The sequence below is a fragment of the Saccopteryx leptura genome, chromosome 1, assembly GCF_036850995.1.
Source record: "Saccopteryx leptura isolate mSacLep1 chromosome 1, mSacLep1_pri_phased_curated, whole genome shotgun sequence".
NCBI lineage: Eukaryota > Metazoa > Chordata > Mammalia > Chiroptera > Emballonuridae > Saccopteryx > Saccopteryx leptura.
Window position 1 is genome coordinate 290,392,141 of NC_089503.1, and position 69,848 is coordinate 290,461,988.

Consider the following 69,848-nt stretch of genomic DNA (forward strand, 5'->3'; position numbering starts at 1 on the left):
AGATGAGTTTCCTGTAGGCAGCATACAGTTGGATTTTCTTTTTTAATCCATTCTGCTACTCTGTGCCTTTTTATTGGTGAGTTTATTCGTTTACATTTAGTGTAATTATTGATACTTGTGAGTTCCCTATTGCCATTTTATATCTTGCTTTCTGTTAGTTTTGTGTCTTGTTTGATCCTTCTGTTTCGTTTTTCTATCTTTTGTTTTTATTTGGTTGTATTCCATACATCTTTCCTCTGTTGCTATCTTTTTTATCTCATGTGCTTCTGTGGTGGTTTTTTCAATGGTGGTTACCTTTGAGTAATGAAAAGGGTCTCTACCCTGTTCATTGTAGTGAACTATTTTGTGAGTACTTTTGCACTCCATCGTCCTTTGCTACTGTTAATCTCCATCTTCTCCCCCTCTTTCTTTTTTTTGTTGTCACAGTTTAAATTTGGTTTTATTGTGTTCTTCTTGGAGCTTTTACTTGTGGCTCTGTTTTTTTTTTTTGTTCTTTTTATCTGATTGGAGAACCCCCTTTAGTAATTCCTGGAGTGGGGGTTTTCTGATGATAAATTCCCTCATCTTTTCTGTATCTGTGAATGTTTTTATTTCTCCTTCATATTTGAAGGATAGCTTTGATGGGTATAGTATTCGTGGCTGAAAGTTCCTCTCTTTCAGGACTTTAAATATTGGGGTCCACTCTCTTCTAGCTTGTAGAGTTTCTGCTGAGAAATCTGGTGATAATCTAATGGGCCTTCCTTTATATGTTGTATTCTTCTTTTCCATGGCTGCCTTGAGAATTTTTTCTTTGCTGTTGGTTTGTGTCAATTTCATTTTGACATGCCTTGGAGTGGGTTTGTTGGGGTTAAGAAAACTCGGAGTTCTGTTTGCTTCTTGAACTTGAGGCTTTAGTTCTTTCCACAGGCTTGGGAAGTTCTCATCTATTATTTGTTTGAGTATGTTCTCCATTCCATTTTCTCTCTCTTCTCCCTCTGATATACCTACTATTCTCATGTTATTCTTTTTGATGAAGTCAGATAATTCTTGTAGGACTATCTCATTTTTTTTTTAATTTTTGAGTCTCTTTCTTCTTCTCTCTGTTGTGCCTCAAGTTGCTTGTCTTCTATTTCACTAATCCTCTCTTCTATCTGATCTGTTCTATTAGCTAGGCTTGTTACTTTGTTTTTCAGCTCATGAATTGAGTTTTTCATCTCTGTTTGATTTGTTTTTATAGTTTCAATTTCCTTGGACATATATTCTTTGTGTTCATTGAGTTGTTTTCTGAGCTCCCTAAATTGCCTTTCTGTGTTTTCTTGTATATCTTGGAGGATTTTTAGAATTTCTATCTTGAATTCTCTGTCATTTAGCTCCAAGGTTTCCAATATATTAAATTTTTTCTACATAGATTTTTCCTCATGTAGCTGTGTTACCTCTCTTTCTTTTGTATCCATGATATTCGATTTTCTCTTCCTTAATGGCATCTGAGGGTGGTTTTGTTGATAGTATTAATGAGATTTAATATAGAATAAAAAGTTAAAAAAAATAAAAAAATAAAAAATTGAAAAGAGTTGTTTTTTTTTAAAAAAATTAATAATGAAATGAAAAATAAAATAAAATAAAAATTTTTAAAAAAGGAAATTATTCCCCCCCTCCTTTTTTCCTCTCCTCTCCTCTCCCCTCTTTCTTGAGAAAATCTGTGAATTATAACAAACAATGCCTGTGATGGAGGGCCTGAATTGGGGAAAAGTAATAAAGGGGCAAAAAAAAAAAAAAAAAGAGGGGGGTATGGACCCACAAAAAGCAAATAAGGAAAAAATTTGAGTCAAGAATAAAATGATTTGCTTTTAGCTGTTGGTTGTCTAAGAGTTATGATGAGAGGAATAAGAGGAAAACAAAAAAAATGGGGGGACAAATTAAAAAAATACTATTGTATTTAGTGGAACAAGAACTAGATAAAATGGAGAGCCAGGGATAGGAGCACTGCTAGTGAGTTAAAAAGGTGAAGTAAAAACCCCCCAAAATGCCACAAACATAAGTTTGAGTCCCAGATAAGATAATTTGTTTGTTATTGAGGTTTGAATGAGAGGAGATGTAAAGGAAAAAGGAAGAAACTAATATAGAGGGAGAAAAGAAAGAGAGAGAGAGAAAAAAAGAAGGAACCACTCAAAGAAGAAAAAAGAAAAAGAGGAGAGAGAGAGAGATTTAAGGGTTTTGGAGTGCAACCCTCATAGAGAGAAAGGAAGAGGAAAGAAAAGATAATGGGAGATGAAACACTTATGGGTAGTGTAGTTCAAGGAAAGGAGAGAGCAAGACCGGCAGAGAGTTAATCAGCCAAACTGGAGGAGGAAAAAAAGTATCAAGAATGAAGATAAGAGAAACAAACGTACAAATATAATAAAATGGGATAGGTTATAAAGTCTGCAGATTATTCTTGATTTTGAGAGGTTATCTTTTTGCTTTTTCTTTTCTCTCCCTCTTCCTGGTCGGTGACTCTGTACCCCGGGTTCTGCCCCTTTGGCACGCTCAGGTAGAGGTTTGCAGTTGATAAGTCTCTATGGCAATGTCATGTATTGTGCTTTAGTCTCGTTGGCAGTCGAGGCTCATTAGCATTTATAGGCTCTGCCAGTGAGAGAGTCCGTGTTCCTGGAGCCTTTCTCCTAGTCTTTCCTTCCTCAATTAGTAGCCTGATAATCCAGCTATGGGGTTGCTGCTGCCTCTGCCTGGATAGTAAGAGGCTCAAAGAGCTGGCAACTCCCCACTCTATTTCCACTCAGCACAGGGCTCTGGGTAAGGCTCAGTCAGTCAGAGCTGCTAGCATAATCAGGCGGGCTTTCCGCCCACTCAAAGACCTCTGGCTCTGCCACTCTGTCCGGTAACACAGGCGGGCGCCCACTTCCGGGGTGCTTGGACGAAACTCTCACTCACTATCTGCATGCGCAGACCAGGATATCCGGCCAGCAGTCTCATGCTCTGAGTGAAACCCCCAACCGCATGGAAAAGTTGCAGGGGTGGCATTGGCTCTCGCTCCGTCCCCTTGCGCGGCTTTTGCAAGGCGCTGGGGCGGCCCGAGATTCTGCTTTGGCCCATACAAAGGCCCCTGACTCTGCCCCTCTGTGCGATAACATAGGCGCGCACTGCCGAGGCACTCAGAGGAATCTCTCACTCACTATCTGCGCTCGCAGACCAGGATATGAGGCCGGCCGCGTATCCCTCTGAGTGAAACCCCCAGCAGCACGGAAAATTTCCACCGTTGGAATTAGTTCTCGCTCCCTCCCGTGCGCGGCTTTCCCAGGGCACTTGGGCTGCCCAGAGATTCTGCTTTCGGCCCACAGAAAGGCCTCTGACTCTGCCTCTCTGTGGGGTAACACGGGCACCCACTCCCGGGGCTTAGGAAGAAATCTCTCGCCTAATAACTGCGCACCGACCAGGAGATCGGGTAAAATGGCTGCCCCGCTTGTCTTTCTTTGTTGGGTTTGGCGCGAGTGTTAGCTTGTATTGCCTGGTTTGCTACAGGATCAGTTTTTCCTCGGCTTGGATCTCCGTGACACAGCCTGGTTCAGCCGTTTGTGCCGCGGCCTGGATGTATTCACCCCCTTTGCCCGCCTCAGTTTCTATATTCACAGTTACCAGAGAAAGCCGCCCTGTTTAGGTTAGTGAGGAAGGCGGAGCATTTCTTTCTCCCTATTTCCTTCAGGGTTTGGTTATATATTTAGCCAATTTTTCACTCGACCATACCTTCGGGTGTATTGCGAAGCATCTGGAGGCTCCAAGTATAGGTTTTTCTGTTTCTGGTTGAAGATCTTGTTGAGTTTTGGGGGAGATTTATCGGTATCGCTTCCTACCCCGCCATTACTCTGACGTCATCTTCTACATATACATTTTCAATAAGACTACAAGGAACTAGTGAAAGGAAAGAGTGCAAGAAATGTATATATTCTATGTGAAAAAAGAACTTTAACACTGAAACACAGATAAAAAGAGTTGAAAAAATGAAAATTAAAAATAAAAACACAAAATATCCTTTGTTCTTGGATAGGGAGAAACACCTTAAAAAGCTGACTATCTTCCCTATGTTAATGCACACATTTGATGAGATTCCAATAAAAGATCTCACGTTTGTTTTAAATAGTGAAGCTGATTCTAAAGTTCATGTAAAAAATAAATAATGACATAGCTAAGAAAACTCAGAAAAATATACTCAGTAAATGGAAACTAGTCCTATGAGATATTAAAACACATTATGAAGTCTTGATAATTGAAAATTTGATCCTGGGACATCAATACACAGAGAGACCAAAGAAACAGATGAGGCATTCCAGAGATGCCCACCAAACCATGTCAGAATATAGTATATGCTGGAGGAGGCGATAAAGGTACCCTTTCAAATTAGAGTGCCAAAGATGAACTACTTAATAAAAGCTGCTGAGACAATTGTTTAGATTTATATCTATACTTCATCTCTATGTGGGATTGTACTATTTTTCTTGATTATTTATTGTTGTTCTTGTACAAGAACTATATATTTCTTTACATTGTTACATGGCTTGTGTGTTTCCCTGTGGGAAGAGTCAGCCTGCTCCCACCTTGTAATTGAAGTCAGGCTTAGTCATGTGACTTGCTTTAGCCAATAAAATTGAAAATGGACATGATATAACACCATCAGAGTTGAAACTTTAAGAGCCATTGCCTGATTCAGCTATTCTCTTTCCCTGTTTCCATGAGAACAGCTGATCTTCAACAATACTTTGAGATAGGTCTGGATTATTATTCCTATTTCTTTGTAAGAAAGCTGAAGTAAAAAGTCTGAGTAACTACATTCTCACTCTGCTGGTGAGGCAGGGATGGAATTAGGATCCAAATCTAGACAGTCTGGCTCCAGTATCTAGACTAGGGGTCGGTAACCTTTTTGGCTGAGAGATCCATGAACACCATATATTTTAAAATGTAATTCTGTGAGAGCCATACAACGACCTGTTTACGTTACATGTTATCCAATAAAAATTTGGTGTTGTCCTGGAGGACAGCTGTGATTGGCTCCAGCCACCACAACTATGAACATGAGCGGTAGGAAATAAATGGATTGTAATACATGAGAATGTTTTATATTTTTAATTTAATTTTATTTTTTTATTAAAGATTTGTCAGTGAGCCAGATGCAGCCATCAAAAGAGCCACATCTGGCTCATGAGCCATAGGTTCCTGACCCCTAGTCTAGACTGTAAGCCCTGCACAATGTTGCTAGTCTCCAAAACATTCTTTAATTTTAATCATTTTAGTAACTTCTGACGTCCATTTTTGTTGTCTTAACTTAGGAACAAAGACAATATTTCTTTTTTCCTCTCAAGAAATGTTTATGCCTTCTTAGTTACTAATCAGTACCTTTCTCCCCAACTTTCTAGACCATTGAATGATTTCCCTCCCAAGGTCTCTCAGCATAAATTATTTTCTGTTATTGTCTATTTTATTTTGTATGTCCTATTCACACTGAAATGCGAGAAGATATGTTACAAATGTGAACTGCTCACATTATTTAAAACAATATAACCATTATGTAAACATGTAATTAATGTTTGATGAATAAATGATGGAACAAATAATAGCTTGACCAGAAATGTATATTTATTCAACAAGCTTTTTTGATGACTATTTTACAGAGATAAACAGCTCAATTCCTTTTAGATAGAAGCACAGGACAGGGAATCCAGCAAAATATGCAGCTTAAAGATGGTCCTCAAACATTTCCTTGCTTTGCATCTGCGGTGAGAAGAGAAACGTAAGAGTGTTGTAGGATCTCCTCAGGAACACTTCCTCAGCTGAGGCTGGGCAGTGAGTGCGGGCTAAAGCAGGGGTCAACAAACTTTTCCTGTGAAAGGTCAGATGCTAAATATTTCGGTTTTGCAGGCCATATGGTTTACGTCATAACTACTCATCTCATGATAGCAGCCATAGAGTGTGGTTCTGTTCCAATCAAACTTCTTTCATAAAAATGTGTTGAGTTAGCTTAGGCAGGAGAATGATAATAGCTATCATTGATAATAGCTAATGATAATAGCTTCATCCTTGGGATGAAGGAAACCAATTCGCTGTGATATGAAATGTTGCCTATTTATTGATGGTTGTTTTACAAACAAACAAAGCTTGTTGACTTTTCTGATGATGAAATAAATATCTTTATCAGAGAGTCCACCTGCAGAGTAAGTGCTCATCTCCAGTTTTCTCTTTGTATGAGAATGTGCCACATGAATTGTCTCAGAGCTACGAAAAGACTTGCAAATTTTTAAAAATTTGTGAGAATGTTTTGGGAGCAGAGTTAATGGGGTATGTATGGGTCATGGTTGTGACCTCTTACCTCCGCTGCAGGGGGCGATGTACTCAGCAATAGCAGACTCATCTGAGAGAAATATTAGGTGAAGGGGGAAAAAAAAAACAAAAAAATCTATGAAACAGAGACCATATTAAGTCTATTTACTTTACCTTTTTTTTTTTTCTGAAGTTGGAAACAGGGAGGCAGCCAGACAGACTCCCTCATGTGCCCGACCAGGATTCACCCGGCATGCCCACCAGGGGGCGATGCTCTGCCCATCTAGGGCATCACTCTGTTGCAACCAGAGCCATTCTAGCGCCTGAGGCAGAGGCCATAGAGCCATCCTCAGTGCCTGGGCCAACTTTGCTCCACTGGAGCCTTGGCTGCGGGAGGGGAAGAGAGAGAGAGGAAGGAGAGGTGGAGGGGTGGAGAAGCAGATGGGTGCTTCTCCTGTGTGCCCTGGACAGGAATTGAACCCGGAACTCCTGCATGCCAGGCTGATGCTCTACCACTGAGCCAACCAGCCAGGGCCTATTCACTTTACTTTTAACATAAAGAATATCATATCAAGATTTTAAAACTCCATTTAAATAAACCAGAATTGAACAGGATAGTAAACATACCGTATTCCCCCATGTAAAATACGCACTTTCTTTTGAAAAATTTGGGGTCTAAAACTAGGTGCATCTTATACAGCCATTGTACAGTGTGTCCATAAAGTCATGGTGCACTTTTGACCCGTCACAGGAAAGCAACAAAAGATGATGGAAATGTGAAATCTGCACCAAATAAAAGGAAAACCCTCCCCGTTTCTGTAGGATGATGTGGCAGCATGTGTTCATGCACAGATGATGACATAACACTATGTATACAGCGGAGCAGCCCACGGCCATGCCAGTCCAGATGTGGATGGTACAGAAGAAAGTTCAGTGTGTTCTGTGGCTCGCTAAATTCGAATCCATGACCAAAGTGCAACGTGAATATTGGCGCGTTTATAATGAAGCACCACCACATAGGAATAACATTACTCGGTGGGATAAGCAGTTGAAGGAAACCGGCAGTTTGGTGGAGAAACCCCGTTCTGGTAGGCCATCAGTCAGTGACAAGTCTGTAGAGGCTGTATGGGATAGCTACTTAAGGAGCCCTAAAAAATCTGTGTGTGAGCCCACATCAAACTGCACTGAATAGGTATGAAACTGGGAGAGTTTTCCTTTTATTTGGTACAGATTTCACATTTCTATCGTCTTTTGTTGCTTTCCTGTGACTGGTCAAAAGTGCACCATGACTTTACGGACACACTAGATTTTTTTTACTTGCATTTTCTGCTTTTTCATGCTTGTTTTTGCACTCATTGTTGAAGATACTGATTCGTCATCAGACACAGATGAGGACAAGCTAATGGATGGGAGTTTTGACAATGATGAGGAGTTGTATGAATTTTATGATGAATAAAACTTGCATTCAATAACTTTATGTAATACATTATTTTTTTTCAAATTTCGGGCTCCAAAATTAAGGTGCGTCTTATACATGGGAGCATTTTATACATAGGGAAATACAGTATTGATATTTTCTCTCTCTGTAGTGGAGGAGAGGGATCCAATAGCAGCTATTCAATTTTAAGTTCTTAGTAAGAGGACTATTATTGAATTAGCTTGCGAAGCTCTCTACCATAACTCTCTGCTTCTACTCACTTTGTCCATTTTGCTTCCTGAATCTCTTATTTAAAATTATAGCTCGATCTAAAGGACTTCCTACTTCTATTTACTTTAGAAGATGTGCTTATCTGTAATGATGCAACTCAGATCTTTTTTTCTCAGGTTGTCCTTTTTTCTTTTCTATTTGTTCACCTTAACCCTAGACTTCTATGCTGTTTTCACTTCCTCACCTTCTTATCCCTTAGTTCATTTGTCATTAACTGTATTTTTTTGTTCTATTATCCTTCCATGTATATTATGTTCTCTGTGTCTCTAAGCTATTTGAGAGCAATCACCAGATATTATTCTTTTTAAATTCTTAAGTTTCTGACTCAATAAATATTAATTGATAATTTTGTTTGTAGGCAGTTTCTATAGCATATAGAAACTTTGAGGAAAGAAACAAATAGATAAAATATTGACTGAATGGTCTAAAACCAGGATCTATTGTCATAATGCAATCTATTTCTTGGTTCTGGGTTGAGACTATTTCCTTGTCTAATTTTTCACTCACTTACCTGTCTCATAGTAATCATAGACTTTAACAATCGCTGGCTTCAGATCTCTTACGGGGATGTCTTGCAGAACCGTAAAGGAAAAGCTTAGTGTCTGCTCTGTTACCTAAAAGGAAAAGTGAAAGTAATAAAGAGGCTAGGAACCCTCCTCATTTTTACTTGAGTAAAACATATTATTTTTTTTAATATTATAAAGTAATTATTTTTATTTTGTAAAACATGTTTGTTTGTTTTTTTGTTCTCTGACTCTTATTCGCCTGTGTTTTTTAGGTAAGCAAACATTTGTGGATGTCAAGATGGGTTTAAAATTCAACCTTGTGAACTCTTTACTGTGAACAAAATCTCCCAGATATCCTCCTTAACAACTGATACACTCCATATGATTTTGTAATCCACTGTAAGAGATTAACTCTCTGAGTCTATGTGAGTGATTTTTAAAATGCAAATACTTGGCTCTTGTCCTGTCTGTAATTGTAATAACAAACTATTTTTTGGTTTGTGGCTAGATAAAACATTCCTTGCTTTATAGTTGAATTTAAAGATATTCAGGAAATCTACATTTTATTTTATATAGTGATATATTAGAATGTTAACACTATCATTGATCAATCACAGTGGTATATTTATTCTTTTGGTAGGTTTTAAAATAAAACACATGATAAATATTTTATTCTGTTTATTTTCTACTAAAAATCACAGAAATACTCATATTCCAATTGTAACGGAATTTTAAAAAGAGCAGAACATTCTATGGATTTAAAAAGGATTTACCTTTTATTCTCTTTAAAATAACTTTCTGGAAGGGTTTTACTAATTATTGCTTTCCTCATATTACTTGTCTTCTAGTGAAGAGATTCACTTAGAAAGTCCACCAATGTGTATAGCCTCAGCCCAAATGCCATAGCTCTCACCTCTTCCACATAAATGATGACGTGGTTATTGCTCACTTCCGTCCTGCTCACCTGGCTAGATAGTTCAAGCTGAAGAAAATTAGAGAACTCAAAAAGTTAGAGAATAAATATGAGAACACTGAGACCTAGAGCAGACTGTAGTAAGGTACAAATGTTTATTCTTTAAATAATGTGAGGGCTAGGATGCTTATGACTCATCTTCATGATTTAATAGTCAAGGTACAAAAGCTATGCAAAAGATGGATGAGGGGAAGGACTCATGTTTTGCAAACAGGCTTCAATGTTGTCATGTCTTGACTGTGAAAAAATTACTTGGCTTTGTATCAAGAGATGGAAGCCAGGTACTTTCAGGTCAAGACATCCATTATGTTTCAATATCCAAGTGACATATTAGACCTGCTTGCATCTTTGATGATATTATCTCATATTACTTTTACCATTGCCAAGTTTTCTTGTGCATATTAGTCAATTTGGTACTTAATCATAGTCTGTCTTTCTTGCTTGTTATTTTACTGTTTCATGCCCAGTTCTAAGCTACATGCTTCAAGTTCTAAAGTACACCAGGGGTGACCTAAAAGGAGCGGCTCCCCATGTATTTTTCTGGTATCACTCAGGTCCCTTGGCTTTTAGCCAAATAACTATTTAATAAACTTGATTTCTTGGGTTTGGGAAAAAATAGTTTTTGAGACAGGATAATATTGATAGGTCTTTGATAATTGGTAAGGTCTCAGTTTGAAGATGCAGAACATCCTTTTGTATGAGATCCACTGAGCCTAAATAACACCTACCTTTTTCACTGTTGGTTTCAAGGGAATAAAACCAGATACCATTTTTACATCAACAATCACCATATTGGAGACAGGACGGCTTCCTCTGTAACTGCAGTATTAAAGAAAAAAGAAATTAGGCTTTGCTTTCCTCAAGACCCACCACAAACTTGTCTGTCTTCATGACATTTTACCTAAGATTATTACTTACAGAAATCTGTGTTTCCTGGACATGTATGATATTGATGTTTAGAACCCTGACTGTACATCAGAGCTACAGCTTATTAGAATTATAGATGTCAACCCCATTCCCAAACTATCAAAACAGAATCTTTGAGAGTGGGAACAGAATTTTTGGTAATCTGCTTTTTGGACACTCAGTTTACACTACTCATTTAATATGTCTTTACTTTTATATTTTTAGTTGCTCGCATATCTCCCAAGAGTGGTTCCAAAATGTGAGGTCGAATAGATTCTTATGCTTTATACTTTGATTAAATCGACATTTAAGAATTAAGTTAATTGTCTGAAATACTGCTTGTTTTATAATAGTAATGCCATTAGTATCAAATACAAAGCAATATCATTGGGTTATATTTTCTTAAGACTCCTGTAAAGTTTTTGATGGTTTCTGATAGGGCAACTTCTATAGTTTATATGTATTTTTTTTTTTTTTTTTTTACAAAGACAGAGAGAGAGTCAGAGAGAGGGATAGACAGGGACAGAAAGACAGAAACGGAGAGATGGGAAGCATCAATCATTAGTTTTTTGTTGCTCATTGCAGCACCTTAATTGTTCATTGATTGCTTTCTCATACGTGCCTTGCCCGCGGACCTTCAGCAGACCGAGTAACCCCTTGCTTGAGCCAGCGACCTTGGGCTCAAGCTGGTGAGCTTTTGCTCAAACAAGATGAGCCCTCGCTCAAGCTGAATACCTCAGGGTCTTGAACCTGGGTCTTCCACATCCCAGTCTGACGCTCTATCCACCGCGCCACCGCCCGGTCAAGCTATTTTATATGTAATTTATGCTTTGTATTTAATATTAGCATTTATTACTTATTTATTTGATTAAAAAATAATATAGAATATAATTATTCAGAAGTACACAAGATTTACATCAACTTAAAGTAAAACTATTTGAGAAAAATAATGTATTGTTTAGGAATAAGTTGAATGAAAATTAGAGTAAAAAATAAGAATTGATTAGAACATTTAAAAAATTCACATTTTTTTATTTGACAGATTTGACTAGGCTTTGCTTTCAAGTGCTTTTTTTTTTTTTTTTTTGTATTTTTCTGAAGCTGGAAACGGGGAGAGACAGTCAGACAGACTCCCGCATGCGCCCGACCGGGATTCACCCGGCACGCCCACCAGGGGCGATGCTCTGCCCACCAGGGGGCGATGCTCTGCCCCTCCGAGGCGTCGCTCTGTTGTGACCAGAGCCACTCTAGCGCCTGGGGCAGAGGCCAAGAAGCCATCCCCAGCGCCCAGGCCATCTTTGCTCCAATGGAGCCTCGGCTGCGGGAGGGGAAGAGAGAGACAGAGAAGAAGGAGAGGGGGAGGGGTGGAGAAGCAGATGGGTGCTTCTCCTGTGTGCCCTGGCCGGGAATCGAACCCGGGCCCTCTGCACGCCAGGCCGACGCTCTACCACTGAGCCAACCGGCTAGGGCCTGCTTTCAAGTGTTTTTAAAGCATTACTGAAACTTTAAGACAAAAAATTTGCTAGAGAAAAAGGATCATTTTATAATGATAAAAGACTAACTTCATCAGTAGATATATTAATTTTAAATTACATTTATCTAATAGCATAGCTTCCAAACATTTTATTAATTACTGATGGTACCAGTAGACTGAGGATTAGATGATTAAGTCAGAATGTCTTACCTGACGTTCAGTGAGATTTGGAAGTTGGTGTGAGCTTTGGGTCCATCACAAATTTGGGGCAGAGTTTGTACTTCCAAATGAAATGGGGAATCCTCCTTCTTTGGAAGGATATTATATTTCATGAATGTCTGTGGAACACCAATGACACCATCAGTTTTTCCCTTTTCCTGGGAAACCTCACTTTTTCATCATTTAACTTCTTCACATTTGCCCTTTATTTGTCCAGGAAGCAAAGGACAGAGCTTCCCTTTCACTAGGAGAAGTTAAAGTTGAATTTTTCAGTATAAATCCAGAGTCTTACCTGAAGATACACACATCTTCCCCCAGTCACTGTTACAGTATAGTCCCCAGGCAGCTCTGGCAATGAGACCTGCTGTAGTAACAGGAGGTTGTTGTTGTCCACTTGGAATTTTGTGGAAAAGGTCTGTGCATCACGAATGGTCACCTCTGCAGTTTTCCGAGACCTGGTGAAAGTGGCTGCTCCATATCTAGACAGGGCATGGAGAGCCACCACGGTGTCCTGGAAGAGACGAGTGGAAAGCCCACACCCAAAGAGTAAATTTTTGGTGGCTGGGAATTTCCTCAAAAGTCTGTGTTAGCTACCACAGGGGACACTGACTTTCTCCTCCTAAAAGTATCCATCTGCTAATTGCTTTTCATTTTTCTCTGCCTTTTGATGCAAATTAGCTTCACAATTTTATTTTGCTTGTGTTGGGTGTTGTTCTACAAGACTATTTCTATACCAGAAGTTGTTCCCTGCTTTTTCTTATCAGTAGTATCCTTTCCTATATATTTCAAAGGATAAGTTTAAAATTAAAAAGTTGAAACAAAAAAGGTGTCATTTACTAGATGGTTATTTAGATGAAAGAGCGAGAGAAATTTCCTGTAAATAAAGTATAGTATAAGACAAGTTGTACTTTCCTAAGTTTTTCTGAAAAACAAATTTTATTATGTGCATCCCAAATATTGAAAGGAGATGTGTAAGAGGAAAAATTCAGATTCTCTGAATGGTTAATACAATCATTTTTACACTCAATAAGATAGTTCTAAAATTGTGGTAGGAAAAAATAATTGAAGAGTTTCACCTTACAAACAGTGAAGGGAGTAGGAAGGGAGGTCTCAGAGCAGTTAGGATGGAGAGGTCGAATTTCTTGGAGTGGTTAAATAAAACTTGTCAATCATTCTATGAAGATCAAAATGAGCTCTATGTGGCCATTTTCCTCTTAATTACAAATGTTCTGGTTCTCCCAGAAGAATTTCATGTAGGATTGTAAATATGTAGTTTGTAGAACACTGATTCTTAATCAAGGTTGAGTTTGCCTTGTCTCAACTGGGAGTGGGGTGCTACTGGCATCTAGTGGGGAGAGACCAGGAGGCTGTTAAACATTTTTCAAAGGCCAGGACAGCCCCTCAAAATAATAATATAGTATCAATATTCAGAAACCTTAGTTTAGAGTTTGGCCATTGAGCAATGTGTACTAATGATATAATACAGCTTTAGAGAGGGAAGATGTTTATGGTTGAGTAACCAAACTGATAGGATAACATAGGGCTTAGTGAAAATTGCTTTTGGAGAATGTCTTAGGTTTTTTCCTTTGTTTTCCTACTGTTCTCAAATATTTCTAAATAGTTCTTCCAGGATTAAATGATTTATCTTCTCTTTTCTTTGTGACTGTTTATTTTCAAACTCTCCAACTGCCGAATGAACCTGGAGGAGAAGACTATTTGGGAACCACAAACCTGGGTTGAAGAGAAGCCCCCATAAGGATTCTGTTGCTTCGTGATCCATTTCACAATGCGTGATGCAGAAACCAGGTCCTCTGAGGTGGGGGCGGGCTGGGCCGTGAGATAAGCAAGAAGCACATAGGACGTCATCTCCACCTCAGCAGAGGGAGCACGGAATTGATAAAAATACCCCTCTAGTACCCTGGGTTTTTGAGGTCGCTCCCAGTGGACTGAGTTGTCTTAAGTGTGAAAAAGGATTGAAAAAAAAATTATAACTATTAGTACATAATAAGTGAATACATACTCACACCATATAGAGCTGAAAATAATATAGAGATGAAGTAAGATCCTCTCTGTCATAAGCCTTCAAAACTCACTAACTCGCCTTCCATGCTGAACCTGGTTTAGTGCTATGGGCCTAAGGTGAAGAATGTTGTTGGAAGAAGAAACATAACATACACTTACTAATATCTCAAATATTTTTTAATTGGTTTGGCGGAAGAGAAAAATGACAGAGAGAGTTCTCTTATTGTTTGTGGTATTTCCTGGAGATTGGAGTATAAATTAGATACGAAGCCTACCTATCACACTTCTCCAAAGAGGACATACAGATGGTCAACAGACATAAAAAGATGCCCAACATTATTAAGCATCTGAGAAATTCAAGTTAAAACCACAATAACATATCACCTCACACCTGTCAGAATGGCTACCATCAACAAATCAACAAACAAATGTTGGAAAGGATGTGGAGAAAAGGGAGCCCTATGCACTGTTGGTGGGAATGCAGATTGGTGCCACCACTGTGGAAAACAGTATAGATGATTCTCAAAAAATTAAAAAGTGGAACTGCCTAATGATCCAGCGATTCCTTTTGGGTATATATCTGAAGAAACCCAAAACTCTAATTTGAAAGAATATATGCTCCCCTATGTTCATTGAAGCATTATTTACAATAGCCAAGATATGGAAACAACCCAAGTGACCATTAATAGACAAGTGGATAATAAAGCTGTGGTACAAATGTACAATGGAATATTACTTAGCCATGAAAAGGAATGCAATTTTACCATTTGTGACAGTGTGGATGGAGCTAGAAGGTATTATGCTAAGTGAAATAAGTCATTCATAAAAAGACAAATGACGTATGATTTCACTTACATGTGGAATCTAAAGAACAAAAAAACAAACAAAATTGAAACAGAGTTATAAATACAGAAACAGCCTGATGATTGCTAGATTAAAGGGGGTTGGGGGGGTGCTAAAAAGTGAAGGGATTAAGAAATGCAAATTGTTAGTCACAAAATGGTTCTGGACGGACTACATCTGCAAAACAAACAAATAAAACAGAAAAACACCCCAAAACAAAAAAAACCCCAAAAGCAAAAAAACAAAACAAAAACCCAGAAAATCCCCAAAACCTCCACCAAAAAACAAAAAACAAAACAAAAACAAACAAACAAACAACCCCCCCCCCCCAAATGGTCCTGGAAGTATTTTACTTCCCCATAAGTATAATAAGAAATATAGTCAATATTATAATAACTATGTATGATGCCAGGTGAATACTTGAACTATGGGAGGAACCACTTTGTAAAGTATATGATTGTCTAAATACTATGCTGTACAACTACAACTACAATTAAAACTAATTTGAAGAATATTGAATATAAAGTGTAATAAAAAAAATAAAAAATAAACCTACTTATTGATCTTAGAGGATCTTTATAATAATCTATCTTGCAAAAAAGAGATAAAAACACTTTGAAAATGTTATTGTGCCTTCTTTAGTATTGCTTCTTGTTGTACTGTTTTTCATCCAAGTATGTGGGTACTTATTAGGTAGAAAGATATATAATGTGCTTGTTGAATATGTTGGTCTCAGGAGCTAGAAACAAAATTTCATAATTTACCTGCAGCATTATGTCTGTATGGCATAACATTTGCAATCCTAGAGAAGATATTTTTATAACTGGTGTTCTGATCTCACAACATATGACTTGACTAAAGGATTTTAGACAAAGCTTGTTGCTTTCAGCAGGAATATGTTCCTCCTCTTATAGAATCTGTATAAGTGGAAGGGATTTTTTTTAACCATTGCTCTCACCTTCTTTCACAGCCTCTTCATCCAGAGAATTTAGTATTTCTCTCCTCCTATCTTGATTTCCCACCAGGGCAAAAGCATAGGCCAACAATGCTTTGGTGTAGCTGTGGCTCCCACGGGCTCCCTCTTTTGCTGTGTTCCATGCGGACTCCAGGCAGAGTAGAGCCTTTTGAACAACAGGCTGCTGTGAAGACAAAGAGGTGACAGTGTCAAACTAGGGAAGTAGAGGATGGAGCGAGTTCTGAGCTAAATATAACTTGACAGATGTCAGTCATAGACCCACTATATTTCAGGAACATTTTAACTTTATAGGAAGGTCTCAATAAATAAAGCTAGAGAACCTGTGTTTTTAGGATTAGTTTTGATACATAGTTTAAGGGCATTACTGGGCAAATATAAATTCCTCTTAATGGATTGACCAAAGAGTTAATCTAGCTGAGAAATGCCTCATCATTGAGAAAAAAGAAAGTTGATACTTGACTTTTATAGGGTGGTATTCTAGAATCAGATCTATAGTTTTCACAGTAGGGGATGGGATTGAGGTGGGTCTTACAGTGATGGGAAGACCACTCTCCAGAAGAGCAATAGTGACGTAGACAGAGAGGGTCACTTCATCTTCTACTCCTCCCTGTAAATGAGAAACAGAGAATTATGATTAATTGTACTGGATTAATTCTTCTAAATTTCAGTATATTGTCTCCTGTTTTGTTTTTTTTTTTAATTCAAATTGTCAAGCAAAGTAATACCCTCATGCAAAACACCATTTTTTTCTTTTTTATAGTTTTCAGGTTTAATACTCCTTCCTGGATGCTGCCTCACATTACCTCATTACCTAAGACCTCATCTTTGCAATTTCTTTGTGCCTTCTTTCTCTCCTCACTCTTGGAGTAATGTTAATATCAATGTATCATGGGATCAGGATAAGTACTCACAACACTTCACCTTAATGGCATTGTTGAGCAGTGACCCAGAACTTCTGAAACAGCCATTGTCCTTCTGCTTTTGAGAGAGCCAGGTGAGGGCTTGGGTAATGTGTGCTTCATCAATGAAGATGTGGGCTCGAGCCTGGGCAAAAGTCTGCAGTACAAAGGCTGTGAGCCTAAAGGATGAAGAAGAGCGGGCTGCTAAAACCATTTGTTTTTATACAACACCTCAATGCTCAGCTTTGCACATGTGTGTACTCCCTTTCCCCCAGCTCAGCCTCATGAGAATCAGAGGGCTGTTACTGAGAGTTTGGAAACTTTTTCTGTTAACCTATAAGCACATGTATATACACATATATTTTTGCTGTGGCATGTTGTTAAAAGTATTACCAAGGATCCTTATTTTTGAAAGCATTTCTACATCACTTTAGAGATTTAGGTTTCTCCTAGTTTTCTTGGGTTAAGATATTGGCTGGACTTTCTGTATTTATTTCTTTCCCTTGATTCTTTAGTTTGTTTTCTGAAGCTAATATTCTGTTGGACTGACTTCTCTTAATGTTCTGCCTCAGTAAATATTTATATTTTCCTCTACATCACCTTACCTCTCCACTGCCTTTTTTTTTTTTGTATTTTTCTGAAGCTGGAAATGGGGAGGCAGTCAGACAGACTCCCGCATGTGCGGGACCGGGATCCACCCGTCATGCCCACCAGGGGCGATGCTCTGCCCATTCGGGGAGTCGCTCTGTTGCAACCAGAGCCATTCTAGCACCTGAGGCAGAGGCCACAGAGCCATCATCAGCGCCTGGGCCATCTTTGCTCCAATGGAGCCTCGGCTGTGGGAGGGGAAGAGAGAGACAGAGACGAAGGAGAGGGGAAGGGTGGAGAAGCAGATGGGCGCCTCTCCTATGTGCCCTGGCCGGGAATCGAACCCGGGACTTCCGCACTCCAGGCCGATGCTCTACCACTGAGCCAACCCTCTAGGGCTCCACTGCCTTTTGGATCATTGATTTCCTCTTGTTTTCTTGTGCTATTAGGCTTAGTCAAGATAGATGATAGAAAGATAATTGGATAAGTGAATGGGTGAACGAATAGATAAATAAAAAGATAGATAAAAATGAATGGATAGATAGATAGATACAAAGGGTAATTTAGTACAAGGTGGTAAAGTACACACTGTGAGTAAAGCTGCCATTTTTCCAGCCTGTTTCTAGCATCTCTCGGCTCTGATCAACGATTTATGAGGGCAAATCACAAACTTATAATGGATCTTTAACAATAGGAAGGAAGAGAGGCTTGGTGTGTTGGTCATAAAAAGAATAGACTTCAAAGTGTTCTTACTTTTGCCACTTAAGTTGTTTATACTAGAGACATTTATCCACAATGAATGCCATTTCCTCCTCTAAAATGAAGCTAATAGCTGTTATTTCACAAGATTGTTGTAAGAACTAAATAGGCTAATAAATAAAGTGGAGCAAAAGTAGGTTTACAATAGTGGGTATGGAAAACAGTGTATTATTATATTTAATTACTGTATTATTTTCTATACAAACAACTGTAAACCTACTTTTTGCTCCACCCTGTATAAACATGCTTTGAACTCATAGTTAAAACTCAGAATGATTTTATTTTCTTACCAAGTGTTGCCCTGAGCCCTGCCATTTTGCTCCCCAAAGGTGCTATAGGAACCATCTGGATGCTTGTAGTTCAGCTGTCTCTGGTAACCTGGAATAAAAGGTCCAATTATTTAAAGAAGTATTATAGAAAAGCAAGATACCTATAGATGGAGGCCAATGTTTCCAGGAGCCAGTGACATTAGACTAATAGAGTAAACTTTTTTTTTTGGTCTCACTTACCACTGGTGAGATAGACAATTGCCTTAGACTTGATCTCCGAAGTCAATTGTTGGGTTTCATTCAGATAGTTCAAAACATAGATGTTAGGAGCAAAAAGGACCATGTTTTGTTCTCCACAGCCATAGGGCATCTGGAGGAGATTCTGTATATTTTGCATAGCAGAACCTAGTATGTCACCTGGGGAATGTGAGATTAAATGTTAGAGTAATTTAAGTTCATGTATAGCCAATATTATAAAAGACAAGTAATTTTTATTTTAAAGGTCATATACGTATCACTTAGACAAGAGAAAATTTATATTTAGAGAGAGTGAGCCTTCCAGGATCCTATATAAATAGATGCTATAATAAGTTGATATTTAGAACACAAATATATATATGGTATTTGGTGACAGCTCTATTGTCCCAGTTTCCTAGATGCAAGATGACTTACCCAAAACTGAGAAAGAGGCTCTGGCAGAGTCTTTGACCACATTTGGTGGGAGCTTCAAGGATACTTGCTCAGATATTTCAGTACCTTTGGGAACAGATAACTCATATCAAAGGATGGTATCTGTTATAGCAATATAGTGTGGTCAAAAGTAGGGTTTTATAGTTACACTGCCTGGATATGATACTGGCCCTGCCACTTACTAGCTATGGATTTTGGACACAGTTACTTAACCTTTTCTTGATCTAACTTGCTCATGTGATGATTCAGTGAAATAATACATATAAAACATATATTACCTAGAACAGCCTCTGCAAGATCTTAAATCTTAATGCCTGCGAGCAGTTATTTTATATTTAGAAGTTGTACTATGTCTCTTTGAGGAACCCTGTGTCCAAGAACTATGAATTCTGACTCATGATAAGATTAACTTAAATAGCCCAGCTATTCTTGGCACTGTGTGACCCCCTGAGTGCTCTGCCTCCCTCATTTGCATGTTTTGTGTTGCTGTGCACAGTAGCTCTCTAAAAAACCACTAGGAGCTGGTGGAGATCTGTAGTTATTTGAATTAATTGTATAATTCTCTCATTTTATTGGTTTCTAATTTTATGCCTTAAAGTGGTCCTTCTTAAATGATAAGAACAGTATAAAATATACAAAAGACATAAAACTAATACTAAAAGCTAATTTAAAAGCTAAAACTGTTAATGACATGATAAAATTTCAATGCACAGTAGTTTTGTTTTTTTTTTTTTTTTTGCTGTAAAAAACATTTTTAGTAAGATGGGCAGAAAGTGCCATATGTTTTATTATCTGCTATTTTAGAGAAGATTAACTGTGATTCAAACTTATCATGACTGCTCTTTTTTTGCCTAGTCCTGTGACACTCTAAGCTTCTGCATCCTGCTGGTTAATGAGCAGCCACCGGGCTGTGGAGGTAAAGACAAAAAGCAAACCAAGGAAACCCCAGTATTAGTCTTGCTTCTGACTGCCAACCACGTTAGTTACTCCACTCTCTGAAGCTCAGTGTTTCTGTTTGTAAAATGTGTATAAAGAAATACTTAGTATTTTGCCAAATTGAATGGAAATTCTGAAAATTATGAGAGATAGTATGTATGAATGTGCATTGTAACTTGAAATATGATATATACACCCTGTGGGGTGTTGTTTGCATGATGATTGCAAAGAGGGACTCTTACCTGAAGCACAGGTAATAGAGTTAGAAGTCTTTTCTTGCTCAATACCTTCAGGCTTGGGTAGAAAAGAAAATAGAGAAGAGGAATAAATATCCAGGTAACTGAAGGGCAACCATAAATTCATTGCTTTTAAGGGTGGTGCTTATATTATATGATGTTTAACATCCTACTTATTGTTTTCTTTTAATTTACTGAACAGCTTTATTGAAGAATAATTCTCAAACTATAAAATTCACTCTCTTAAAGAGTACATTCAGAGATCCTTAGTATATTCATGGAGTTGTATAACCATAGCCACAATCTAATTCCAGAACATTTTTATTACTACCCAAAGAAACTTCAAACCAATTAGTAGTCACTTCTTCCTTCTCTGTCTCCCTGAACCCTTGGAACTATCAGTTTACCTTCTGTTTGTATAACATCCTACTTATTAAGTTAGTATAAATGTATAAAACATCAAACAACCAGGGATATTGGCCAAGAAAAAAAGAGGGATTATAAAGGCAGAGAATCAAATGTAACAAGTGCGAAAAATACATAAATCTTGCAAGAGAGGTAAAGATAAAAAAAAAGGAAAGGCTTTAAAGTATTAAAAAAAACAACAACTACTTGCAATAAGTTGGCACGTTTACCTAGCAAGGTTTCTTACAGAATGTACTTTTAGAATAGGAAATTCCATTAGTTTTATCAGATGAATTGTGTGAACATATTAATTATCCTTTATTATCTCAAGAATGTCCACACTGTTTCGTATTATTACTACAAACACAGAAAAATATGTCAAAGCAATACGGACTGACTTACTTCCACCAGCAGAGTTTTGATGACTGTGTCTTTTCTCCCAGCCTCAGGCACCTCAGCAGCCTCATTCCCGCACAGCTCTGAGGACTGCACAGTCTGGGCACTCACTGAGAAGTTCACATTCCCTAAAGCAAAGAAAGTAGAAAAAAAATGATTATCTGTCTTAACAGCAGTCCAAGTCATCCCTAATAGCTGAAAATGACTCTATGCTCTCAAAGGGCTGCACTTTACCCTCATAATTGGCTGGAACAGGAAAGAAAGCTGAAAACAAAACCCCAAAGCTAATGTACACTGAAAAACCAGTGCCTAACTGTAGTGATTGTAGGGCCCAAGTGATATGAGAATAGTGGGAAGGGGCCACTGTGGATAGCAAAAAAAAGTCTATGATGTAAGCACACTCAGAGATTCACCACCCTTGCTGACTGGTGAACATTTTAAGGGAATGTCTCTCACCCAGAGTTTTAGGAGTGATTTCCCAAGATAAAGTTTGCCGCTCATTTGCACAGATGCAGTAGGATTCTTTTCCTTTTTCATTCTGGGCTGCTTGGAAGTCTGGAGAGTCGTTCAGTTGCACACTGACCTATTGTTCACAAGTGAGGCATACAGATGGGTATTATCAGAATCCAGACAGACACTGAATGCATGGAATCGGAGTCACATGAGAGAAGCTGTACTAACTTGGGATTCAGAAAAAAACTATGACTTTGATGTGTGCTTTGAGAAGCATGAAAATGGCCATGACACAAATCAAGACTGATAACTTATTAGGAAGATCTGGCATTTAGATCAGGGTAGATTGGGGACATCTGCAGATATTGCCCCTGGGAGCAATACCTACTGGTTTCTACCTGTTGGTTCTTACTTCCTATGTAAATTTTCTTTCTGACTTGCTTGCTTCCTTCCTCTCCCACTTCCTCCAACATATTATATAGTATATGTCTATTTTATACAAGACAGCAAAATTTGAAGGCGAGGTTCCTAGAGGATATTGTATTATACACAAAACTATGACATAATTTATGAAGAGATAAATACTATAAAGAGAAGTTAAAAGTACATATTGTGGGAATTTAGAGATGAGGGCTTGAAGAATGACACCAACAACATCTAAAAAACTGAGTTTTGTGTCAGTGTAAAACATTTGCTTGGCAAAAAATCTATCTTGTGTCAGAATTCTGCAAAATTCAGAGAATTAAACAACAACAACAAAACCACAATGTGTGGGTTGGAGATTCATGGTTTCAGTAGTTGCATCTCATTTGTCATTGTTATCTTTCTGATCATGTCTTGTGTGCTAGGCACTATTTATTTTCTGTGCTAGCACATAATTCCAAAAGTTATCCATAGTCTTGGGAACAAAGCAGGAGCTGACTGACGGAAGGAGTTCTATCTTTTCAATTCACCCTTGTTTTTCTTACCCGGATGCATTTGGGAAGGTAGTTTATGATAGTGGCCTTGAGTGTGAAGGCTTCTCCACGGATCACAGAGTAGGGCATTGTGAGTTCCACAAAGAAGGGCTGGAAGGCTCGGAGAGAGGTGGGAAGAGAGAGCCCAAGTCCAGTGTCATTGGACAGGCAGAGGGCCCCTGCCTTCCACTCAGTGATGGTGTCAGGGACTGTCACTCCCACTTCAGCCACACCAGAGGAGCTGGGGAAGATGGCAATGTGAAGAACAGAAAGGAAGCAGGTAAAATGTCTTTTCTCAAGTGAGAATTGATATGTGCACATAAGGTAATGTCAAGAATGAAATCCACTCAAGGGTTAATATGCGGCAGTGCACACATAGATTATGTACTGGGGACTGAGGTAGGCAAATCAAAGGGACTATATAGTGTTTCTTTCTCTTATCAGTCTGTGGCTACATCACATGTGTGTACTTTAAATAGAAATGGTTGAATGTGATTCAGTTTAGTCCTTAAGCTACCTTCACTATTGTACAATCTCATAAAGTATATTTAAGATTCATGACTCAGGCCTGGCCTGTGATACCACAATGGATAAAGTGTCAACTTGGAATGCTGATGTCGCTGGTTTGAAACCCTGGGCTTGCCTGGTTAAGGTATATAGGGGAGTTGATGCTTCCTGCTCCTCCCCACCTCTCTCCCTGTCCTCTCTCTCTTTCCCCCACCTCTCTAAAATGAATAATAATAATAAAAAGGTTCGTGATTCAACCAATAAACCATGACACTTATGTAGCCTGATTTGTTTACGTGCATGTTATAATCTTGTTTATGGAAGGCTCCCTGCATGGCACCAGGCAGTATGGAATATTTTTAGCTTCCAAGTCTATTTTCTGGCTGTTTCAGGAATAATTGTTTTAGACTTGCTCAACTCTGAGAGAATTATGCTAGCAAACCCCACAATAGAAGTGTTTTTCTTAGGTCTGTCATGAAAGAGCAAGCAGTTAAGACAATTATTTAGAACTTTTCAGAAAGATTATCTCAGAGTTGAAAATGCTGGAGGGGCCACAATTCCTTCACCCACAACAAACAGAGAAGAGCGAGGTTACTTACTCCACCACTGCCAAATCCCAGATCCAGGTCTCAGGGAAATAATTCCGCACCGTTTCAGAGACTACCTCTGTTCTTTGAATCATATTTACAGGTCCTGAATAATCATATGCTTGAGCATATGGAATTCCGGCCAGTCCTGTGGGACCTAAAAGAAAAAAAAAAATCTAGTTGAGAAAAAAAATCATCCGGCCTGAACTGTGGTGACGCAGTGGATAAAGCATCGACCTGGAATACTGAGGTTGCAGGTTCAAAACCCTGTGCTTGTCTGATCAAGGCATATATGGGAGTTGATGCTTCCTGCTCTTCACCCCCCTCTGTCAAATGAGTAAATAAAAATTTAAAAATATTTTAAGAAAAAATCATCTATTTATTTCATGGTGCATGTATAGAAATTTAGGCGAACAAAATTTCAGTTTTCCTACTCAACATTCTTCTAAGAATTGTAAAACTTTGGAAATAATTTGTTGAGTCCACATTCTTTGAGCACAGAGTATTTTTTTAAAGGTAGAAATTCCACCTATCTGGGAGATGGCATAATTTTATGTGAATAGAGGCCGGAAGAACAAGATTATTTGCCAATGGTTTTCTGGTTTGTGGGCAAAATGGTGGTTTTTAAGGTCAGAGAGTACCATTTCTTTAATAAGAAAACTCAGGAAAAAAAGTAAAATTATCTTTAGACAACACGAGTAGTGGCTATATTTGAAATTGTTAATTACCATTAGAGTGAATGGAATTTAACAATTCTAATTCTGTATATTATATTGAAGCTTGTAAACTCATTGCTCTCTTGATAACAAGGTTAGAGCATTCAATTTTGTTCTATTTATTTTATGGAAAGAAGAAATGAAGAATTCAAAATGTCAAAGAAAGATAATTTCATTTGGAATAGCTCTATGGTTGAGACAAAGAAAATATTAACAAAAGGGAGAAGGTAGAGAACTAAACATAAAGGCAACTGGTCCATTGTGCCTGAAATTGTAGTTATAGATTGAGTTTCAATTAGGCTCTCCACTCAAAGATCCCCACTGATATTTCAATATTACCTCATGAAAGAATATTTATAAGGAAAAACACATTTTCAAAAATTTTCCCTAACTCTTACCTGTTAAAAGCATCAATAGTAATTTCTTTAATAAATATCATAGTTCCTTTTCATCATGTCTTTGTTCCTCAACTCTCTCATATTAAGTGGCAGCCATCATTATCTCTGACTTTGATTTCTCATTGATGTTCTATGATCTCTGTCATTACTCTTATTTATAATACTTAAGTATCTAAGAGGATGATGTATCTAAAGGAACTGTTTTTCATTTCCTACCCCCATAATATCAAAGTCTCTCCAACTTCTCCAGCTATTACAGTTAACAAACTATGGCATAATGTGTTATTTTTAACTTAAGTTATAGGATAATGGCTATATCCTTCTTATTGTCTCTTATTTTTAACATCAATTTGACTCTACCTATTCTTTTACAGTGTTTATGTTAAATTTGATTCTTTATCATGCTACAATAATAAATTCTATTATAAATGTTTTTTTAATTTGTTTTTTTAAATTTTTTATTTATTCATTTTAGAGAGGAGAGGGAGAGACAGAGAGAGAGAGAGAGAGAGAGAGAGAGAGAGAGAGAGAGGAGAGACAGAGAGAGAGAAGGGGGGGAGGAGCTGGAAGCATCAACTCCCATATGTGCCTTGACTAGGCAGGCCCAGGGTTTCGAACCGGCGACCTCAGCATTTTCAGGTCAACACTTTATCCACTGTGCCACCTCAGGTCAGGCCTATTATAAATGTTTTAAAATTCATTTGTCAAGAAAAATATATTTTTATTTCCTTTTCCCATCTGAATTCATGAAAATCTGTTGATCCATGGACTCCTCCACTTACCTTCTGTTCTTCGCTGATGACAAAATATTTCCAGTGGATAGATAGTCTGGTTATGAATTAAAAAGGGCCACTTAATCTAGCTTTGTAACAGCTGGATTCATTTTTTTTTTCTGAAGCTAGAAATGGGGAGAGACAGTCAGACAGACTCCCGCATGCGCCCGACTGGGATCCACCCGGCACGCCCACTAGGGGCAACGCTCTGCCCACCAGGGGGCGATGCTCTGCCCCTTCGGGGCGTCGCTCTGCCGCAACCAGAGCCACTCTAGTGCCTGGGGCAGAGGCCAAGGAGCCATCCCCAGCGCCCGGGCCATTTTTGCTCCAATGGAGCCTTGGCTGTGGGAGGGGAAGAGAGAGACAGAGAGGAAGGAGGGGGGTTGGAGAAGCAAATGGGCGCTTCTCCTATGTGCCCTGGCCGGGAATCGAACCCAGGTCCCCCGCACGCCAGGCCGACGCTCTACGCTACCGCTGAGCCAACCGGCCAGGGCCTGGATTCATTTTTGATCTTCTCTATTCTCAAGCAAAAAGTGTAAAACTTCTTCTAAATTTAGTATCTAATGTGATCTTCCTTTTCTTCTTCTAATAAAATTCTTCTTTTAAAAAATTTAATAGATTCCAAGATGGCATCAGAGTAGGCAGATGCACAGACTCCCAGCTCACACCACCAAACTGGATTACAAATTAATTTAGGAACAATCATCATGAAAAACCAATTTTGGACTAAAAGAACAGGTCTCAAAAACCAAGGAGCACAGAAAAATCCACACTGATCTTGCTAGGGAGTGTGGAGGCATGGTGGGGGCTCCCCTGTTTCCAGGAACAAGGGAGGCTAAGGCTGAGAGTCTAGAAGGGCTCTCTCTACAAGGAGAGAGACCCTGAGAGATGGAGCCCTTAGTATCAGAACCAGAGACCCAGCCTAGAAATTCAGGGACTGGAGGAGACAGATGAAAAGCATTGATAGGGGAGAAAAGCAAAGTTTTGTGTGTGGGAAGTGGTAGGGGTGCCTTAAAGGGACAGAGCAAAAAATATCACTCACAGCCACTTGCTTGGGGCCCGGAGGCAAAGCAGACTGAGAGGAGAGGCTTGTCTTCCATGAGGAAAGTGGGGAGAGTGAGACAGACGATGACAGACAGAGAAATGCCTGGGATGACCTGAGAAGCTGACTCATCCAATCCAGAGGTGGCCATAGCTGGGGGAGGGATTGATCCCTCCACACCACACAAGCCTAAAGTGGTTCCAGGTGACCCACCTCCAAAAAGCTCTCCAACTCCAATCAGCACGAAAGACAAAGCTGAAAGCAGGAAGTGGGGTGGAGGGGCAGTAACTCAGGTCTCTAGGGAGATCTGAGATACACCTCCCCCTACTGAAACTGAGAACTCACCCGCCCCCAGAGAGCAGCTGGCAGAACCCACCTTCACATTCTCAGAGATCACACCTACCCCATTCCTGGATACAGTTTCAAATAAGCCCCTGCTGAGATCAGCAAACAAGCCCACTGCTGAATAAAGTAAAACAGACAAATCAAGACTTTAGATGGCTTTACTAGGTAAGAAGCCAACAACTGGAACAAACCTGCAAACCACACAGAGAAACAATGGGAAGACAGAGAAACTTAAGTCATATGAATCAACAAGAAAAATCCCCAGAAAAAGATTTGGATGAAATGAAAGTAATCAAAGTACCAAATGCAGAGTATAAAATATTGATTGTTAGGATGCTTAAGGATTTCAAAGCTACAATGGATGGACTTAATGAACACCTAAATAAAGAAATTGTAAGCATCAAAAAGGACATGGAAATCATAAAGAAGAACCAGACAGAAATGACAAACACAATATCAGAAATGAAACTACACTAGAAGAAATGAAAAGCAGGCTGGATAAAAAAGAGGATTGAATCAGTGACTTAGAGGAAAAGATAAGCAAAAGAATGGAAACAGAATAACAAAAAGAAAAGAGGATAAAAAATTCTGAGAAAACTCTAAGAGAGCTCTGTGACAACATGAAGAGAAACAAGATCCACCTAACAGGGATTCCTGAAGGAGAAGAGAAAGAACAAGAAATAGAGAAACTGACTGAAGAAATTATGGATGAAAATTTCCCTAAACTGATGCAAGAAAAGTCACACAGGTTCAAGAAGCAGAGAGAACCTTATTAAAAAAGAAACCAAAAGACCTATACCAAGACACATCATAATCAAAATACCAAAGCTAAGAGATAAAGAAAGAATACTAAAAGCTGAAAGACAAAAACAATCAATCACCTATCGATACAAAGAAACCCCCATAAGGATGACATCTGACTTTTCAACAGAAACACTCAAGGCCAGAAGGAAATGGCAAGAAATATTCAAAGTAATGCAGAACAAGAACCTACAACCAAGATTTCTTTTTTTTTTTTTTTCATTTTTCCGAAGCTGGAAATGGGGAGGCAGTCAGACAGACTCCCGCAAGCGCCTGACTGGGATTCACCCGGTATGCCCACCAGGGGGCGATGTTCTGCCCATCTGGGGCATTGCTCTGTTGCAACCAGAACCATTCTAGCACCTGAGGCAGAGGCCACAGAGCCATCCTCAGCGCCCAGGCCATCTTTGCTCCAATGGAGCCTCAGCTGTGGGAGGGGAAGAGAGAGATAGAGAGGTGGAGGGGGGGGGGTGGAGAAGCAGATGAGCACTTCTCCTGTGTGCCCCGGCCAGGAATCAAACCTGGGACTCCCACAGGCCAGGCCAATGCTCTACCACTGAGCCAACCAGCCAGGGCCCAACCAAGATTTCTTTACCCAGCAAGGCTATTGTTTAAAATTGAAGGAGAAATAAAAAGCTTCCTAGACAACCCCCCCCTCAAAACACCAAAAAAACAAATACCCCCCCCCCCCCCCCCACACACACACAAACTCAAGGAATTTATCACAACCAAACCAATACTGCAAAAAATGTTAAGGGGCCTGCTATAGTCATAACAAAGCAGGGGGGAAAATCTGGTAAAAGAGGAATGTAGATTTAAAGAAAAAAATGGGAATAAACAACTACATATCAATAATAACCTTAAATGTAAATGGATTAAATGCTCCAATCAAAAGATATACAGTAGCTGAACAGATAAGAAAACAGGACCTGTACATATGCTGTCTACAAGAGACCCACCTCAAAACAAAAGATACACATAGACTGAAAGTAAAAGGATGAAAAAAAATATTTCATGCAAATGGAAATGAAAAAGAAGCTGTGGTAGCAATGCTTATATCTGACAAAATTGACTTTAAAACAAAGGCTATAGTAAGGGATAAAGAAGGTCACTACATAATGATAAAGGGAGCAATACAACAGGAAAATATAACCGTTATAAATATCTATACACCTAATATAAGAGCACCTAAATATATAAAGCAGATTATGATGGACATAAAAGGTGAGATCAACAACAATACTATATCATAGTAGGGGATTTCTTTACCACACTAATATCACTGAATAGATCCAGAAGAAAGAAAATTAACAAAGAAACAGCAGAATTAAGGGACACACTAGATCCTTGGTCAGCAAATTGTGGCTTGTGAGCCACATGCAGCTCTTTGGCCCCTTGAGTGTTTAGCAAAGGCCAGCTTCAGAGTACCCTAATTAAGTTAGTAACAATGTACCTACCTATATAGTTTAAGTTTAAAAAATTTGACTCTCAAAAGAAATATCAATTGTTGTTCTGTTGATATTTGGCTCTGTTGACTAATGAATTTGCCAACCATTGCACTAGATAAACTGGATTTAATAGATATCTTCAGAGCCTTTCACCCTAACGCAGCAGAATATACATTCTTTTCAAGTGCTCTTGGTACATTCTCTAGGAGAGACAACATGTTAGGGCATAAAACAAGCCTCAGCAAATTTAAGAAGATTGAAATCATATCAAGCATCTCTTCTGACCATAATGGCATGAAACTAGAAATCAATTATAACAGAAAAACTGAAAAACACTCAAACACTTGGAAACTAAACAACACGTTATTAAATAATGAATGGGTCAACAATGAAATCAAGGTAGAAATAAAAAATTTCCTTGAAACAAATGAAAATGAGAGTACAACGACTCAAAATCTGTAGGACACAGCAAAAGCAGTCTTGAGAGGGAAGTTCATAGCAATACAGGCATACCTTAAGAAGCTAGAAAAAGCTCAAGTAAACAACTTAACATTGCAACTAAAAGAACTAGGAAAAGAACAGCAAGTAAAACCTAGAGAAAGTAGAAGGAAGGAAATAATAAAGATCAGAGAGGAAATAAATGACATAGAGACTAAAAAACAATACAGAGGATCAATAAAACCAAGAGCGAGTTCTTTGAAAAGGTAAAGAAGTTGATAAACCCTTAGCCAAACTCACCAAGAAAAAAAACGAGAGGACTCAAATAAATAAAATTAGAGGCCCTGGCCAGTTGGCTCAGCGGTAGAGCGTCAGCCTAGCGTGCGGAGGACCCGGGTTCGATTCCTGGCCAGGGCACACAGGAGAAGCGCCTATTTGCTTCTCCACCCCTCCGCCGCACTTTCCTCTCTGTCTCTCTCTTCCCCTCCCGCAGCCAAGGCTCCATTGGAGCAAAGATGGCCCGGGCGCTGGGGATGGCTCTGTGGCCTCTGCCCCAGGCGCTGCTAGAGTGGCTCTGGTCGCAACATGGCGACGCCCAGGATGGGCAGAGCATCGCCCCCTGGTGGGCAGAGCGTCGCCCCTGGTGGGCGTGCCGGGTGGATCCCGGTCGGGCGCATGCGGGAGTCTGTCTGACTGTCTCTCCCTGTTTCCAGCTTCAGAAAAATGAAAAAAAAAAATAAATAAAAAAAAATAAAAAAATAAAATAAAATAAAATTAGAAATGAGAGTGGAAAAATAACAACTGACACAGCAGAAATATAAAATATATACTATAAAGAACTGTATGCCAAAAAATTAGACAACCTAGGTAAAATGGACAAATTCCTTGAAAAATATAATCTTTCAAAAATCAATCTGGAAGAATCAGAAAACCTAAATAAGCTGATTACAACAAATGAGATAGAAATAGTTATCAAAAACCTCCCAACAAACAAAAGCCCTGAGCCAGATGGCTTCACAGGCGAATTCTAGCAAACATTCAAAAAAGTACTAACTCCTATTCTTCTCAAGCTATTTCAAAAAATTCAAGATGAAGAAAAATTTCCAAGATCCTTTTATGATGCAAGCATAATTCTGATTCCAAAACCAGGCAAAGACAACACAAAGAAAGAAAACTATAGGCAAATATCCCTGATGAATTTAGATGCTAAAATTCTCAACAAAATATTAGCAAACTGGATCCAGCAATACATGAAAAAAATCATACGTCATGATCAAGTGGGATTTATTCTGGGGAGGCAAGGCTGATACACTATTCGCAAATCAATCAATGTGATTCATCACATAAACAAAAAGAAGGAGAAAACCACATAATATTAATAGATGCAGGAAAAGCATTTGATAACATCCAGTACCCATTTATGATAAAAACTCTCACAATGTGGTAGTACAGGGAGCATACCTCAACATGATAAAGGCCATCTATGACAAACCCAGAGCCAACATCATACTCAATGGGCAAAAATTAAAAGCAAACCCCTTAAGATTAGGAACAAGGCAGGTGTGCCTCATTTCACCACTCTTATTCAACATAGTTCTGGAAGTCCTAGCCACAGCAATCAGACAGGAAGAAGAAATAAAAGGCATCCAAACTGGAAAAAAGGAAGTAAAACTATCAGTATTTGCTGATGATATGATACTGTACATAGAAAATCCTAAAGTCTCAGTCAAAAAACTACTGTATCTGATAAATGAATTCAGCAAGGTAGCAGGACATAAAATTAATACTTAGAAATCAGAGGCATTTTTATAAACTAACAATAAATTGTCTGAAAGAGAAATTAAGAAAACAATCTCCTTTACTATTGCAACAAGAACAAAAAATGAAGTACCTAGGAGTAAATTTAACCAAAGAAATAAAGACTTGTACTGGGAAAATTATTAAACATTGATAAAAGAAATCAAGGAAGATACAAACAAGTGGAAGTATATACCGTGCTCATGGTTGGAAGAATAAACATCATCAAAATGTCCACAATATATATTCAATTTATAAATTCAATGCAATTCCTATTAAAATACCAATGACATACTTCAAAGATATAGAACAAATATTCCAAAAATTCCTATGGAACTCAAAAAGAACACAGATAGCCTCAGCAATCTTGAGAAAGAAGAATAAAGTGGGTGGTATCACACTTCCTGATATCAAGCTATACTACGAGGCCATTGGACTCAAAACAGCTTGGTACTGGCATAAGAACAGGCATATAGATCAATGGAACAGAACAAAGAACCCAGAAATAAACCCACACTTATGGACAACTGATAATTGACAAAGGAGTTAAGAGCATTCAATGGAGTAAAGACAGTCTCTTTAACAAATGATGTTGGGAAAATTGGACAGCTGCTTATAAAAAAATGAAACTAGACCACCAACTTACACCATTCACAAAAATAAACTCAAAATGGATAAAAAACTTATATTTAAGTCATGAAACCATAAGCATTCTAGAGGAAAACATAGTCAGTAAGCTCTCTGACATCTCTCGCAGCAATATATTTGCTGATTTGTCTCCATGGGCAAGTGAAATAAAAGACAGGATAAACAAATGGGACTATATCAAACTAAAAAGCTTTTGCACAGCAAAAGACAATATAAACAAAATAAGACAAACTACACAATGGGAGAACATATTCAACAATATGTCTGATAAGTGGTTAATAACCAAAATTTATAAAGAACTTGTAAAACTTAACACCAGAAAGATAAACAATCTAACCAAAAAATGGGCAAAAGAAATAAATAGACACTTTTCTAAAGAGGACATACAGATGGCCAATAGGCAGATGAAAAAATGCTCAACATCACTAATCATTAGAGAAATGGAAATTAAAACCACAATGAGATATCACCTCACATCTGTCAGAATGGCGCTCATTAACAAAACAACACAGAATAAGTGCTGGCCAGGGTGTGGAGAAAAGGGAACCCTCCTGCACTGCTGGTGGGAATGCAGACTGGTGCAGCCACTGTGGAACACAATATCGAGATTCCTCAAGAAATTAAATATCGAACTGCCTTTTTAACCAGCCATTCCACTTTTAGGAATTCCCAAAACACCACATCAATGATTCAAAAGGAGAAATGGACCCCTATTTTATGGCAGCATTGTTTACAATAGTCAGGATCTGGAAACAACCCAAGTGTTCATCAGTGGATGAATGGATTAAAAAGCAGTGGTACATATATACAGTGGAATACTATGGGGCCATGAGAAAGAAGGAAATATTACTTTTTGCCACAACATGGATGGACCTGGAAACTATTATGTTAAGTGAAATAAGCCAGGCAAAGAAAAAAAAGTATCATATGACCTCATTCATTTGAGAATCCGACGAACAATATGAACTGAGGAACGGAATAGAGACAGAAGCGGGATCAAAGGATCCGGAGGGAAAGCGGATGGATGGAAAAGGGTATGATAGGATGGGATAAGAGCAGAAAAGCAAGGGAAGGGGAGAGGGCATTATGGGTATGAGGGCAAAGGGGATGTAGTGGGGAACATGGGGGAGGGGAGGATGTATTCAGGGGGACACTAGAATCTATGTAAACACAATAAATTAAAATAAAATATTAAAATAAAAAAATTTAATAGACTTTATTTATTTTTTAGAGAAGTTTTAGGTTCACAGAAAAATTGAGCAGAAGTTACAGAGATTTCTCATATACCCCTGCCCCAACTCATGCATAACCTACCCATTATCAACAGCCCCCACAAGAGCACTGTATTTGCTACAACTAATAAACCTATACTGACACAGCATTATCATTCAAAGGCCATAACATTACTGTTTATTTTTTTTTATTTTAGTGCAATCCTTCTAAGAAACATTAGATCATGTCACTCCTCTTTTGAAAATCTCCCCATCTAAGAGCAAAAAGTCACATTCTTACACTCTGGCCTCAATTATTCTAGTTTCTCTCTCTAAATGCTCACTTAGCTCTGTTTCAACTACACTGGCTTCCTAATTCTTTTTATAACATCCCAGACAAGCTCTCACCTTGGAGCTTTTGAGATGCAGAATAGTATAGTAATTAAAAAACATGGATCTGGAGTCAAACTACCTTATTAGAACCTTCATTCTCCTATTTATTTACTGGCTGACTTCCTTAACCTTTCTGGGTTCAATTTTTTCATTTCAAAAATGGTGATAACCACACACAAAAAAAGAAATGGTAATTATGTGAGGTAATGGAGGTGTTATCTATAGTAGTAATTAATGGAGGTGTTATCTATAGTAGTAATTGTTTCATAACACTTATCAAATCAACACATTGTACACCTTAAACTCAGATGTTATTTGTCAATTATAGCTCAGTAAAGCCAGAAAAACAAAACATAAAATAAGAAAATGGTAATAAAAATATATTCTTAAAAGGTTGTTGTAAGAATTAAGGAAATCTACTTTCTATCTCTCTCTCTTTCTCAGAAGAACAGACAGGTGCAGACAGACAAGAAAGGAGAAAGATGAGAAGCATCAACTCATAGTTGTAACACCTTAGTTGTTCATTGATTGCTTTCTCATATGTGCCTTGACTGGGGGGCTCCAGCTGATCCAGTGACCCCTTGTTCAAACCAGTTACCTCAGGCTCAAACCAGCGACCATGGGGTCATGTCTATGATCCCACACTGAAGCTGGATGAGCCCTTGCTCAAGCCCATGACCTCGAGGTTTTCAACCTGGGTCCTCAGCAACCCAGGCTGTCTCAGGCTGATGCTCTATCCACTGCATACTGCCTGGTCAGGCCTCTAACTCTAGCTCTAGCTCTAGCTCTATCATCTCTCCCTATCTATCATTTCTATCATCTCTATCTCTACCTCACCTTATCATTTTATTTTATCTTACCTTATCTTATCTATTTTTTTTGACAGAGAGAGAGAGTCAGAGAGAAGGACAGATTAAGACAGACAGGAAGGAAAGACAAACAGGAAGGGAGAGAGAGATGAGAAGCATCAATTCTTCCTTGCGGCACCTTAATTGTTCATTGATTGCTTTCTCATATGTAGCTTGACTGGGGCAGGGGACTACAGCAGAACGAGTGACCCTTTGCTCAAGCCAGCAACCTTGGGCTTCAAGCCAGCGACCACAGGGTTACATCTGTGATCCCAAGCTCAAGCTGGTGAGCCGATGCTCAAACCAGTGATCTCAGGGCTTTGAACCTGGGTCTTCCGCGTCCCAATCTGATGCTCTCTCCACTGCAGCACCACCTGGTCAAGCTCTTATCTATATTTTTTTATGACTGCATTACTTGTCTTTCAGATTGTCATTTAGTTGGTTCTCTTTCTTCAAATCATTGCTAAAATTTTACTTTCTTGGTGACATTCACTGAGTACTTTATTCTCTATTTGAAGTTTCCCCATAGAATTTATCACCTTCTAATAAACTATATAATTTATTTTTATTTATTGTGTTAACATGGTTTCAAGTGCCCCAGTTATTAACTATGTGATTTACTTGCTTATTTTGTTTACACTCCTTTTATGTCCATTAAAAGAGAACTTTCATATCATTGAAAATCTTTCTCCTGAGTATTTGTTATACGTCCACAAAGTAGGTCAGTAAGTGTTCAATTAATATTTGCTAAACACATGAATAATAGTAACTTTTATTATATAGCTTAGTTTTTATCGTTTCAGGCACTAATCATTTCTATTGTCCAACATGATTTTACTCCTCTTTTTATATTTAACCTTCTCCCTCAGTCTCTCTCTTTCTCTTTGAGGTCCTAGGCATATTATTAAAGTTATATTCTCCATATTTACTGTGGTAAGCAAACACTTTGAAGTTTCATGATGACTACATAAAGAGTCATGGGAATGAATTTATGTTCTTCAAATTATTTTCAAGAACTTTCACAATATATTCTAGTTTTCTTAGCTCTTCCATTGCTTCACATACCCGAGTCATTTATATCTACCCATTTTAATCTTTGTGTATTCATTACGTTATTTTTTCTGAGTTATATCATATGCCTGAAATTTTTTCTTATCAACTTCCATAAAACTTTCTTCTCCCTCAAATTTTCATGGTTTAAATTCAAACTTCTTTCTGTGTAACTTGATTATTTCTCTTTTCCTTAACCCCCCTTACTTATGAAGCATCTTAGTTACTTGAATAAAAAAAATCATATTTACCATTACTAAGAAACTGTTTGGAATTGGTTATTATTAAAGTTATACTTGTAGGAAAATAGTCTATAGTCCTTTAAAAGTGAGGTGAGGCTTTGGCTGGTTAGCTCAGTGGTTAAACATCAACCCAACATATGGAAGTCCTGGATTCAATTCCCAGTCAGGGCACACAGGAGAAGTGACCATCTGCTTCTCTACCCTTCCCCCTCCTTCTTCTCTTTCTCTTTCTCTCCTACAGCCGTAGCTCAATTGATTTGAGCACATTGGCCCTGGGTGCTGAAGATGGCTCCACAGAGCCTCTGCCTGAGGCACTAAAAATAGCTCAGTTGTGAGCCTAGCCTCAGAGAGGCAGAGCATTGGCCTCAGAGAAGGGGTTACCAAGTGAATCCTGGTGGGGGTCATGTGGTATCTGTCTCTGTATCTCCCCTACTCTCACTGAAAAAAGAAAAGAAAAAAAAGTGAGCTGACATTGTTTATTCTTTGTGATTGGGCTGGCTTAATAGGCGGATATTAACCTCACATGATTAGTACAATAAGCTCAATGTCAAGGAACACAGAAAACAAATGTTGAACAGTCAAAATTCTTAATTTGTTTTGGTATATGATAACTGTTTTATTGGGTATTTTGAAATGCCTCAGAATGCTTTTAGTCAAATTGCTTCAATTTATTAATGAAGGACTTGAGGCTTAGAGAAAGGATGTTACATACCCACTTTACAGATAGGACCTCTAATTCATAATTCAAAACTTTAATGATGTTAATCTTTATTAACAGATAGACATCAAGAATATTTTGGAGAAAAGGATAGCCAGAATCCCTTGAGAAAGAGATGAAAATGGAAGGCCCCAGATGGGCAGAACATCGCCTGGTAGGAGTCTTGCCGTGTGAATCCTGGTAGGATCCTGGTGGATCTGTCTCTCTGCCTCCCCACCTCTCACATAATAAAAAAAAAAAGGGTTGGATAATGACTTGCAAGTTTATCTGGGGATTGGACAGGTGTTTTAAGGGGAAAATGAAAAGTCTAGAAAAGAGCTGCTTCATTTGATGTTTTATTTTGTTGTTGTTTTGGCCCTAGATTGCGAGATATTTCTGCTATGTTTACAGTGTTTCTTTCTATTTTTTATTTTTTTAGCCAGAGGGAGAGAGAGAGAATGAGAGAGAGAGAGAGAAAGAGGAAAGAGAAACCGGAAGAGAGAGAGATAAGAAGCATCAACTCATAGTTGTGGCACTTCAGTTGTTCATTGATTACTTCTCATATGTGTCTTGACTGAGGACTCCAGCCAAGCCAGTGACCTCTTGCTTAAGCCAGCTACCATTGGGATCGTGATGATCCCACGCTTAAGCCAGTGATCTTGCGGTCAAGCTGGTAAGCCTGTGCTCAAGCCAATGGGCTCGGAGTTTTGAACCTGGGAGCTAGCTCAGCATCCCAGGTTGATGCTCTATCCACTGCGCCACTGCTGGTCAGGCTACAGAGTTTCTTTTCATCAGTGAGGTCTTTCCTCTTCTTTATATTCTTTAAGGTATAGCATCTCTATAAATGTCTTTTCTGATTCCATAATTAGAATTATTTTCTTTTTATATTATAAACATCTTTTTCCTCTTTTACAGTACATTAGAACCTTGTATTCCATCTGATTTAGTGCCCTGAAGTATGTGACTCATCTAAAACAACAAACAAACTTGGGTCTGTTCTGGCCACGTCATTTACCAGCTAAATAATCTCAGCAAGAAGCATTTTATCAAAATTTTGATTTTTCTATGTATAAAATGAAGATAAGGCTACATTATGTCTTGTATTTTACCTTTTTTCTTTTTTTACAAAGTAATATTGCTGAATGTGACACAAAATCAAAAGCAACTTGTTTTAGTTTTTTTAAACCTTCCTATGATGTATGCTTACCTGCCATTCCTACTCCTAGCCTCATTGCTACCCCCGGTACGGCTAATGGTGGATGAATCTCTGCACATGACCGCGGTTTTCGGATTTTAGTGTTGGTGAGCACCTGTAATCCCACACGCTGTAAAAATGACATTTCAATCAATTTGTAAACTTGATTAGACTTTATGAAATATATTTTCCTTAAATCTTTTAATGTAATTCTTATAACCTTAATGTTATATTAATTCCATAGACATATACATATTCAAGAAATATAAGGTAGGAAAATGATAGTACTTTATGGTTTATTAAAATTGTATAACTTTGATCATATCTTTTCAAATAACTAAATATATCTAAAAATATCTCAACGAAATGGCAGAGGTTCCATCTAACCCTGGTTCTGACTTATACTTTGGCTTAACGATTTCTAAAATTATTTATATATATAAAGTTTTACTAACTTTCAGACTTTCATAAGTTAGTACATTAATAAATAAGGGTTTTACCTTTAGGAAGTTATACATATCATCATCATAGGTTGCAGGGGAAGGATACACTCCTCTTCTAATGGTGTAGGGATTAGTACAGTTTGGTTTTTCTTCTTCCTGCTGTTCCAAATCTTCAGGGATATAACTAAAGTCCTTCACAGGTAGCAGATTATATACCTGTGATAGTGCAGAGATTAAAGACAGCACTCCTATCTGCTTTTCTTATGAAATATCCAGTGAACTGAGAAAAGTATGATACTTATTATCTCTTTCTTGAGCACTTTCATGTAGTTGGTAACAGTGAAAAATTTAAAATTTTGTGTATTTTTAACAGTGTTTTTGGTTCTAAAGATGTAAAAATCTACTTGAGAAAATATTTCCGTGGGACAATAAAATCTTAGATTACCAAGGATTAATTAGTGTAAAGTTTAGAGATAAAACTAGACCAAATATAGGAAAGAGATCTAATTTGCTTCTGTGTTCGATGAGTACTAAATGCCCTGGGAAATTTAGTCAGAAATTATTGCCACCCTTTAAACTTGTATTTTTATTTAGCTTAGTTCTTGAATAGAAGAACCACATAGGTACATGGATGACTATCATCTACATCCAATAAAACAATGTCTATATACTTGTAAACACAAATTACCTTTGGAACAAGAAGGATGACAAATGAAAGAACCCAGAACCTATAAGGTGGAACTAGGAGGCTTGGATATTTATTTCTGATTCAGTGTAAGACTGAGTCCTAATCTAAGAACTTCTAACATTTGCTTGGCTGGATCTCAGAATTGCTATGAACTAGTGACTTCTGTGTGTTTCTTGTTTTCCCCACTTTTGAAAACAGGAGTGTCCTTTGACTGATGATTGGATAAGAAGCTGTGGCACATATATGCAACACAATGCTACACAGCCATAAAAAACATGAAATATTGCCACTTGTGACAACATGGATGGATCTTGAGAATATTATACTAAGTGAAATAGTCAGGTAGGAAAGTACAAGAACTGTATGATTTCACTCATATGTTGAATATAAAGCAAGTAGCAACAAATGAACAAATAAAACAAACAGAAACACAAACAAAAAACAGACTCATATGTATAAACAACAGAAGGGTGGTTACCAGAGGGGAAAGAGGGTGGGGGAGGATGAGGAGGTTAAAGGGGGTCAATTACAAGGTGACAAAAGGAGACTAGACTTTGGGTAGGGAGCACAAAATAGAGAATCCGATGTAATATTATAAAGTTGTACACTTGAAATTTATTTAATGTTATTCGCTAATATTACCTCAATAAATTTAATTTTAAAAATAGGAAGAAAAAAAGAAAGAAAAAAAAAAAACCCAGGAGTGTCAATATACCACTTTCACCATTGGATGTTGGACATGGGGGGTAAATAACTTTGGCCACATTAGTCGAAGGTCTTTATAGTTAAAGAAACTGTACCTGAGGAACTACACCCAAAAAGCATCATACGCACCTAGACCCAACTTGAGTGATGGGGTTCAGTCTTTGGGCTATTATTATTTTGAAATGACACCTTTAGGAATTTTGGGAAGAAAAGTAAGTGCGCTTTATTGTGGGAGGGCCATGAGTCACTGAAAGCCATAGGGTAGACTGTGAAGACAGTTTCTCAAGTGGCCCCCAATAATCTCTGCCTTCTGGTATTCATGCCCTTGAATGAACTATTCATCCCATAATGAGTAGGATTGACATCAATAACTAATAAGATTTTGTGGAAATGGTGGTGTATAAATTCCAAGGCTAGGTCATAAAAGATATTGTTGCTTTAGCTTCTCTCTTTTGGGTCACTTGTTCTGAAGGAAATCATCTGTTATGTTATGAGGACATTCAGACAGCCCTATAGGGAAGTTTGTACAGTGAGAAACTGAGGCTTCATGACAACTGTAGGAAAAACAGATCTTGGTAATAGATTTTTTAACCTCCATCAAGCCTTCAGATAACTAAAGCCCTGGTCAAGATGCTGACTGAAATCTCAAAAGAGATCATAAGCCAATGCCACCAAACTAAGTCACTTCTGGATTCCTAATCCAGAGAAACTGTTCATGATAATAAATGTTTATTGTTTGAATTTACTAAGTTGCGGGGATAATTGTTGCATCAGTAGATAACTAACACAAACACCTTTTAAACATTTTTTATTAATCTTTGTTCCTGAGTAGAAGAGTCAAATAGGTATATAAATGAGCATTTACTATCTCTAATAGCTGAATCAATGTTTTCCAGATCATTTTCAAAACCAGTGAGCTTAGACATTTTTATAACTTCAAGAGCCCAAACCTCTCATTTTGTTTATAATTGCTTTCCACCTTTTATACCACTAAATGCTGAGTTATACAGTTGAAAAAACTGTTAAATTTATATGATTGAACAAATAGACATAAAATATGGAGACAGACCAAATTTCTTTGATATAAGCTGAAAAAAAAATAGCTTAGAATAGACCACCATAAATAGGGAATGTAAAAAGCAAGGCACATCTTCAAAGAAAGTACCCAGAAAAAAAATTCTTTTGAGTTAACTTCCTGATGCTATCTTCTAATTCAAATATAGAAACAATAGAAAAATAAAGAAATATGTTATTTTCTGTGTAGTAATTATTATGCTGTAAGGAGATATTTTGACCTATTAATAAAATATTAATTAAGGTTAAGAAGATTTTGATTATACCTTCCATTCTGAAGAATGTTAATTCTGATGATAAAAAAGGATTGTGATCCTTGATATAGCTACCTCACAGTCTTAAAATTTAATACCTACAACTGAAATTTGAGAAGTAGAAACTAGAACAAATCCCCCTAAAATGTAAGTATTACTGATTTATCTTCCAACATTGATAAGTAATAATACCTCCCAAACAGGCAAGTTATTTGATCCTTTTAACTATTGATGCATGAGGCAATTAAAGCTATAAAATTTATCAGTGATAACTCTTTGACAGTGATAAAATCCCAATAACATAACATTTTACTTGAATTATACTGAAAAGTTTCAAAATGTGAAACGAATAAGAAACTAAATATATTTAGTTCTAAATAAGTTAGAAAAGTAGTCTCTGAATTTCCTTTTTTGCTGATAGATTTCTCTTCAAAAACTCCATGTTTGAAAATATTTTTTCCTAATGCCAATTATTAATCAATTTCACCCTTTATTTATTTTTTGAGCCATATATAACCTTTTATTATATAGTCTCTCTAAAGTCACTGCTTTACAAGGACAAGGACTGTGATGTGTTTACTACTATTTCCCCAGCTTCTACAACAGACCCAGAACATCATGTCTTTACAATGGTGATAATGATGATGACAGCAATAAATCAGCATGACACTCCAAATATCAACACTATGAAGCACATAATTCTAGAAAAAAGCAGAGACTTAAAATTTTAATTTATGATTTAAATTGCTTACAAAGGTGTGATAGGTAGTTTTTTTAAGAAAAATAATTTGTGAATCACTTGTTACCAATTTTACTCTAGATTCCAAGTACTCTGGAGACATACATTGTTGGATCTGTTGAAAGTTTCATGACTTACACTAGTAGTATAATTTTGTAAAAAGCTTATTTCATTGACTAAACAAATGATTTTACTAATACAACTTACTACCTATTTCCCCATGTATAAATAAGATGCACATTTTTTGAAAAATTTGGGGTCTAAAAACTGGGTGCGTCTTATACAGTGGTTGTAGAAGTGTGGCATTTCAAATGCCATAGATGGAACTGAGGACGAGGCAATATATGAAGACAGTGATTCATCATCAGACACTGATGAGGACAAGCTAATGGAGCGAGGTTTTGACAGTAATGAGGAGTTTTATGAATTTTATGATGAATAAAACTTGAGTTCAATAACTTTATGTAATACACTTTTTTTTTCAAATTTCAGGCCCCAGAATTAAGGTATATCTTATACATGGGAGAGTCTTATACATGGGAGAAATATGGTAATTCATTTTATTTTAAGCCTGACCTCTAATAAGTAGTAAATCTTAACAAAATCATCTTTCATTAAGATTACTGTAAAGCATGACTAAACAAGGTTTAGATTTGTCTTATAGAAAAAAAGTTGTGTCATGGAAGAGATGAAAGCTTATAGGCAGTTTCTAAATGACGTCTCAGCTGTGTCCCTTACTTCTGGGTAACCTGGCATGTCTCCAAATTGTCACAAATCTTAGTTTTTACATCATAAAATGGGATTGTTACTCTGGGATGTTAAAAAGATTAAATGAGAAAATGTGGGAGGGAGTTTGAGGAATTATAAAAAACTGGCCAAGCTGTTAAATACTTTTTATTATATTCTTGTATTTTATTCTCAATAGGCCCTTCACCTTGCTCTGAGCCCCTCATGTGGCCCTCTCTAACCCCCGAGGCTGAGGAAACTCACCGAGGTCGGGGAGAGCTCTGCCTCAGGCTTCATGAGCAGCACACTTTGGTCCACTGCACGGAGGGCACAGAGCGACTGAGGAGAAGCTGTGACGCGCAGGCGGGCCTGTGAGGCTGGGAGACTCTGAGCTGGGCTGAAGCTCACATCCACCTGTGAGACATGAAGGAAAAGTCATCTAGCTCTTTCGTTTGTGCAGTCCTACAGAAACCCGCATTTTCTGAGTCATCCTAACATTCAGCTTTCTTTGACTATGTTTGGAAGTGCTAGCCAGGGAGGAGTGTCTTTTCTCACCTTTCCTTTGCTGCTGAAAGGCTGTCCCTTCCTAAGCAGACAGAGAATGGATCATCATAAGGGTTAGATAGCTTGTTTGCCATTTTACAGCAAAATGGTGGGATCTTGATAACATTATAAGGAGTGAAATAAGTAAATCAGAAAAAAACAAGAACTACATGATTCCATACATTGGTGGAACATAAAAATGAGACTAAGAGACATGGACAAGAGTGTGGTGGTTACCAGGGGTGGGGGGAGGGAGGGCAGGGGGAGAGTTAGGGGGAGGGGGAGGGGCACAGAGAACTAGACAGAGGGTGGCGAAGGACAATCTGACTTTGGGCGAGGGGTATGCAACATATTTAATGACAAAATAACCTAGACATGTTTTCTTTGAATATATGTACCCTGATTTATTAATGTCATCCCATTACCATTAATAAAAATTTATTTAAAAAAAAAAAAAAAAAAAAAAAAAAAAAAAAAAAAGATAGCTTGTTTGAACTTTAGAAGTGTATCTTTACCTCAGATTCATGATGAAGTGTTTATATTTGTTCTTCAGGTTTTTGAAAATTTGAATCACAACACCTTACATACCTCACACAACTGAATCAATGGAATACAGCACCATAGACAAAATTAAATTATGTTTTATGTGAAAGTAACTTTATGTAATTGAAAAAGCATTGTACTGGCTGCCTGAGGATTTGGCTGTGCAGTTCATTTGCTGGGAATTAATTTTTTTCTCTGAAGTAGAATAGGTGGTACTATAATACTGATTATTTGTGTTCTTCTGATTTTCTGCTAAGGATACTCACCTTGTTGTCTAGACAGTTTTCAATCACAAAACGCTCTGAATCTCCAATAACTTCTCCATTTGGTAAAATGGTAAAAATGAACAATTTTGCATTGGGAGCAATGTCTGACTTCACAGGGAAGGATAAGGAAAAACTTCCTTTCACTGAGTCATGGAGAGAATGAGACAAAACCAGTAACTTTTTAGCAGAGAACAAATTGGCAATCAATAACATAATTATGACTCATGGACTTGGACAACAGCATGTGATTGCTGGGTGTGGGGAGGTGGAGCAGGGTATAGTGGGGATAAATGGTGATGAACAGATACATGATTTGAGGGGTAAACACAGAATACAATGTAAAGATGATGTGTTGTAGAATTGTGTGCTGAAACTTGTATAATTTTGTTAACCAGTGTTACCCTCAGAAAGTCAATAAAAAGGAAAATAAATGAATAAATAAATAAATATGATGTGTGGTTAAAATAGTTTTATTATAAATAATACGATTTAACTAATTATAGAGAGAAATTCCTTTGAATTATTGTCTCAGTTGCCTTCAATATTTTTTGTAATGTGTTCAAGTAGTAAGTAATTAATGAATTCTACTTTATATTTATATTTAGAGATCTCTCTTTTTACAAGATATGCACAAATTAAAATATCAGAAAAAATAGATATAGAAATAGTCTTTTTAGACACTCATTTATTTCTATAAATGTGTTACATGTTGCATTATTATAAGAAAGAAGAAAAACAGGCAACAAGACAGATTGAGGAAGAACAATGCAATCAGTACAGTCTAATTACTATCTCTATCTCTATATAAATATTGAAAAAATGATATTCAAAACTGGCAGCACTCTTTAATTCAATTAATTGTTGAAAGTGATAATTAAGAGCTTATTCTAAATTAAGTCTCCTTGAATATTGTTTCAATATTGACAAAGAATATTTGATATTTTTCCAGCCCAGTAGAGAAAGAAACCATAAAAGTGAAGAAAAATCATAGACTTGGAACAAATGATAAGCATTGTTAAGTTTAGGTTTTGAATTATGTGGAGTTTGGTGAAATACTTGCCTTTATTTAGATTAATTACAAAAATGTTCATGGGTTCTCTCCCAGTGGTTCAAATCTTGATATAGATTAAATTAGAATAGTTAATAAGACTGGTTTCTTTTCCCTTAATTTATGCATCAAGTACACTCTAGTTCATGTATAAAGTACTCAATTTCATGCCTACAGCATAATATGTAGTCCCATTAAGTGTTGAAGGTTATGCAGAGAGCCCAGCCCAGAATCTGCACACACATACAAACATTTGTCACTTTTTTTTCCCTCCCCAGTCTTCATGATACTTAACTCTCTTCTTCTCTGCAATATTAAGTTGAAAGATGACCAATGTACATTTATTGTTAGGGTAAGAGATAGAAGGAAGCTTAGATTTTAATGTCCGATAGAGGAGACAAACTGAAGTGAAAAAGCAGTGTGCCTTAGCAGAGTGCCTGACAACACAGAGTAGGCAATCAAATTCATCTTTGACTGTTGTTGAACCAAAAAATCCTAAAGAGTTATAAGGAAGATCTTTATTTTCTTTTGTGTCCTTTATCTTAGTGTAAAAGGATAAAGGAAATGATTTCCTCATTTGTAAACTGTCACTGAGGTGTAAGGCTGGATGTGTTGGGAAGAAAAATGGAGAGAATGATTGGAAGATACTCACTATCTCTTGGTTCTACAGGCAGATCATGTGTTCCTGATCTGATGATGCCTTCCTTAGCCATGATCTGAAATAAAAAAAACAAACAACAAAAAACAACAAAAAAAACTGTTGTCAAGCCTGACACAGTTTTCAATACTTTATTCCCTACACAACCTTCTTTTGTTTGTTGAGTCTCTGCTGGAATCAACCTCAGAAAAATGAAAGAATCAAGAGACCATGGATGAGAAAGCAACATAGTAGTGCACAAGTAATATTTACATTCCTAGTCCATTCATCACTTTTGTCTACTGATAAACTCCAAATACATTTTGTGGTTGTATTCTTACCAGGTAATAGAAAATGATTTTCTTCAGTTCTGCAATGGCTGGCCCCTTGAGTATATAATGTGCGTTGATAATCTGTGTTTGTCCACAGGGCAGGGTACCAGCCACAGGCTCCAGTTGAACAAAACTTCCACTAAAGGAGAAAACATGATGTGCAATGTGTGTAGCTCTTTGATGATCTTCTCGTAACCAAGTGAAGCTATAACATGTGTCACGTTGGTCATGGTAGGCCTGTTCAAACAGAAGAACAAGTAATCCATAATGTCTTGAAGCTCTTTACTTGAGCATCCTCCTAAAATGAATACTTAAAATTTTGTGTCTTCTACTCTAAAATACACTGTGCATCTCCCTTGTTCCCATTGACCACCAACTAAACCCAATTTGCATAGATTAAAAGAAATTATCTTCAGATTTATCATCTTTTCCCTGATTTTGCCAGCTCATCATTCACCTGACTCTTCTGCAGCTTAAAGCCAAAGGAACAATAACGTCCCAGTTAGAACGGCAAAAATCTTCAGATAATGAGTCCTTTGTGATTGGTTTAATTAATATTACATTATATATATTAATGAAATATCTTATTAGTTTGTGGGTTTTGAAATTTTTTTTATAAATAATCCTCAGCAAATTAGCATCTATGCCTCTTTTCATTAATGTGACTTCTGATGTTTAAGGCCTATGGAGCTTATGGAGCTTTAAATCTTCTAGATATTGCTTAGCCAATAATTCCATTTATTTCCTCTTCAGTAGTTGCTTTTTAACTCTTTTCTGGGTGCACTTATATTTTTCCTGAATTTATTAGGCATATTTTATGAACCCTTCTATTTGCTCTCATAATAAAGTTTGTATTTTTAAAATTATTGTACTTAAATAATCAGACTAATAATATATAGTTCTATTAACTCTATAAATATAGGAAATATTCAAGTATAGGGACCCTGTTTACTTATTTTTTTAATCATAGGGAAAATAGGTATTTATTATATAGAAAACATTAAACATTATTACATATTTTTAATTGAATTAACATGTGAACATTAGGGAAAAACAATTTATATGCCATCTATTTAAGCTGAAATCCATAAATCATAGTCTATTGTCATTTTTTTTGCTTGAAATTATAAGCATGAGGACATTTTAGCTATAGAAATCTTTTAGGCATCTTCATTAAGTAATATATAAGTGTGTATAGGGGGTTCTAGTCATTTAAAAAATATCTAAGTAGGTATGTAAAAACAAGTTACATAAATTATCCATTGAAGAACTGATATAGTTCAGGAAAAATTTAGCAAGATATTTTTTAGATAATACATAAAAATTTAAAAATAATTCTAATCAAATTGTCAGGCACTTCTACAGTGTCTTTTCTAAAGTCTTTATTATTTTTAATGAAATTTTTATATCCCCAAATTTATCCCCAAGTTGGACAGCTTCTTATTTCTATCTCTTAAATATGTGTGCTCCTTTACTTTTGAATATATGATTGTTATTAAGGTTTCTCTTTGTTCTCAATATTTTTTTCTCTTTCATACTCACCGTAAGAAAAAGCTGGTTAGTAATTACATTGGTAGTATTGATTGAAAACTCTGCAAGACCCTGTTCATTGGTAGTTACATTGGAAATATAATTAGCTTCATTAGAGGATATGAAGACAAGTTTATTGGGCATGGGCACATTTTTTCCATCCATCAGAAGCACCTAAAGAAGAAAAGTACTTGCTAAGTTATGTGAATAATACTGAGAGAGGTAGACTTCATGGGAAAAACTACTTTGCTACCATAACTTCAAAACAAAAACGAAAGAGCAATAAACAACTTTTCCAAATTGACTACAGAACTATTTCCTTCCATTTAGATCCGGTCTTTCCATCTCCTTTTTGTAATTTGGATCCTCACTTTATTTTTCATTTCTTGAAACAAATCTTCACAAGAATGTTTCTTTTGAGAAAAATTCAATAATTAGAAAACTGGTAAAATTAATTCTTAATATGAATAAAGTCAATATTATTTATTTATTTTATTATTCTTAAAGTATATAATATCTTAAGTAAAAAAATCCATAATAACAGCCAGATATTGCACACTATTATAATTCCAATGTTTAAAATTAAAATTATTTATTCAGTTATTTTAAACAGAAGAAGAGCTTTAAAAAACCATATTGACAGCCATAAATTGAGTCATTTGTGAGAACTCTTAAAATTCTGATGCTGGCTGGATAATGACAGAAAGATATCAATTTATTATAAAATGGGTGCGATAAGGGGCTGACCTAATAATTAACTTATATTTCATTAAGCATCTTTATTAGTTACATGTTCAAAAAAGAAGTAGTACTTCTGATTCTCATAATACTGTAGTGTGTGTTTGTGGGCTTTATCAAGGATATTACAAAGAAAAGTATCTATTTTTGTTTAATTGCATGATTTTGGTCATTTTAACTAATTGATAAAACTGAAGTAGGTATGGACTACATCAGGGTTTCCTGGACCTAGGTTTAATTGGACACTTCATTTGCCTGTGAATTGAAATACACAATACACTCTACCTGACCAAAGAAGGGCATTCCTCGTCGAAAGTGTGAATCCACTTTCACAAACTGGAGTTTGGTTACAGTGTTTGTGATTTTACTGATTCCATTTCCAGTCAACTCTACGTCTGAAAAATATGTAGAAAAGAGTAAGTACTATCGAAAGTAACTTTAGTTTTAAAATTCATTTCCTTCCACCTCTGTTATGACCTTTATTTGTTATGGAAAACAAATTAATGTTTATTGCTTTATTTCTCATATACATTTATTACTCAAACCTGTTCCTTCTTCTCTGATCGTGGCTTTCACATTAAGTTCCAAATCAAAACCCCCATTTTTAATCTGGAATGAGTTTGTGTTTACTTCTCGGGTCATGCAGCCATTACTGTTGAGCTAAGAAGAATACAAAAATTGATAAATGTCATACTCACTCAGATCAATAGACACTAAATTTATTTTTGTTCTGGTGCCAAGACAACTTCTTTAGGTTAAACATGCTAATAGCCCTTTAAGAATTTAATATCATATTTGATTTGTAATTTTTATGATTAGTCATACAAATGAGAATTTTGTTAACTAAGAATAGAAACTTCATTTTTGGTGGGGGAATATTTTGGGATCAGCTAACTCTGATCCCCTTTAGTAAAATGGAGTAGCTCAATGGGTGCCAACGTTAATGCTTGCTAGAGAGAGCACTGTATACTAACCGTTTGACTGAATTCCTCGCAAAGCTCTTCTTTGGGACATAGATAACCCTGAAACATATTTCGACACATGCGCACAGTTGCAAGTCCTGGGACAGGTTTCCCATAGGTGTATCTGTCACACAAGGAATAAATCATGAACTGAGGAAAGGTATCTACATTTTCACTATCAGCCCAATACAGAACAATTATTTTCTGTGCAACATTATTATTTTAGACTCAGATCAAGCAGAAATATGTCTGGAAAATGTCTCTATTAAGATATTAGCCATTAAGATATTTAACACTTTACTTCAATACACAACCAAGTTGCTTTGGGATATTTTTATTTCTTCCCTTAAGTTTATTTATTTTATTGTTATTTTTATTGTCATTATAAAAATCAAAACTTGTTCTTTATATCATATTAAAAATTATGTAAGAAATAGAATAAAACAAATAATAAATAAGCAAACATAACACCCATATATACAGAAAGCCATGAAAAACCAATTCTGGGCATATAAACATTTTTTTTGCTTGTGTGTACTCTATACTTATATTAGTTCTCTCTATTTTTAATATAAATGGAATAATTGATCACTTGGGAGGATCATTAGTTTTTTTTTCCTATTTGCAAATGACTCCAATAGTACTTTAAGTAAAAAATATAATCAGTGTAACCACCACAAAAAAAAATATAAAATGTCCTCAAAAATTAAAAATAGAGATTATTTCAAAGTTTCAGAATTTGTTCTTTTATTGTATTAATAAAGGATCTATGCAAAGCACTTCAAGTATTCTCTTAAAACTGGCCAAAGGAAAGAGTAAAATTAATTAGATCAATGTAACATGATGGAACAATCTGGAAAATGTAACAAGTGGGATATTTACAGACGAACTGACTTGTTTTCTATAAGCTAACACAGTGAGAAAAAAGGAAGTTCTAGATTTTTAAAACTTTGAGTTATTTATAGATTTCCTATGGTTTGTTTAAAAATATTAGGCAAAAACTATAGGGAAAATCAATGGAACAAAATTGGCAAATTTTATAATTTTTATAATAGTTGAAGGGCACACGTGGTAATATTTTATTAATCTGTCAACTTTTGTATTTAATTGATAATTTTCATTGTAGAGAGTTGGAAAAAAGAATGCGTATGAAACACAATAACCAAACAAATGTGTAAAAATATTTTTGGGAAGTATTTTTATGAAAATCAAGGGTACTGGAGTGTAAACTCAAACTTAGTATTATATAATTCCTTTTACTTTTTTTTTTTTTTTTTCCTGTATTTTTCTGAAACCGGAAACGGGGAGAGACAGTCAGGCAGACTCCCACATGTTCCCGACCGGGATCCACCCTCACGCCCACCAGGGGGCGATGCTCTGCCCCTCCGGGGTGTCGCTCTGTTGCAACCAGAGCCACTCTAGCGTCTGGGGCAGAGGCGGAGGAGCCATCCCCAGCGCCCGGGCCATCTTTGCTCCAGTGGAGCCTCGGCTGCGGGAGGGGAAGAGAGAGACAGAGAAGAAGGAGAGGGGGAGGGGTGGAGAAGCAGATGGGCGCTTCTCCTGTGTGCCCTGGCCAGGAATCGAACCCTGGACTCCTGCACTCCAGGCCGACGCTCTACCACTGAGGCAACCGGCCAGAGCCAATTCCTTTTACTTTTGATAAGTGTAGTAATGGCATCATGATTACATAGAAAACTGCTACTAATTCTTAGAGGTTCATACTGTTGCAGCTGGGTGAAAAATGTTTGATTTTTTTCCTCATCCTGAATTGTTAAAGCAAAAAAAAAAGTGTAGCAAATATGGAAAGGTGCTACTTGTTAAATCATGATTATGACTGTCTCTATTCCTTTCTACATTTAAAAAATTTAATAATAAAAATAAAGAGAAGTCATTAAAATAAATTTTAAAAAGTGGCAAGAAGAATTAATTTATAAGAGTGTACCTAATTAAATAGTCACTCAAAATGAGGCAAAATATACCTTTCAGACAAAAACAATTTTACTCACATTCCACATACTGATATGTTCACTTTTTCATCCAAGATAGTGATTATCTCTGGGACTTTAACTTTGACCTCAAACTTGGGAACCACTGTTGATAGAGATAATACAACCAGAGAGGCTGGTAAACATTTAATGGAAATACAAATATGTTTATGTCTATATTTTTTTCCTCAAAAATACCCTGAAAAGTTATATTTATTTTTCAATATATCAATGCGAAGATAATTAAATTTAACACCATGCAAAATCTAACTTTTTGACCACAACAGTTCTCAATGACGTTAATAAATGATCTTTCCACTAATAAAAGAACTTGGCTACTTGGCAAAATGTAACTCGTTACTGAAAATCATCAAGCTCTTATAAACTTCCATGTCCATAGATAATGATGACCTTCAAAAAATATAGCTGACTCTACTCCAAGTTCAACATATCTGTGGGAAATTCAAAGGACCTAAGTGAGTTCACACTCTGAACTAAAAAGTTATGACCCTTTCATCTTTAATAATGCATACCAAATTCCTCCACAGTGAAGGGGTGCTCTATACTTCCGCCCGATTCCTTCTGTACCACTACCTTGTAGGAGCCCTCTATTGGCTCTGATGAGAGGGAAAAGGCTAATTGTTTGAGGCCACTCTGTAACTCGAGACTCTGCCATTGTCCAATTCGATTTCTTTTTGGGTCCTAGAGGTAAGAAAGAAGCACGGGATAATTATTTTGTCACAATAGCCCTGACAAAACATGAATTTTAGTGTAGTGAATGGCATTGCTTTCAGGAAAAACAAACACAGAAAGAAGGTGAACCACAATAAACCTGATATCCAAGAGAAGGAAAATTTAAATCTGAAAGGTTTTTTTGTTTGTTTGTTTTTTGTATTTTTCCGAAGCTGGAAACGGGGAGGCAGTCAGACAGACTCCTGCATGCGCCTGACCGGGATCCACCCGGCATGCCCACAGGGGGCGATGCTCTGCCCATCTTGGGGTGTTGCTCTGTTGCAACCAGAGTTACTCTAGCGCCTGAGGCAGAGGCCACAGAGCCATCCTCAGCGCCTGGGCAAACTTTGCTCCAGTGGAGCCTTGGCTGCGGGATGGGAAGAGGGAGACAGAGAGGAAGGAGAGGGGGAGGGGTGGAGAAACAGATGGGCGCTTCTCCTGTGTGCCCTGGCCGGGAATCGAAGCCAGGACTCTCACATGCCAGGCCGACGCTCTACCACTGAGCCAACCGGCCAGGGCCTGAAAGTTTATTTTTAACAACAGTTCATCTGTTTGGAATATTTCAGAACTTCCTGTTCCTTAAATGTACTGACTTTCTTAAAGAGACTCTTTCTGATGCTTACCTCAAGGTATACCAGTGGAATCTATACAGAAAAATGAAAAAAGAAATGTGATTAGAATTTCACCACAGTCTATGATTTCAGAATTAAGATCAAACAGCTTACTAAGAAATAATAATAATATTTGTAGTAAGATATATAAGAATTTAATGTGAAACATAAAAAAAGTGGAATTGCTCAGGGAAATCAATAAATAGTTCTAAGGAAAGCATGATAATATATTTATACAGAAACCATTGTTGTCATTTCCCTGAAAAATATTATTGTTGAGTAATACTTGTTAATATTGATTAATTTATTAATACTCTTTACTAATAATATTATTTGAGTACTAAGATCTTAGTGAAGAATATGACTATATTGTTTACTTACATAAATTAAAAATGAATATTAATAGAGTTATTTGTCATTATGATTTAGATTCAACAAGAAAAGAGTTCCCAGAATGATTTGGTTAAAAGTAAACCAAGAATATTTCTTCTAATTTTAAAATTGTCTAATATCTACCTTTTAAAAGTAGCCTTGTTTCTTTGCCTTCATATTGAAAGCTAGTTGAAGGCAAGAACACACAAGTAACATAAATGAAGACTCCATATATAATATATGTTATATGTATAAATATATGGTCATATATAATAAAATTATAACATATTTTATAATTTTGAAATTCTTCTGCAATTTGCATATTTCAGAAGAAGTCAAAGTCTTTGATGCTTTAATTAATCATAAACTCCTTCAGAATATTGTTATGGATAGCACATAACTTTTTTATTGTGCCTCTTCATTATACTTAATGTAGTGTTTTGAAAAACAATAAGCATCTCTATTTCCAGACCGATTAATTACTGTTACACAAGAAAAGCTTCCTCATCACTTACCCCTCAATTATGCCTGTATAAGACTCTTGATTTGTAGTGAAGCTAGAAACTAGGTTCTGTTAGAAATGTCTTTCATATTGCTTTTCCTGGACCTTCCCACCTCAGCTAGGGTGAGTACTCTCATCCCACCATCCACCATCCACCCAAACTGTAGATACCAATTTACTTACCAGCTCATTTAGGGGGTGAAAATTCTTATCCACAGAGACAATGCGGAATTTTACTGTAAAAAGAGATTCTCTGATAAGTCTCAGACATGAGAAGCAGGTAATGGGGTAATAACACAGGAGGTTATGAGATCAGAATAATGATGACTCTGGCTGAAAAACCTGTTGAGGAGGTGGCTCTCCTTCGTAGTGTTGCCACAAACAGTGGAATTTCCCTACATACCTGTCTGTCCTGGTTTATAGATGGGTTTGTCTGTCTGGACAAAGACCAGACTTGGATTGTTGTTTACCATCACTCTCCTCCTCTTCTTGAAGTCGTACGTCGATCCCTTTATATGGATGGTGAAGAAAGCCTCCTGTTCAGGGGATGAGATCCTTGGGAGCTAAAAAACAAAGAATACTATTGAGGAACTGCACATCCTTTTCCTTCTCACTCCTTCAACCATTACTGTTTTCTACCTCTTTTTCAGCTTCTCCAGGACTAGGGAAGTTTGACCCTTTCTCCAAGTGGAAGAGTGAAGATATTAATGTAAGATTTGGGGAACAATATCAGTGAAAGCAGCCATCAATGGAAGTCAAATTCCTATATAGCTCATCTGGAACTCTATTTATTAAATCATATTCCTTTTAATTGAGTATTCTGAAGGAATGGAGAGAAGCATCTCTGAAAAAGTATGGGCAAATATAAGAGTTAAGTATCCTAAGGCAGGCAACCTCACAGAGGTAGTGAATATTTGTATGGAGCATCTTGAACCATTTACACATTCCAGGGTTGAAGACACCTAATATCCCACCACAAGAGAAAAAGTCTGTTACATGCTGTCCTGTCATGAAGTATTTGTATGGTCTGTTTCTAGGCATTGTCCAACTCTGCCCTGACAGAGATGGTTATATAACAAAGTTAGAAAACCCCTCATATAATTTCTGTGGTTAATACAATTTTTTTAAAAAGGAAATTAAAGTAAACTTCGGAGAGTACAAAAATGTTTCTCCCCTAATCTGGTGAAAAAGTCTATGCTGTATTCCTCAATAGCTAAAGACTCATTCACCTTGGTTTTTTCTGAAATCCTTGCTTACATTCTAAAGTCATTCTTTGGGGTTGAAAACTAGCTCTCTATCAACATGACTTAATATAATGTATTCAACAGGAAGAGGTAGCTGGTTACTCACAGTGAAGGAGACACAGCGGAATAAGTCCTTCTCTACCACCAGGTCAGGGAAAAGACTCATGTCTTCTCTGAGAATCTCCAAGGAAGCACTTACAGTCACTGTCTCATTCAGGTGGTTTAGAAAAAGGCAGGCCTTTTCAGGGGTCCCAGTGTGGAGCGTTGAGGAGACTAGCACCATATATTGCCTAGGAAAAGAAGAAGACCAAATACGAGAAAAACAGAGGATAGTAGGCATTTTCAACCATAATTGTATTTTCCATAACAATATGTATTATAGCTACATTCAGTTCTGTGCTATCACCTCCATCTTATTGGCATGAAAAATATACTATTTTACTCATCAGTAGTGCTTTAAACACACATTATCCACTGAAAGTTGACTTAGAAGATGTTTCAATTTTATAAGCATATTTTGTTTTAAAGAGCTTTAATATCTAAATTCTTGAATAGGTACCCATCATGTACACATATACAGTGTGTCCGTAAAGTCATGGTGCACTTTTGAACAGTCACAGGAAAGCAACAAAAGTTGATAGAAATGTGAAATCTGCACCAAATAAAAGGAAAACTCTCCCAGTTTCATACCTATTCAGTGCAGTTTGATGTGGGCTTATGCACAGATTTTTTAGGGCTCCTTAGGTAGCTATCCCATATAGCCTCTACAGACTTGTCACTGACTGATGGCCTACCAGAATGGGGTTTCTCCACCAAACTGCCAGTTTCTTTCAACTGCTTATCCTACTGAGTAATGTTATTCCTATGTGGTGGCGCTTCGTTATAAATGCACCAATATTCACGTTGCACCTTGGTCACGGATTCAAATTTAGTGAGCCACAGAACACACTGAACTTTCCTCTGTACTGTCCACACCTTGACTGGCATGGCCGTGGGCTGCTTCGCTGTACACACGGTGTTATGTCATCGTCTGCACATGCGCACATGCTGCCACATCATCTTACAGAAACTGGTCAAAAGTGCACAATGACTTTACAGACACACTGTATAATAAATTGTGAGCGATCACTCACTTTATAAAATGACTTACATTAAAATATGTCTAAGTAAACATCACTTTTGCATGAGCACTACTACTGGATTTATACAAATTCAACTGAAAGAACTTAAAATAAAAAAAATTATATAAAATATAAAATAATTTATATAAAATAATATAAATAATACATATGTAGGTTGCTAAATAATTTTTTAACAATGCTGAAAAAATAATATATATGCTGATTCTCTTAAGTTCCTCAGATATAGCTTAGCTGAAAAATTAATAGTTTTTTATCAACGTTTTAGTTTTTATCAATGATTTACTGTGCACATAGAGACCACGCAAGTACTCACAGCATTTGATTTTCATTCTCTTTCATTCTCACCTTCTTGAGGCAATCAACCTTAATATCTTAATAATGTTTCTATGTTAATAAATATATGCTTGTGTCAAGGCTATATCTTTTTTATTGAGTAACTAGTTCATGTAATATATATTATTTTGCAAAGTCTTTTTTACTTAAATTCTTGAATGTATTTAATTATTCAGAGGCATGAGACATTTTTTTGAGTGAACTTCACTTTCTTGTCTTGATTTCATTGACAAGCTTTCTTTTTCTATGCTATACTCATATTTTCCTGTCACAATTTGATTCATTCTTTTGAAACATTTCAAGTGACACCTTTCCTGAAGCATTGAGCTCAATATAGTCTCTTTATACCATGAATCCTACGGGCTGAAAGAGAATCTGCATTTCCTAAGTATCTGCTACTTACCCACAATTGTGTTAAGCAGTCTTTATATTAAGCCTTTTAATTCTTTTAACAATCTTATCAGGTATATATAGTATATCCTTCATGTTCATGAGAGCTAAAACATGAGATCCTCATTAATTTACATATTTGATTGTATACAACAGTGCAATTAAATCTCTTAACTTCTCACTAAGTAAGTAATTATACATAAAATGTGAATCCTCAGAACTTGAATAATTCAATGCCTATAAGTTCAAATAATTTATTTATATATTTGAAAGTAAGTAAAAAAGAGGCTCTGGTTGCTTGGCTCAGTGGTAGAGCATTGGCCCATGTGTAGATGTCCTGGGTTTGATTCCTGGTCAGGGAACAAAGGAGAAGTGCCTATCTGCTTCTCCACCCCTCCCTCTCTTGCTTCTCTCTCTCTCTCTTTCCATCCTACACCCATGGCTTGATTGGAGCAAGTTAGCCCCAGGAGCTGAGGATGGCTCCATGGCCTCTTTCTCAGGTGCTAAGGAAAGCTCAGTTGCTGAGCAACGGAGCAATGCCCCAGATGGGCAGAGCATTGACCCCTAGTAAGCATTGCCTGGCTGGATTCTGGTCAAAGCATATGTGAGAGTCTGTCTCTACCTTCCCTCCTTTCACTGAATAAAAAAGAAAAAAGAAGAAAAAAAGAACAATATTTATAGTGTTTTATTACCCTTTCTCTTCTACCACCAACATGAACTCTTACCTTTAAAAAAACAGGCATTTGACATATGAAACACAGTTTTATTAGTTTACACAGTTAATAGGTGGGAAAGTGGGTGTAGAGAATAACAAAGACAGTTTAATTGTTGATTGAGAAGTCAAGTGCAGTCTCCACGTGGTCTGCTCTGGTCCAGCAGTTTTCCCGTATATGTTTTAAATTCTTACTTGGCAAAATTATATGCCATGAATCTTTAGAACCACTCTTAAACCATTAAAACCTAGAACTGTTTATTGTAAAAACATTAATGTTTTGTTCTGAAGCAGAGAGGTTCAGAGCAGTTAAATAAGCTAACCATGGTCATTCAGATAGTATTTCTTATCTAATCTCATCCTTATATTTAGCTGTTTCTGATTTACCTAACATCTGGTCTTTCAAAGATGTGATAAATATTAAAAATTTTTATTTTCCCAACAACAGCTTTGTACAGGCTTATTATAGTGATAACAGTAAAAACAACCTTATGGGGGCAGACAGTTTCAGTGCCCATTGCTCTATAGCTTTCTCCTATTTTGATTTGTGCCTTGAGCTCTTTTTATCCAACTCAGGAAAAACAAAGGAGGAACAAACTTCTAGAATGATCAGACTGAGACATTTCTCTGCAAGTCTGATATTTCCCCCAAACTCCCAGTTAAATTCAACATTTGTTAAAAAGTGCAGACTATGGTTAAAAAGTAGATTACAAATTTTATCTGAGTGATCCATACATTGTCTATTGCCTTATCTCCTTCCCCTCCCCCAATTGAATAGTAATATTATTCTCTGGACACTGCTCATACAGCAGACTTAAAGACTAAAGTTGTGGCTATTTTAACCCTTCATTTCCGAAAGCTTTATTTTTTCTATATTTTTAAAAAACAATTTATTGAGGTATGATTGAGACACAAAAAACTGAAACATATTTAGAATGTACTACTTGATTATTATGTAGTTAAGTATACCTGTAAAATCATCAGCACAATTTTTGCCATAAATGTATCTGTTATTTCTAAGTTTCCTCTCTCAATTATTACTATTATGTTGTTATTGTTATTATTGTAATGCGAATATTTAACATGAGATCTACTTTCTTAGCAATTTTTAAGTATGTAGAACAGTATTAACTATAGGCTATAAAAAATTCATCATTTTTTTACCTCTTCATCCACTTTCTCCCTTAGTTATTTGACATTAATAGGAAAGAAATCATCAGTATATTATAATTTTATTCAATATACTACTTTTATTTTTATTATCAGCCTAATTAAGACCACAATTTAAAAACTAATTCCACATATATTTGTTATTTCAAACAACCATTTCATAAAGGTTTAGTTAGTATTCATTTGACAAATATTAAAATTAAGACCCATCAAGGTTAAATAATTTGCCCAACATTTTACTTGTACTGAGCAAATACAATGTTTTAATGGGTTACTTAATCATGAATGTTTGCATTTTAAATATTTGTCTTTGTAGGAATGATTAAATTTTGCAAATATTAAACTGATGACTTCTAATTTTCTCTTTTTCATCAGGTTTCTCTGTCACCTCTATCCCTCTGAAGCTTACTGTCCCATGACAGGGGAGAACAGTTAGTCTCTAGGCAATAGCTCTCATTTATCCCATCAAGGGCTCCTGTTCGAGGATCAAAGTGAAATTTTCTGTATATAGAGAAGATTCCTCTTCTGTTTATGACAACTAGGCCATGAGGCTTATATTTTTTTTGTTAAATGGTGGGAAAGATTTAAAGTAATGGATTTCAATGGGCAGAATAGGTTTCCATTTTGTTGGGCTGAAAACACAGACTGTTTACATTACCCCAATAAAGTCACTTGCTTCTATTCAGCCTGTATTTAGAAAACCAAACAGCCTGTACTTAGAAAACCCCACATATATTTCAAATGCTCTGTGAATGGAATGCAATGGAAAATGGTACCATCCACCATTGTAGATGAGGTAGAAGAATAATGAGAGAGAAATACACCCTTACTGGTTACTTGCAAATTATGCGTTGAAGAAGCCTGAAAAGGGGGAACTTGAGTTGGTCAGAGTTCTAATTTCTACATCTTGCACTTTGGCCTGGAGAGGACCAACTGTGTTAAGTGGGTAAAGGTAACATAGAGAGCAGAAGATCCTTTTACCCCTCTCCCCACTAGGTAATCTGGGGTCTACCCTGAATTAATCTGAGATGTAGCTATATCAGAGTCATCTAGCAGTGCAGTGTGGGTAGGCAAGAGAGGGTTAGAAGTTTAAACCTTCTAGGATACTTCAGTGTCTATATGTACTTATTGGCCCCAAGAATTTCACAGCTCTCTAGAAGAAATGTAAAGGCAGTGGATTGAGGCCAGAAGTCTTAAATGGGTGACTGGCAAAGGTTATCCTGCAACCAGGTTTGTTGAAACACCACCACTGAATTGGAAGCAGAATGGTGTAGAACAGAGGTAGTCAACCTTTTTATACCTACCGTCCACTTTTGTATCTCTGTTAGTAGTAAAATTTTCTAAACACCCACTGGTTCTACAGTAATGGTGATTTATAAAGTGGGGAAGTAACTTTACTTTATAAAATTTATAAAGCAGAGTTACAGCAAGTTAAAGCATATAATAATAATTACTCACCAAGCACTTTATGTTGGATTTTTGCCAAGTTTGGCAGAATAAATCTTTATAAAACAACTTACTATAGTTAAATCTATCTTTTTATTTATACTTTGGTTGCTCTGCTACCCCCCACCATGAAAGCTGGAACCCTCGCTAGTGGGCGGTAGGGAACAGGTTGACTACCTCTGGTGTAGAAAGTTGGTAGTTTTGTGTGATTAAAAAAAAGAGTCAAAGTAAGCCAGAGTCAGCTAGAGAGAACTTCTGGGACTCCTTGGTAAACAGAAAGTAGTGGCTGAAGACTCAAATGGTGGATGTTAGCAGGTAAGGAAAAGGCAGATTCACAGTGGCCAAGGAAGACCGAGAAGTCTGAGACCAAAGACATGACCCTTCTCCACCAGTAAGTAATGGAGATCACATCTTCTAGACACTACCTTGAATAGAAACTGGGAGAAATGAAAGAGAAGTCTTGCAGTTTTTGGATTTCTCCAACTTTATAACAAAATAGGGTTAAAATTATTTTTCCCTTGCATTGACCATTTATTGAGAGCTCTTGATGACTCAATAAGTTATTGAAAAATAAAAGAACTATATTTTTCTCTATTTATGTGATATACAATGTGAGTTAAATTGCACTCCACAGTACATTTTAAATATTTTTAGAGTTAATGCTTTCTATTCAAAAGAATGAGTCTTTGTATGTGAAGTCTGCGGTTTCACTCTATAATGAAAACGTGCTTCTTAATGATGACTTATGTTCATGGCTATTATTTTATGTGTATACAACAAATAAAAGGAAAAATGTATTAACCACTTATAATTAATCTATTATGGTTAGAAAGTATCTTAACATTTAAAGAAAAGACAAAGTAAAGATAAAAAGAAGAGACTAAAATAAAATACAGACTCTTGAGGAAAGGACTTTGAGTGATACTTACGGTTCTGCAGAGTTTAAGGCATTGGTAGCAAACAAGACAAGGAGAAGTAGCATGAAACCCGAATGGGGAAGTCTGTGTTTCCCCATAGTGAGGGACAAATCTCAGGGACTGAATTATGCCTGACGTCCTGCCTTCAGCTTGGTCCCTGAGACCTTATGAATCTAACAGGCTTTATATGGCTGCTATTTGTAAACAAGCCCCACCCCACGGCTTCCAAAGAATACTCAGAGTTGGGCACAGATTTCCTAAAAGAGTGGTTGCCCTCAGTGATTGCCTCATTACTCTCAAGGCTGAGTGTTTGTTTTCCAAAGGGGAAAAAAGGGAGTAGTTTTGTTTTAAAATGCCTAGTTCTTTCATAATGAGAAATAGAACAGTGAAACAAACAAACAAACCTGAATGGTGGTAGTATAAAGTCTGCAGGAAGTGAATATTTTCTTTTATTTATATTGAATCTGAAAAAAACCCACAACGCAACTTTTTCCATAGTGTTTTTTAAAATTTAAATGTAATTGATATAACACAAAAGTCACCGTTTTAAAATGTACAATTAAGTTATTTATTTATTTACTTTCAAAGATTTTATTTTTATTGATTTTACATGAGTGGGGGGAGCGAAAAGTATCAACTTATAGTTGCCTCACTATAGTTGTTCATTGACTGCTTGTCTTATGCATCTTGACTGGGTTTTGAACCAGTAACTTCAGCATTCCAGGTTAACAATCTATCCACTGCACCAGTAGAGGTCAGGCCAATTAGGTTATTTTAGTATATTTGTAGTGTTATACAACCATTATTACTATCTAATCATTGAACATTACCCTAAAACCAATGTTGTACCTGTTCCCAAATCATTTCTCCCTCACTCCCTGACAACCGCTAATCTATTTTCTGTCTCAATGGATTTGTTTATCTGGATACTTCATATAAATAAATGCAATAAGCCTTGGCAGGATAGCTTGATTGCTTAGAGCATCATCCCAAAGCACAGAGGTTGCTGGTTCAGTCTCTGGTCAGTGCATATACAGGAACAGTTATTCCTGTCTCTTTCCTGCTCTCTGCCTTTCTCTCTTTAAAGTCAGTAAAATAAAACATTTTAAAAAAAGCTTTAAAAAAAGTAATGAAATAATACCATATGTGGCCTTTTTTGTCTGGTTTCTTCTACTTAGTATTGTATTTTCAAGGGTTACCCATGATGTTGCATGTTTCAGGACTTCTTTATATGGGTGACAATTATTTCATTGTAATAATGTACCATATTTTGTTTATCAACTCATCAGCTGATGGAACACTGAGTTGGGTTCACTTTTTGGCTATAACAAATAACTCTGCTGTAAACATATATATAAAACTTTTTTGTGAATCTATTTTTATTCTCAAATTTTGAGGAATTGATAAACTGTTTTCCACGGAAGCTGCAGATTTTTCATTGCCATCTGCAATGTATAAGGCTTCTATTTTTTCCACATTTTGCCAATACTTGTCATTCTCTGTTGTTTTGTTTGTTTTATTACAGCAATTCTAGTAGGTATGAAGTGGTGTCTCATTGTGGTTTTGATTTTGCACTTCCTTTCTTATTGATGTTGAGCATATTTTATGAGTTTATTAGCCATTTGTATATCTTTTTTAGAGAGGTTTCTGTTGAATACCTTCACCATATTTTAATTTAGTACTTCATTTTCTTATGGTTGCATTGTAAGAGTTTTTTTTATGTTCTGGGTTCTAGATACATATTAAATGGTTTAAAAATATTCTCTCATTATGATTTGTTTTTCTCTATTGATAGTGTTCTTTGACACAAATTTTTTTTTTTTTTTTTTTTTTTTTCTTTCTGAAGCTGGAAACGGGGAGAGACAGTCAGACAGACTCCCGCATGCACCCGACCGGGATCCACCCGGCACGCCCACCAGGGGCGACGCTCGGGCCATCTTTGCTCCAATGGAGCCTCGCTGCGGGAGGGGAAGAGAGAGACAGAGAGGAAGGAGGGGGGCGGGGGTGGAGAAGCAAATGGGCGCTTCTCTTATGTGCCCTGGCCGGGAATCGAACCCGGGTCCCCTGCACGCCAGGCTGACGCTCTACCGCTGAGCCAACCGGCCAGGGCCTGACACAAATTTTTATAAAGTAAACTTTATCAATTTTTTTCTTTGGTGGTTTGTGCTTTTCATATTAGATTTAAGAAATGATTGCCTAGTCCAAAGACACAAAGATTTACACTTATGTTTCCTTCTTTTTTAATTGAATTTTATTGGGGTGACAGTGGTTAACATAGTTATATAAGTTTCAGGTGCCTAATTCTACAACACATCTCTGTATATCATATTGTGTGTTTATCCCCTCAAGTCAAATCTTTGTCCATCACCATTTATTCCTCCTGTATGCTCTTCTACCTCCCCCCACACACTAAAACAGTGTGAGTTTTTTTCTAAGAGTTTTGTAATTTTAGCTTTTATATTTAAGTCTGTGGTTTATTGTGAGTTAATTGTTGTATATTGTTTGAGTTAGGGACCCAACATTCTTCTTTTATGTATGGATATCTAGTTGTCCTACTACCATTACCTTATTGAACATTCTTGGCACCCTTGTTGAAAATTAGTTGACCACAAATTTTATATATGAACCCTCAGTTGTATTCTGCTGGTCTATATGTCTGCTTTTTGCCAATGTCATACTGTCTCGATTGCTGTGGTCTTGTAGAAAGGTTTGAAATAAGAAAGTGTGAATCTTCTTTCCTTGTCCTTTTTTTTCTATATTGTTTTGGCTATTCTGGGTTTCTTGCACCTCCAAATGAATTTTAAGTTAAAGTTGTAGATTTTTGAAAGAAAATGTGAAATAATAATTTGTTAAGATTTTTAATACTTATGACACTTCTACAAGCTTCTGGCCAGGAGTTAATTATGTGATCTTACCAGTTGCTTAATACTGAAGGCTCAAGATTTGTAGGCAACCTCAAGGAAGCTATATATAGCTAATTACCCTTTTTATGTACCTATGAAAGCAATTAGTCTAAACCTGTGTAGACTACCATCTCCTTTTTAAAAAATCAGGAATAATCTTTGGAGAAGAGACTGTCATAAAAATTATTAGAAACCCATAAATAAGACAAAATGAGTAGTATATTCTTTTATTACAACTTTAGAGTAAAACAGTTCATTTCATTATTTATTGCAAATGAAAATTTCCAGATTTAATGAAGTTTCTCATTGATTTTTGTCATGTGCACATGCAAATAATTTCTGTCCAGTGGAACAGATAAACCCCAAAATTTTATGGCATATTTCACATTATTTAATTTTATACTTAAGCCATTATTCTTATCCTAACAGTTTTTTGTTAAATTTTCTGTAAATTTTCTAGCTATTAGATGCTCTTTAAATAATTATAATATCTTATTGATTACTTCATTAATTAGTAGGTTAAATAAGAATAAAATAGCTTTAATGTGTTCATATATAAATTTGCACATTTTACAGTTAATAATATCCATCTATGAGTGTCAGTATGAATTATACAATATTTTATAGAAAAAGTTATCTTTTACTCTAAACAATTTGACAAAGACATTCCAGTTTGTTTTCAATTTTTTTAATGCTTGGCACCAAGAAAATATTATTTTTATATTCAAGTGCTCAGTGTCAATGAAGAGAGAATTTGGGCCAGGTGTTATCCAAATGAACTGATGATGAAAGTCTTTTGCATGGTTTGTATATTAACAGACTTCTGAGTAATCAAAGGTCATTTACTGGACATAACAAGTGTCTTTTTTGTCAGACTAATTACAGCTTACATTGGCACAAACTTTTTCAGGAATAACTTTATTCAACAATAACTTGAATCCATGGAGAACTTTGCCTTCAGTGTCTTGAATGTTCTTAATTTTAATGTTACCTTTTAAATTCTATTCCTTAAATTCTAAAAGAAAAATACCTGAGAATGTTAAGTGCAAAGGATAAAGATTTCTCACACTCTTTTATATTTTGAAAATGACTAAGAAGAAAAGTCTTTAAAAATACTTCTACTTCGTATTAAGGGCATATACCAAAACAGATTAAAATCTACAAATCAGCCTTTTCACCCAAACATGCACTGAAATATAAAATAGCAATGATTTATGGATTTATTTATTTTCTTACGATTATTTCATTTTCCTTATGATCACAGGAGAAATGAACAAGAAAACTCTTCCTGAAGATCTTTAACAAGAAGAGAGTCATTTTCTTTCTAAGATAAACTATATGGATGGCTGAAGGCTAGGAGAGAAAAACTGTACCCTGTATCTCTGATTTTATTTATTTGTTTTTAGTTATAGGACAAGGCATTTTCATTGTTGAATAAAACTGTGTGGAAATACATAAACCAAAAAGAAAACTTCTTGCTCTCTTCTTCCACCCAATCTTTTGGGATCTTCTCATTTATCCTGATTTAAAAGACAAATAAGAATGAACTAAGTAAACTGGGCCAAGAAATAGAAATATATTATTTTAACTGTATATTATAATAGTTGTCATAACAAACTGGGTGGCTTAAAACCAGGGTAATTTATTCTTTCATACTTCTGGAGGCTAGACATTAGAAATCAAGGTATTGGCAGGGCATGAAATCTGTTCATGCAGTTCTCCTAGCTTCTTTTGTCAGCAGCAATCCTTGGTGTTCCTGACTCTGCCTCCATCATCATTCTCTCTGTGTGACTGACATTATCTTCCTCTGTGTGTGCCTGTCTCTGTGTGTCTTTTCCTCTTGTTATAGGACAACAATAATTTTGGATAAATGGTCCATCCTACTTTAGTATGACTTAATTTTAACTTACATCTACATCTTAATTGTATCTGCAAAGACCTTATTTCCAAATAAGGTCACATTCACTGTTACCAGGGCTAAGACTTTAACATATCTTTTGGGAGGACACAATTCAACCTGCAACAGAGATCATTTGTATTTACCCTTTTGATGATTGCTGACAGCTAGTTTCACATGTTAAAGACAATTATTTTCTGCTTAGAGCTCAATGAATGCATAAAGTGTACTTTTAAATAGGTTTTGTTCCACCACAGAAGCACATGAGATAAAAAAGATAGCAACAGAGGAAAGATGTATGGAATACAACCAAATAAAAACAAAAGATAGAAAAACAAAAGAGAAGGATCAACCAAGACACAAAACTGACAGAAAGCAATCTATAAAATGGCAATAGGGAACTCACAAGTGTCAATAATTACATTAAATGTAAATGGATTAAACTCACCAATAAAAAGGCACAGAGTAGCAGAATGGATTAAAAAAGAAAATCCAACTGTATGCTGCCTACAGGAAACTCATCTAAGTAACAAGGATAAAAACAAATTCAAAGTGAAAGGCTCAAAAACAATACTCCAAGCAAATAACATCCAAAAAAAAAGCAGGTGTAGCAATACTAATATCGGATAAAGCTGACAACAAGACAGGAAATGGCCATTTCATAATGGCTAAGGGGACACTGAATCAAGAAGACATAACAATTCTTAATATATATGCACCAAACCAAGGAGCACCAAAATATATAAGACAGCTACTTATTGACCTTAAAACAAAAACTGACAAAACTACAATCATCCTTGGAGACCTCAATACACCGCTGACGGCTCTAGATTGGTCATCCAAACAGAGAATCAACAAAGATATAGTGGCCTTAAACAAAACACTAGAGCACGTGGATATGATAGACATCTATAGGACATTTCATCCCAAAGTGACTGAATATACATTTTTCTCAAGTGTACATGGATCATTCTCAAGAACTGACCATATGTTGGGCCACAAAAACAACATCAGCAAATGCAGAAAAATCGAAGTTGTACCAAGCATATTTTCTGATCATAAAGCCTTGAAACTAGAATTCAACTGCAAAAAGGAGGAAAAAAATCCCACAAAAATGTGGAAACTAAACAACATACTTTTAAAAAATGAATGGGTCAAAGAAGAATTAAGTGCAGAGATCAAAAGATATATACAGACTAATGAAAATGACAATACGACATATCAGAATCTATGGGATGCAGCAAAAGCAGTGATAAGAGGGAAGTTCATATCACTTCAGGCATATATGAACAAACAAGAGAGAGCCCAAGTGAACCACTTAACTTCACACCTTAAGGAACTAGAAAAAGAAGAACAAAGACAACCCAAAACCAGCCAAAGAAAGGAGATAATAAAAATCAGAGCAGAAATAAATGAAATAGAGAACAGTAAAACTATAGAAAAAATTAATAGAACAAAGAGCTGGTTCTTTGAAAAGATCAACAAAATTGACAAACCCTTGGCAAGACTTACCAAGGAAAAAATAGAAAGAACTCATATAAACAAAATCCAAAATGAAAGAGGAGAAATCACCACGGACACTGTAGATATACAAAGAATTATTGTAGAATACTATGAAAAACTTTATGCCACTAAATTCAACAATCTAGAAGAAATGGATAAATTCCTAGAACAATACAACCTTCCTAGACTGAGTCAAGAAGAAGCAGAAAGCCTAAACAGACCTATAAGTAGAGAAGAAATAGAAAAAACCATTAAAAACCTCCCCAAAAATAAAAGTCCAGGCCCTGACGGTATTACCAGCGAATTTTATCAAACATTCAAAGAAGACTTGGTTCCTATTCTACTCAAAGTCTTCCAAAAAATTGAAAAAGAAGCAATACTTCCAAACACATTTTATGAGGCCAACATAACCCTCATACCAAAACCAGGCAAGGATGGCACAAATAAAGAAAACTACAGACCAATATCTCTAATGAATGCAGATGCTAAAATACTAAACAAAATACTAGCAAATCGAATACAACAACATATTAAAAAAATAATACATCATGATCAAGTGGGATTCATCCCAGAATCTCAAGGATGGTTCAACATACGTAAAACGGTTAACGTAATACACCATATCAACAAAACAAAGAATAAAAACCACATGATCTTATCAATAGACGCAGAAAAGGCTTTCGATAAAATACAACACAATTTTATGTTTAAGACTCTCAACAAAATGGGTATAGAAGGAAAATATCTCAACATGATAAAGGCCATATATGATAAACCATCAGCTAACATCATATTAAATGGCACTAAACTGAAGGCTTTCCCCCTTAAATCAGGAACAAGACAGGGTTGTCCACTCTCTCCACTCTTATTTAATGTGGTACTAGAAGTTCTAGCCAGAGCAATCAGACAAGACAAAGAAATAAAAGGCATCCATATCAGAAAAGAAGAAGTAAAGGTATCACTTTTTGCAAATGGTATGATCCTATACATCGAAAACCCCAAAGAATCCACAAAAAGACTACTAGAAACAATAAGCCAATACAGTAAGGTGCAGGATACAAAATTAACATACAGAAGTCAATAGCCTTTCTATATGCCAACAATGAAACAACTGAGAACAAACTCAAAAGAATAATCCCCTTCACAATTGCAACAAAAAAAATAAAATACTTAGGAATAAACATAACAAAGAATGTAAAGGACTTATATAATGAAAACTATAAACCATTGTTAGGAGAAATCGAGAAAGATATAATGAGATGGAAGAATATTCCTTGTTCTTGGTTAGGAAGAATAAATATAATCAAGATGGCTATATTACCCAAAGCAATATACAAATTTAATGCAATTCCCATCAAAATTCCAATGACATTTTTTAAAGAAATAAAGCAAAAAATCATCAGATTTATATGGAACTATAAAAAACCCCGAATAGCCAAAGCAATCCTAAAGAAAAAGAATGAAGCTGGGGGCATTACAATACCTGACTTCAAACTCTATTATAGGGCCATGACAATCAAAACAGCATGGTATTGGCAGAAAAATAGACACTCAGACCAATGGAACAGAATAGAAAGTCCAGAAATAAAACCACATATATATAGTCAAATAATTTTTTGATAAAGGGGCCAACAACACACAATGGAGAAAAGAAAGCCTCTTCAATAAATGGTGCTGGGAAAACTGGAAAGTCACATGCAAAAGAATGAAACTGGACTATAGTTTGTCCCCCTGTACTAAAATTAATTCAAAATGTATCAAAGATCTAAACATAGGACCTGAAACAATAAAGTACATAGAAGAAGACATAGGTACTAAACTCATGGACCTGGGTTTTAAAGAGCATTTTATGAATTTGACTCCAATGGCAAGAGAAGTGAAGGCAAAAATTAATGAATGGGGACTACATCAGACTAAGAAGTTTTTGCTCAGCAAGAGAAACTGATAACAAAATAAACAGACAGCCAACTAAATGGGAAATGATATTTTCAAACAATAGCTCAGATAAGGGCCTAATATCCAAAATATACAAAGAACTCATAAAACTCAAGAACAAACAAACAAACAATCCAATAAAAAATGGGAAGAGGACATGAACAGACACTTCTCCCAGGAGGAAGTACAAATGGCCAACAGATATATGAAAAGATGCTCATCTTCTTTAGTTATTAGAGAAATGCAAATCAAAACTGCAATGAGATACCACCTCACACCTGTTAGATTAGCTATTATTAACAAGACAGGTAATAGCAAATCTTGGAGAGGCTGTGGAGAAACAGGAACCCTCATCCACTGTTGGTGGGAATGTAAAGTAGTACAACCATTATGGAAGAAAGTATGGTGGTTCCTCAAAAAACTGAAAATAGAACTACCTTATGACCCAGCAATCCCTCTACTGGGTATATACCCCAAAAACTCAGAAACACTGATACGTAAAGACACATGCAGCCCCATGTTCATTGCAGCATTGTTCACAGTGGCCAGGACATGGAAACAACCAAAAAGCCCATCAATAGAAGACTGGATAAAGAAGATGTGGCACATATACACTATGGAATACTACTCAGCCATAAGAAATGATGACATCGGATCATTTACAGCAAAATGGTGGGATCTTGATAACATTATACGAAGTGAAATAAGTAAATCAGAAATAAACAGGAACTGCATTATTCCATACGTAGGTGGACATAAAAGTGAAACTAAGAGACATTGATAAAAGTATCGTGGTTACGAGGGGAGGGGGGAAAGGGAGAGGGAAAGGGGGAGGGGGAGGGGCACAAAGAAAACTAGATAGAAGGTGACAGAGGACAATCTGACTTTGGGTGATGGGTATGCAACATAATTGAACGACAAGATAACCTGGACTTGTTGATCTTTGAATATATGTATCCTGATTTATTGATGTCGCCCCATTAAAAAAATAAAATTATAATTAAAAAAAAAAGAAAAGAAAAACACACACACACAAAAAAAATAGGTTTTGTTTAAAGTCCTAATAAATAACTAAAATTCTTTCCCATTTATTTGACTTTGGAAAAGTATGCAAATCTTTTCTATAACGTATTTGTGACACATTAACTGAATGTGTGATAAAAAAGGCCCTGTTTATTAGCAGAAAAATATATA

The 69,848-nt window shown here is 36.4% G+C and overlaps 1 protein-coding gene across 3 annotated transcripts; it reads right to left on the reverse strand.

Moving 5' to 3' along the window:
• Positions 1-5,583: 5,583 nt before the first annotated feature.
• On the reverse strand, positions 5,584-60,591 carry LOC136385002 (pregnancy zone protein-like). Of its 3 annotated transcripts, none has more exons than XM_066355749.1 (36): positions 60,429-60,591; positions 54,413-54,596; positions 53,466-53,625; positions 53,246-53,298; positions 52,201-52,221; positions 51,379-51,547; positions 50,867-50,951; positions 48,873-48,984; positions 48,444-48,558; positions 48,184-48,293; positions 47,173-47,334; positions 45,640-45,867; positions 45,314-45,377; positions 43,614-43,756; positions 42,526-42,675; positions 38,133-38,291; positions 37,645-37,762; positions 23,603-23,747; positions 22,509-22,737; positions 21,544-21,670; positions 21,094-21,215; positions 20,293-20,344; positions 19,097-19,180; positions 18,665-18,841; positions 18,446-18,533; positions 16,831-16,987; positions 16,442-16,516; positions 15,892-16,069; positions 13,800-14,023; positions 12,361-12,579; positions 12,060-12,187; positions 10,198-10,288; positions 9,410-9,478; positions 8,502-8,604; positions 6,332-6,373; positions 5,584-5,736 (listed from the first exon to the last, which is right to left on the reverse strand). In XM_066355749.1, exons 1-36 carry the CDS (start codon positions 60,512-60,514, stop codon positions 5,714-5,716), a joined length of 4,452 nt encoding a protein of 1,483 aa, XP_066211846.1. In that variant the 5' UTR covers positions 60,515-60,591; the 3' UTR covers positions 5,584-5,713. The 3 variants fall into 3 exon arrangements, with proteins under 3 accessions (XP_066211846.1, XP_066211837.1, XP_066211828.1); XM_066355740.1 differs by having other exon boundaries at positions 15,892-16,072; XM_066355731.1 differs by having other exon boundaries at positions 16,370-16,516.
• Positions 60,592-69,848: the final 9,257 nt, after the last annotated feature.

What these genes read in the sequence shown, in the direction of transcription:
- LOC136385002 (XM_066355731.1), bottom strand. Translation starts at nt 60,514, where the DNA reads ATGGGGAAACACAGACTTCCCCATTCGGGTTTCATGCTACTTCTCCTT. An exon ending in AAAACTGTCTAGACAACAAG is followed by an intron (nt 42,676 to 43,613) that starts GTGAGTATCCTT and finishes CATGTCTCACAG; the next exon opens with GTGGATGTGAGCTTCAGCCC. An exon ending in AATTGTCTATCTCACCAGTG is followed by an intron (nt 18,534 to 18,664) that starts GTAAGTGAGACC and finishes CTTTTATTCCAG; the next exon opens with GTTACCAGAGACAGCTGAAC.